The sequence below is a fragment of the Pelecanus crispus genome, chromosome 15, assembly GCF_030463565.1.
Source record: "Pelecanus crispus isolate bPelCri1 chromosome 15, bPelCri1.pri, whole genome shotgun sequence".
Lineage (NCBI taxonomy): Eukaryota > Metazoa > Chordata > Aves > Pelecaniformes > Pelecanidae > Pelecanus > Pelecanus crispus.
The window spans coordinates 614378-685944 of NC_134657.1; the positions used below are offsets into that span (position 1 = coordinate 614378).

The 71567-nt window shown below is 50.1% G+C and overlaps 2 protein-coding genes and 1 pseudogene across 2 annotated transcripts; 2 read left to right on the forward strand and 1 right to left on the reverse strand.

The window, feature by feature from the left end:
• Positions 1–24780: 24780 nt before the first annotated feature.
• LOC142594950 (ADP-ribosylhydrolase ARH1-like) lies at positions 24781–27584 on the forward strand. The gene is made up of 6 exons (XM_075721574.1): positions 24781–24791; positions 24865–25079; positions 26114–26216; positions 26284–26388; positions 27264–27343; positions 27415–27584. The coding sequence occupies exons 1-6, from the start codon at positions 24781–24783 to the stop codon at positions 27582–27584; spliced, it is 684 nt and encodes a 227-aa protein (XP_075577689.1).
• A 13972-nt stretch (positions 27585–41556) lies between these two features.
• On the reverse strand, positions 41557–52796 carry LOC142594975 (E3 ubiquitin-protein ligase RBBP6-like). The gene is given in 11 exon segments (XM_075721713.1): positions 41557–41669; positions 42435–42604; positions 43517–43656; positions 44502–44598; positions 44719–44807; positions 47207–47227; positions 47229–47252; positions 47637–47778; positions 48521–48601; positions 50212–50311; positions 52631–52796. Coding segments are annotated over 11 exon segments (1143 nt in total).
• Positions 52797–70819: 18023 nt separating this feature from the next.
• The window catches only part of LOC142594976 (uncharacterized), a 4394-nt pseudogene continuing 3646 nt past the window's right edge, over positions 70820–71567 (forward strand).

Sequence of the window (71567 nt, forward strand, 5' to 3'; positions counted from 1 at the left end):
TGCGCTGCCCTTGCCTCCCAGCTCTCCCAAAACACATTCTCAGGCTCACTCTCACTCTCACTCCCAGCACAGTCCAGCAACCAAAGTGCCAACACCCAAGCCATTTCTTCTATACAATAGGCCTAAGCGCTTAGAGCTGTTGCTGGTCCTCACCTTCCCTTGACACCGCTTTCACAGACAAACACACTCTGCCCATCTGCGCTGCCATTGCCTCCCAGCACGCCCAACACACATTCTCAGGCTCACTCACGCTCTCACTCTCACTCCCAGCACAGACCACCTCCCACAGTGCAAACAACCAACCCATTTCTCCCATACGATAGGCCTAAGGGCTTAGCGCTGTTGCTGGTCCTCACCTTCCCTTGACACCGCTTTCACAGACAAACACACTCTGGCCATCTGCCTTTACCCTGCCTCCCAGCACTCCCAACACACTATCACTCCTAGCACAGACTACCTCCCAAAGTGCCAACATCCAAGCAACTTCTGCCGCACGCTACCTCTAAGAGCTTAGAGCTGTTGCTGGTCCTCACCTTCCCTTGACAGCGCTTTCAAAACTAAACACACTATGGCCATCTGCCTTTGACTTGCCTCCCAGCACTCCCAACACACATTCGCAGGCTCACTCTCACTCTCACTCCCGGCACAGACCAGCAACCAAAGTGCAAATGTCCAAGCCATTTCTCCCATACGATAGGCCTAAGGGCTTAGAGCTGTTGCTGGTCCTCACCTTCCCTTGACACCGCTTTCACAGCCAAACACACTCTGCCCATATGCCTTTGCCTTGCCTCCCCGCACTCCCAACACACATTTTCAGGTTCAATCTCACTCTCACTCCCGACACAGACCACATCCTAAAGTGCCAACACCCAAGCGATTTCTGACACACGCTACCTCTAAGGGCTTAGAGCTATTGCTGGTCCTCACCTTCCCTTGACACCGCTTTCACAGCCAAACACACTCTGGCCATCTGCCTTTGCCTTGCCTCCCAGCACTCCCAACACACATTCGCAGGCTCAATCTCACTCTCCGCACAGACGAACTCCCAAAGTGCAAACACCCAAGCGATTTCTGACACACGCTACATTAAAGGGCTTAGAGCTGTTGCTGGTCCTCACCTTCCCTTCACACCGCTTTCACACACAAACACACTCTGGCCCTTTGCCTTTGCCTTGCCTCCCAGCACTCCCAACACACATTCGCAGGCTCAATCTCACTCTCACTCCCAGCACAGACCACCTCCTAAACTGCAAACGTCCAAGCCATTTCTCCCATACGATAGGCCTAAGCGCTTAGAGCTGTTGCTGGTCCTCTCCTTCCCTTGACACCGCTTTCACAGACAAACACACTCTGCCCATCTGCCTTTGACTTGCCTCCCAGCACTCCCAACACACATTCGCAGGCTCACTCTCACTCTCACTCCCAGCACAGATCAACTTCCAAAGTGCCAACACCCAAGCGATTTCTGACACACGCTACCTCTAAGGGCTTAGAGCTGTTGCTGGTCCTCACCTTCCCTTGACACCGCTTTCACAGCCAAACACACTCTGCCCATATGCCTTTGCCTTGCCTCCCCGCACTCACAACACACATTTTCAGGTTCAATCTCACTCTCACTCCCGGCACAGACCACATCCCAAAGTGCCAACACCCAAGCGATTTCTGCCGCATGCTACCTCTATGGGCTTAGAGCTGTTGCTGGTCCTCACCTTCCCTTCACACCGCTTTCACACACAAACACACTCTGCCCATCTGCCTTTGCCTTGCCTCCCAGCACTCCCAACACACTTTCGCAGGCTCAATCTCACTCTCACTCCCAGCACAGACCACCTCCTAAACTGCAAACGTCCAAGCCATTTCTCCCATACGATAGGCCTAAGGGTTAGAGCTGTTGCTGGTCCTCACCTTCCCTTCACACCGCTTTCACACACAAACACACTCTGCCCATCTGCCTTTGCCTTGCCTCCCAGCACTCCCTAAACAAATTCGTAGGCTCACTCACGCTCTCACTCCCAGCACAGATCAACTTCCAAAGTGCCAACACCCAAGCGATTTCTGACACACGTTACCTCTAAGGGATTAGAGCTGTTGCTGGTCCTCACCTTCCCTTGACACCGCTTTCACAGCCAAACACACTCTGGCCATTTGCCTTGCCTCCCAGCACTCCCAACACACTTTCGCAGCATCACTCACGCTCTCACTACGGGCACAGACCAGCAACCAAAGTTCAAACGTCCAAGCCATTTCTCCCAATCGATAGGCCTAAGGGCTTAGAGGTGTTGCTGGTCCTCACCTTCCCTTGACACCGCTTTCACACACAAACACACTCTGCCCATCTGCCTTTGACTTGCCTCCCAGCACTCCCAACACACATTCGCAGGCTCACTCTCACTCTCACTCTCACTCTCACTCCCAGCACAGACCAACTTCCAATGTGCCGACACACAAGCGATTTCTGACACACGCTACATATAAGGGCTTAGAGCTGTTTTTGGTCCTCACCTTCCCTTGACACCGCTTTCACACACAAACACACTCTGCCCATCTGCCTTTGCCTTGCCTCCCAGCACTCCCAACACACATTCGCGGGCTCACTCACGCTCTCAGTCCCGGCACAGACCAGCAACCAAAGTGCAAATGTCTAAGCCATTTCTCCCATACGATAGGCCTAAGGGCTTAGAGCTGTTGCTGGTCCTCACCTTCCCTTCACACCGCTTTCACTGCCAAACTCACTCTGTCCAAATGCGCTGCCCTTGCCTCCCAGCTCTCCCAAAACACATTCTCAGGCTCACTCTCACTCTCACTCCCAGCACAGTCCAGCAACCAAAGTGCCAACACCCAAGCCATTTCTTCTATACAATAGGCCTAAGCGCTTAGAGCTGTTGCTGGTCCTCACCTTCCCTTGACACCGCTTTCACAGACAAACACACTCTGCCCATCTGCGCTGCCATTGCCTCCCAGCACGCCCAACACACATTCTCAGGCTCACTCACGCTCTCACTCTCACTCCCAGCACAGACCACCTCCCACAGTGCAAACAACCAACCCATTTCTCCCATACGATAGGCCTAAGGGCTTAGCGCTGTTGCTGGTCCTCACCTTCCCTTGACACCGCTTTCACAGACAAACACACTCTGGCCATCTGCCTTTACCCTGCCTCCCAGCACTCCCAACACACTCTCACTCCTAGCACAGACTACCTCCCAAAGTGCCAACATCCAAGCAACTTCTGCCGCACGCTACCTCTAAGAGCTTAGAGCTGTTGCTGGTCCTCACCTTCCCTTGACAGCGCTTTCAAAACTAAACACACTATGGCCATCTGCCTTTGACTTGCCTCCCAGCACTCCCAACACACATTCGCAGGCTCACTCTCACTCTCACTCCCGGCACAGACCAGCAACCAAAGTGCAAATGTCCAAGCCATTTCTCCCATACGATAGGCCTAAGGGCTTAGAGCTGTTGCTGGTCCTCACCTTCCCTTGACACCGCTTTCACAGCCAAACACACTCTGCCCATCTGCCTTTGCCTTGCCTCCCCGCACTCCCAACACACATTTTCAGGTTCAATCTCACTCTCACTCCCGACACAGACCACATCCTAAAGTGCCAACACCCAAGCGATTTCTGACACACGCTACCTCTAAGGGCTTAGAGCTATTGCTGGTCCTCACCTTCCCTTGACACCGCTTTCACAGCCAAACACACTCTGGCCATCTGCCTTTGCCTTGCCTCCCAGCACTCCCAACACACATTCGCAGGCTCAATCTCACTCTCCGCACAGACGAACTCCCAAAGTGCAAACACCCAAGCGATTTCTGACACACGCTACATTAAAGGGCTTAGAGCTGTTGCTGGTCCTCACCTTCCCTTGACACCGCTTTCACACACAAACACACTCTGGCCCTTTGCCTTTGCCTTTGCCTTGCCTCCCAGCACTCCCAACACACATTCGCAGGCTCAATCTCACTCTCACTCCCAGCACAGACCACCTCCTAAACTGCAAACGTCCAAGCCATTTCTCCCATACGATAGGCCTAAGCGCTTAGAGCTGTTGCTGGTCCTCTCCTTCCCTTGACACCGCTTTCACAGACAAACACACTCTGCCCATCTGCCTTTGACTTGCCTCCCAGCACTCCCAACACACATTCGCAGGCTCACTCTCACTCTCACTCCCAGCACAGATCAACTTCCAAAGTGCCAACACCCAAGCGATTTCTGACACACGCTACCTCTAAGGGCTTAGAGCTGTTGCTGGTCCTCACCTTCCCTGACACCGCTTTCACAGCCAAACACACTCTGCCCATATGCCTTTGCCTTGCCTCCCCGCACTCACAACACACATTTTCAGGTTCAATCTCACTCTCACTCCCGGCACAGACCACATCCCAAAGTGCCAACACCCAAGCGATTTCTGCCGCATGCTACCTCTATGGGCTTAGAGCTGTTGCTGGTCCTCACCTTCCCTTCACACCGCTTTCACACACAAACACACTCTGCCCATCTGCCTTTGCCTTGCCTCCCAGCACTCCCAACACACTTTCGCAGGCTCAATCTCACTCTCACTCCCAGCACAGACCACCTCCTAAACTGCAAACGTCCAAGCCATTTCTCCCATACGATAGGCCTAAGGGTTAGAGCTGTTGCTGGTCCTCACCTTCCCTTCACACCGCTTTCACACACAAACACACTCTGCCCATCTGCCTTTGCCTTGCCTCCCAGCACTCCCTAAACAAATTCGTAGGCTCACTCACGCTCTCACTCCCAGCACAGATCAACTTCCAAAGTGCCAACACCCAAGCGATTTCTGACACACGTTACCTCTAAGGGATTAGAGCTGTTGCTGGTCCTCACCTTCCCTTGACACCGCTTTCACAGCCAAACACACTCTGGCCATTTGCCTTGCCTCCCAGCACTCCCAACACACTTTCGCAGCATCACTCACGCTCTCACTACGGGCACAGACCAGCAACCAAAGTTCAAACGTCCAAGCCATTTCTCCCAATCGATAGGCCTAAGGGCTTAGAGGTGTTGCTGGTCCTCTCCTTCCCTTGACACCGCTTTCACACACAAACACACTCTGCCCATCTGCCTTTGACTTGCCTCCCAGCACTCCCAACACACATTCGCAGGCTCACTCTCACTCTCACTCTCACTCTCACTCCCAGCACAGACCAACTTCCAATGTGCCGACACACAAGCGATTTCTGACACACGCTACATATAAGGGCTTAGAGCTGTTTTTGGTCCTCACCTTCCCTTGACACCGCTTTCACACACAAACACACTCTGCCCATCTGCCTTTGCCTTGCCTCCCAGCACTCCCAACACACATTCGCGGGCTCACTCACGCTCTCAGTCCCGGCACAGACCAGCAACCAAAGTGCAAACGTCTAAGCCATTTCTCCCATACGATAGGCCTAAGGGCTTAGAGCTGTTGCTGGTCCTCACCTTCCCTTCACACCGCTTTCACTGCCAAACTCACTCTGTCCAAATGCGCTGCCCTTGCCTCCCAGCTCGCCCAAAACACATTCTCAGGCTCACTCTCACTCTCACTCCCAGCACAGTCCAGCAACCAAAGTGCCAACACCCAAGCCATTTCTTCTATACAATAGGCCTAAGCGCTTAGAGCTGTTGCTGGTCCTCACCTTCCCTTGACACCGCTTTCACAGACAAACACACTCTGCCCATCTGCGCTGCCATTGCCTCCCAGCACGCCCAACACACATTCTCAGGCTCACTCACGCTCTCACTCTCACTCCCAGCACAGACCACCTCCCACAGTGCAAACAACCAACCCATTTCTCCCATACGATAGGCCTAAGGGCTTAGCGCTGTTGCTGGTCCTCACCTTCCCTTGACACCGCTTTCACAGACAAACACACTCTGGCCATCTGCCTTTACCCTGCCTCCCAGCACTCCCAACACACTCTCACTCCTAGCACAGACTACCTCCCAAAGTGCCAACATCCAAGCAACTTCTGCCGCACGCTACCTCTAAGAGCTTAGAGCTGTTGCTGGTCCTCACCTTCCCTTGACAGCGCTTTCAAAACTAAACACACTATGGCCATCTGCCTTTGACTTGCCTCCCAGCACTCCCAACACACATTCGCAGGCTCACTCTCACTCTCACTCCCGGCACAGACCAGCAACCAAAGTGCAAATGTCCAAGCCATTTCTCCCATACGATAGGCCTAAGGGCTTAGAGCTGTTGCTGGTCCTCACCTTCCCTTGACACCGCTTTCACAGCCAAACACACTCTGCCCATCTGCCTTTGCCTTGCCTCCCCGCACTCCCAACACACATTTTCAGGTTCAATCTCACTCTCACTCCCGACACAGACCACATCCTAAAGTGCCAACACCCAAGCGATTTCTGACACACGCTACCTCTAAGGGCTTAGAGCTATTGCTGGTCCTCACCTTCCCTTGACACCGCTTTCACAGCCAAACACACTCTGGCCATCTGCCTTTGCCTTGCCTCCCAGCACTCCCAACACACATTCGCAGGCTCAATCTCACTCTCCGCACAGACGAACTCCCAAAGTGCAAACACCCAAGCGATTTCTGACACACGCTACATTAAAGGGCTTAGAGCTGTTGCTGGTCCTCACCTTCCCTTGACACCGCTTTCACACACAAACACACTCTGGCCCTTTGCCTTTGCCTTGCCTCCCAGCACTCCCAACACACATTCGCAGGCTCAATCTCACTCTCACTCCCAGCACAGACCACCTCCTAAACGGCAAACGTCCAAGCCATTTCTCCCATACGATAGGCCTAAGCGCTTAGAGCTGTTGCTGGTCCTCTCCTTCCCTTGACACCGCTTTCACAGACAAACACACTCTGCCCATCTGCCTTTGACTTGCCTCCCAGCACTCCCAACACACATTCGCAGGCTCACTCTCACTCTCACTCCCAGCACAGATCAACTTCCAAAGTGCCAACACCCAAGCGATTTCTGACACACGCTACCTCTAAGGGCTTAGAGCTGTTGCTGGTCCTCACCTTCCCTTGACACCGCTTTCACAGCCAAACAAACTCTGCCCATATGCCTTTGCCTTGCCTCCCCGCACTCACAACACACATTTTCAGGTTCAATCTCACTCTCACTCCCGGCACAGACCACATCCCAAAGTGCCAACACCCAAGCGATTTCTGCCGCATGCTACCTCTATGGGCTTAGAGCTGTTGCTGGTCCTCACCTTCCCTTCACACCGCTTTCACACACAAACACACTCTGCCCATCTGCCTTTGCCTTGCCTCCCAGCACTCCCAACACACTTTCGCAGGCTCAATCTCACTCTCACTCCCAGCACAGACCACCTCCTAAACTGCAAACGTCCAAGCCATTTCTCCCATACGATAGGCCTAAGGGTTAGAGCTGTTGCTGGTCCTCACCTTCCCTTCACACCGCTTTCACACACAAACACACTCTGCCCATCTGCCTTTGCCTTGCCTCCCAGCACTCCCTAAACAAATTCGTAGGCTCACTCACGCTCTCACTCCCAGCACAGATCAACTTCCAAAGTGCCAACACCCAAGCGATTTCTGACACACGTTACCTCTAAGGGATTAGAGCTGTTGCTGGTCCTCACCTTCCCTTGACACCGCTTTCACAGCCAAACACACTCTGGCCATTTGCCTTGCCTCCCAGCACTCCCAACACACTTTCGCAGCATCACTCACGCTCTCACTACGGGCACAGACCAGCAACCAAAGTTCAAACGTCCAAGCCATTTCTCCCAATCGATAGGCCTAAGGGCTTAGAGGTGTTGCTGGTCCTCTCCTTCCCTTGACACCGCTTTCACACACAAACACACTCTGCCCATCTGCCTTTGACTTGCCTCCCAGCACTCCCAACACACATTCGCAGGCTCACTCTCACTCTCACTCTCACTCTCACTCCCAGCACAGACCAACTTCCAATGTGCCGACACACAAGCGATTTCTGACACACGCTACATATAAGGGCTTAGAGCTGTTTTTGGTCCTCACCTTCCCTTGACACCGCTTTCACACACAAACACACTCTGCCCATCTGCCTTTGCCTTGCCTCCCAGCACTCCCAACACACATTCGCGGGCTCACTCACGCTCTCAGTCCCGGCACAGACCAGCAACCAAAGTGCAAACGTCTAAGCCATTTCTCCCATACGATAGGCCTAAGGGCTTAGAGCTGTTGCTGGTCCTCACCTTCCCTTCACACCGCTTTCACTGCCAAACTCACTCTGTCCAAATGCGCTGCCCTTGCCTCCCAGCTCTCCCAAAACACATTCTCAGGCTCACTCTCACTCTCACTCCCAGCACAGTCCAGCAACCAAAGTGCCAACACCCAAGCCATTTCTTCTATACAATAGGCCTAAGCGCTTAGAGCTGTTGCTGGTCCTCACCTTCCCTTGACACCGCTTTCACAGACAAACACACTCTGCCCATCTGCGCTGCCATTGCCTCCCAGCACGCCCAACACACATTCTCAGGCTCACTCACGCTCTCACTCTCACTCCCAGCACAGACCACCTCCCACAGTGCAAACAACCAACCCATTTCTCCCATACGATAGGCCTAAGGGCTTAGCGCTGTTGCTGGTCCTCACCTTCCCTTGACACCGCTTTCACAGACAAACACACTCTGGCCATCTGCCTTTACCCTGCCTCCCAGCACTCCCAACACACTCTCACTCCTAGCACAGACTACCTCCCAAAGTGCCAACATCCAAGCAACTTCTGCCGCACGCTACCTCTAAGAGCTTAGAGCTGTTGCTGGTCCTCACCTTCCCTTGACAGCGCTTTCAAAACTAAACACACTATGGCCATCTGCCTTTGACTTGCCTCCCAGCACTCCCAACACACATTCGCAGGCTCACTCTCACTCTCACTCCCGGCACAGACCAGCAACCAAAGTGCAAATGTCCAAGCCATTTCTCCCATACGATAGGCCTAAGGGCTTAGAGCTGTTGCTGGTCCTCACCTTCCCTTGACACCGCTTTCACAGCCAAACACACTCTGCCCATCTGCCTTTGCCTTGCCTCCCCGCACTCCCAACACACATTTTCAGGTTCAATCTCACTCTCACTCCCGACACAGACCACATCCTAAAGTGCCAACACCCAAGCGATTTCTGACACACGCTACCTCTAAGGGCTTAGAGCTATTGCTGGTCCTCACCTTCCCTTGACACCGCTTTCACAGCCAAACACACTCTGGCCATCTGCCTTTGCCTTGCCTCCCAGCACTCCCAACACACATTCGCAGGCTCAATCTCACTCTCCGCACAGACGAACTCCCAAAGTGCAAACACCCAAGCGATTTCTGACACACGCTACATTAAAGGGCTTAGAGCTGTTGCTGGTCCTCACCTTCCCTTCACACCGCTTTCACACACAAACACACTCTGGCCCTTTGCCTTTGCCTTGCCTCCCAGCACTCCCAACACACATTCGCAGGCTCAATCTCACTCTCACTCCCAGCACAGACCACCTCCTAAACTGCAAACGTCCAAGCCATTTCTCCCATACGATAGGCCTAAGCGCTTAGAGCTGTTGCTGGTCCTCTCCTTCCCTTGACACCGCTTTCACAGACAAACACACTCTGCCCATCTGCCTTTGACTTGCCTCCCAGCACTCCCAACACACATTCGCAGGCTCACTCTCACTCTCACTCCCAGCACAGATCAACTTCCAAAGTGCCAACACCCAAGCGATTTCTGACACACGCTACCTCTAAGGGCTTAGAGCTGTTGCTGGTCCTCACCTTCCCTTGACACCGCTTTCACAGCCAAACACACTCTGCCCATATGCCTTTGCCTTGCCTCCCCGCACTCACAACACACATTTTCAGGTTCAATCTCACTCTCACTCCCGGCACAGACCACATCCCAAAGTGCCAACACCCAAGCGATTTCTGCCGCATGCTACCTCTATGGGCTTAGAGCTGTTGCTGGTCCTCACCTTCCCTTCACACCGCTTTCACACACAAACACACTCTGCCCATCTGCCTTTGCCTTGCCTCCCAGCACTCCCAACACACTTTCGCAGGCTCAATCTCACTCTCACTCCCAGCACAGACCACCTCCTAAACTGCAAACGTCCAAGCCATTTCTCCCATACGATAGGCCTAAGGGTTAGAGCTGTTGCTGGTCCTCACCTTCCCTTCACACCGCTTTCACACACAAACACACTCTGCCCATCTGCCTTTGCCTTGCCTCCCAGCACTCCCTAAACAAATTCGTAGGTTCACTCACGCTCTCACTCCCAGCACAGATCAACTTCCAAAGTGCCAACACCCAAGCGATTTCTGACACACGTTACCTCTAAGGGATTAGAGCTGTTGCTGGTCCTCACCTTCCCTTGACACCGCTTTCACAGCCAAACACACTCTGGCCATTTGCCTTGCCTCCCAGCACTCCCAACACACTTTCGCAGCATCACTCACGCTCTCACTACGGGCACAGACCAGCAACCAAAGTTCAAACGTCCAAGCCATTTCTCCCAATCGATAGGCCTAAGGGCTTAGAGGTGTTGCTGGTCCTCTCCTTCCCTTGACACCGCTTTCACACACAAACACACTCTGCCCATCTGCCTTTGACTTGCCTCCCAGCACTCCCAACACACATTCGCAGGCTCACTCTCACTCTCACTCTCACTCTCACTCCCAGCACAGACCAACTTCCAATGTGCCGACACACAAGCGATTTCTGACACACGCTACATATAAGGGCTTAGAGCTGTTTTTGGTCCTCACCTTCCCTTGACACCGCTTTCACACACAAACACACTCTGCCCATCTGCCTTTGCCTTGCCTCCCAGCACTCCCAACACACATTCGCGGGCTCACTCACGCTCTCAGTCCCGGCACAGACCAGCAACCAAAGTGCAAACGTCTAAGCCATTTCTCCCATACGATAGGCCTAAGGGCTTAGAGCTGTTGCTGGTCCTCACCTTCCCTTCACACCGCTTTCACTGCCAAACTCACTCTGTCCAAATGCGCTGCCCTTGCCTCCCAGCTCTCCCAAAACACATTCTCAGGCTCACTCTCACTCTCACTCCCAGCACAGTCCAGCAACCAAAGTGCCAACACCCAAGCCATTTCTTCTATACAATAGGCCTAAGCGCTTAGAGCTGTTGCTGGTCCTCACCTTCCCTTGACACCGCTTTCACAGACAAACACACTCTGCCCATCTGCGCTGCCATTGCCTCCCAGCACGCCCAACACACATTCTCAGGCTCACTCACGCTCTCACTCTCACTCCCAGCACAGACCACCTCCCACAGTGCAAACAACCAACCCATTTCTCCCATACGATAGGCCTAAGGGCTTAGCGCTGTTGCTGGTCCTCACCTTCCCTTGACACCGCTTTCACAGACAAACACACTCTGGCCATCTGCCTTTACCCTGCCTCCCAGCACTCCCAACACACTCTCACTCCTAGCACAGACTACCTCCCAAAGTGCCAACATCCAAGCAACTTCTGCCGCACGCTACCTCTAAGAGCTTAGAGCTGTTGCTGGTCCTCACCTTCCCTTGACAGCGCTTTCAAAACTAAACACACTATGGCCATCTGCCTTTGACTTGCCTCCCAGCACTCCCAACACACATTCGCAGGCTCACTCTCACTCTCACTCCCGGCACAGACCAGCAACCAAAGTGCAAATGTCCAAGCCATTTCTCCCATACGATAGGCCTAAGGGCTTAGAGCTGTTGCTGGTCCTCACCTTCCCTTGACACCGCTTTCACAGCCAAACACACTCTGCCCATCTGCCTTTGCCTTGCCTCCCCGCACTCCCAACACACATTTTCAGGTTCAATCTCACTCTCACTCCCGACACAGACCACATCCTAAAGTGCCAACACCCAAGCGATTTCTGACACACGCTACCTCTAAGGGCTTAGAGCTATTGCTGGTCCTCACCTTCCCTTGACACCGCTTTCACAGCCAAACACACTCTGGCCATCTGCCTTTGCCTTGCCTCCCAGCACTCCCAACACACATTCGCAGGCTCAATCTCACTCTCCGCACAGACGAACTCCCAAAGTGCAAACACCCAAGCGATTTCTGACACACGCTACATTAAAGGGCTTAGAGCTGTTGCTGGTCCTCACCTTCCCTTCACACCGCTTTCACACACAAACACACTCTGGCCCTTTGCCTTTGCCTTGCCTCCCAGCACTCCCAACACACATTCGCAGGCTCAATCTCACTCTCACTCCCAGCACAGACCACCTCCTAAACTGCAAACGTCCAAGCCATTTCTCCCATACGATAGGCCTAAGCGCTTAGAGCTGTTGCTGGTCCTCTCCTTCCCTTGACACCGCTTTCACAGACAAACACACTCTGCCCATCTGCCTTTGACTTGCCTCCCAGCACTCCCAACACACATTCGCAGGCTCACTCTCACTCTCACTCCCAGCACAGATCAACTTCCAAAGTGCCAACACCCAAGCGATTTCTGACACACGCTACCTCTAAGGGCTTAGAGCTGTTGCTGGTCCTCACCTTCCCTTGACACCCGCTTTCACAGCCAAACACACTCTGCCCATATGCCTTTGCCTTGCCTCCCCGCACTCACAACACACATTTTCAGGTTCAATCTCACTCTCACTCCCGGCACAGACCACATCCCAAAGGCCAACACCCAAGCGATTTCTGCCGCATGCTACCTCTATGGGCTTAGAGCTGTTGCTGGTCCTCACCTTCCCTTCACACCGCTTTCACACACAAACACACTCTGCCCATCTGCCTTTGCCTTGCCTCCCAGCACTCCCAACACACTTTCGCAGGCTCAATCTCACTCTCACTCCCAGCACAGACCACCTCCTAAACTGCAAACGTCCAAGCCATTTCTCCCATACGATAGGCCTAAGGGTTAGAGCTGTTGCTGGTCCTCACCTTCCCTTCACACCGCTTTCACACACAAACACACTCTGCCCATCTGCCTTTGCCTTGCCTCCCAGCACTCCCTAAACAAATTCGTAGGCTCACTCACGCTCTCACTCCCAGCACAGATCAACTTCCAAAGTGCCAACACCCAAGCGATTTCTGACACACGTTACCTCTAAGGGATTAGAGCTGTTGCTGGTCCTCACCTTCCCTTGACACCGCTTTCACAGCCAAACACACTCTGGCCATTTGCCTTGCCTCCCAGCACTCCCAACACACTTTCGCAGCATCACTCACGCTCTCACTACGGGCACAGACCAGCAACCAAAGTTCAAACTTCCAAGCCATTTCTCCCAATCGATAGGCCTAAGGGCTTAGAGGTGTTGCTGGTCCTCTCCTTCCCTTGACACCGCTTTCACAGACAAACACACTCTGGCCATCTGCCTTTGACTTGCCTCCCAGCACTCCCAACACACATTCGCAGGCTCACTCTCACTCTCACTCTCCTCCCAGCACAGACCAACTTCCAATGTGCCAACACAGAAGCGATTTCTGACACACGCTACATCTAAGGGCTTAGAGCTGTTGCTGGTCCTCACCTTCCCTTCACACCGCTTTCACAGACAAACACACTCTGCCCATCTGCCTTTGCCTTGCCTCCCAGCACTCCCAACACACATTCGCGGGCTCACTCACGCTCTCACTCCCGGCACAGACCAGCAACCAAAGTGCAAACGTCTAAGCCATTTCTCCCATACGATAGGCCTAAGGGCTTAGAGCTGTTGCTGGTCCTCACCTTCCCTTCACACCGCTTTCACTGCCAAACTCACTCTGTCCAAATGCACTGCCCTTGCCTCCCAGCTCTCCCAAAACACATTCTCAGGCTCACTCTCACTCTCACTCCCAGCACAGTCCAGCAACCAAAGTGCCAACACCCAAGCCATTTCTTCTATACAATAGGCCTAAGCGCTTAGAGCTGTTGCTGGTCCTCACCTTCCCTTGACACCGCTTTCACAGACAAACACACTCTGCCCATCTGCGCTGCCATTGCCTCCCAGCACGCCCAACACACATTCTCAGGCTCACTCACGCTCTCACTCTCACTCCCAGCACAGACCACCTCCCACAGTGCAAACAACAAACCATTTCTCCCATACGATAGGCCTAAGGGCTTAGCGCTGTTGATGGTCCTCACCTTCCTTTGACACCGCTTTCACAGACAAACACACTCTGGCCATCTGCCTTTACCCTGCCTCCCAGCACTCCCAACACACTCTCACTCCTAGCACAGACTACCTCCCAAAGTGCCAACATCCAAGCAACTTCTGCCGCACGCTACCTCTAAGAGCTTAGAGCTGTTGCTGGTCCTCACCTTCCCTTGACACCGCTTTCAAAACCAAACACACTATGGCCATCTGCCTTTGACTTGCCTCCCAGCACTCCCAACACACATTCTCAGGCTCACTCTCACTCCCGGCACAGACCAGCAACCAAAGTGCAAACGTCCAAGCCATTTCACCCATACGATAGGCCTAAGGGCTTAGAGCTGTTGCTGGTCCTCACCTTCCCTTGACAGCGCTTTCACAGCCAAACACACTCTGCCCATCTGCCTTTGCCTTGCCTCCCAGCACTCCCTAAACATATTCGTAGGCTCACTCACGCTCTCACTCCCAGCACAGATCAACTTCCAAAGTGCAAACACCCAAGCGATTTCTGCCGCATGCTACCTCTAAGGGCTTAGAGCTGTTGCTGGTCCTCACCTTCCCTTGACACCGCTTTTACAGACAAACACACTCTGGCCATCTGCCTTTGCCTTGCCTCCCAGCACTCCCAACACACTTTCGCAGCATCACTCACGCTCTCACTACGGGCACAGACCAGCAACCAAAGTTCAAACGTCCAAGCCATTTCTCCCAATCGATAGGCCTAAGGGCTTAGAGGTGTTGCTGGTCCTCTCCTTCCCTTGACACCGCTTTCACAGACAAACACACTCTGGCCATCTGCCTTTGACTTGCCTCCCAGCACTCCCAACACACATTCGCAGGCTCACTCTCACTCTCACTCTCCTCCCAGCACAGACCAACTTCCAATGTGCCAACACAGAAGCGATTTCTGACACACGCTACATCTAAGGGCTTAGAGCTGTTGCTGGTCCTCACCTTCCCTTCACACCGCTTTCACAGACAAACACACTCTGCCCATCTGCCTTTGCCTTGCCTCCCAGCACTCCCAACACACATTCGCGGGCTCACTCACGCTCTCACTCCCGGCACAGACCAGCAACCAAAGTGCAAACGTCTAAGCCATTTCTCCCATACGATAGGCCTAAGGGCTTAGAGCTGTTGCTGGTCCTCACCTTCCCTTCACACCGCTTTCACTGCCAAACTCACTCTGTCCAAATGCACTGCCCTTGCCTCCCAGCTCTCCCAAAACACATTCTCAGGCTCACTCTCACTCTCACTCCCAGCACAGTCCAGCAACCAAAGTGCCAACACCCAAGCCATTTCTTCTATACAATAGGCCTAAGCGCTTAGAGCTGTTGCTGGTCCTCACCTTCCCTTGACACCGCTTTCACAGACAAACACACTCTGCCCATCTGCGCTGCCATTGCCTCCCAGCACGCCCAACACACATTCTCAGGCTCACTCACGCTCTCACTCTCACTCCCAGCACAGACCACCTCCCACAGTGCAAACAACAAACCATTTCTCCCATACGATAGGCCTAAGGGCTTAGCGCTGTTGATGGTCCTCACCTTCCTTTGACACCGCTTTCACAGACAAACACACTCTGGCCATCTGCCTTTACCCTGCCTCCCAGCACTCCCAACACACTCTCACTCCTAGCACAGACTACCTCCCAAAGTGCCAACATCCAAGCAACTTCTGCCGCACGCTACCTCTAAGAGCTTAGAGCTGTTGCTGGTCCTCACCTTCCCTTGACAGCGCTTTCAAAACCAAACACACTATGGCCATCTGCCTTTGACTTGCCTCCCAGCACTCCCAACACACATTCTCAGGCTCACTCTCACTCCCGGCACAGACCAGCAACCAAAGTGCAAACGTCCAAGCCATTTCACCCATACGATAGGCCTAAGGGCTTAGAGCTGTTGCTGGTCCTCACCTTCCCTTGACAGCGCTTTCACAGCCAAACACACTCTGCCCATCTGCCTTTGCCTTGCCTCCCAGCACTCCCAACACACATTCTCAGGCTCAATCTCACTCTCACTCCCGGCACAGACCACCTCCCAAAGTGCAAATGTCTAAGCCATTTCTCCCATACGATAGGCCTAAGGGCTTAGAGCTGTTGCTGGTCCTCACCTTCCCTTGACACCGCTTCCACAGCCAAACACACTCTGGGCATCTGCCTTTGCCTCAACGCCCAGCACTCCCAACACACTCGCACTACTGCACAGACCACCTCCCAAAGTGCCAGCACCCAAGCGATATCAGACGCACGCTACATCTCAGGGCTTAGAGGTGTTGCTGGTCCTCACCTTCCCTTGACACCGCTTTCACAGACAAACACACTCTGGCCATCTGCCTTTGCTTTGCCTCCCAGCACTCCCAACACACATTCTCAGGCTAACTCACGCTCTCACTCTCACTCCTAGCACAGATGAACTTCCAATGTGCCAACACACATGCGATTTCTGACACATGCTACATCTAAGGGCTTAGAGCCGTTGCTGGTCCTCACCTTCCCTTGACACCGCTTTCAAAGCGAAACTCACTCTGGCCAAATGGCTTTGCCTGACCTCCCAGCACTCCCAACACACATTCTCAGGCTCACTCACGCTCTCACTCTCACTCCCAGCACAGACCACCTCCCACAGTGCAAACGTCCAAGCCATTTCTCCCATACGATAGGCCTAAGGGCTTAGAGCTGTTGCTGGTCCTCACCTTCCTTTGACACCGCTTTCACAGCCAAACACACTCTGCCCATCTGCCTTTGCCTTGCCTCCCAGCACTCCCAACACACTCTCACTCTCGGCACAGACCTCCTCCCAAAGTGCAAACACGCAAGCGATTTGTGACACACGCTACATCTAAGGGTTTAGAGCTGTTGCTGGTCCTCACTTTCCCTTCACACCGCTTTCACAGACAAACACACTCTGGCCATCTGCCTTTGCCTTGCCTCCCAGCACTCCCAACAAACATTCTCAGGCTCACTAATGCTCTCACTCTCACTCTAGGCACAGACCACCTCCCAAAGTTCAAACGTCCAAGCCATTTCTCCCATACGATAGGCCTAAGGGCTTAGAGCTGTTGCTGGTCCTCACCTTCCCTTGACACCGCTTTCACAGCCAAACACACTCTGCCCATCTGCCTTTGCCTTGCCTCCCAGCACTCCCAACACAGTGTCACACTCGCCACAGACCACCTCCCAAAGTCCCAACACCCAAGCAATTTCTCACACACGCTACATCTAAGGGCTTAGAGCTGTTGCTGGTCCTCACCTTCCCTTGACAGTGCTTTCACAGCCAAACACTCTCTCGCCATCTACCCTGGCTTTGCCTCCCAGCACTCCCAATACTAACACACATTCTCAAGCTCATTCTCTCTCTCAGTACCAACCAGCTCCCGAACTGTAAACGTCCAGCAATTTCCCCCACACCATAGGCATCTGGGCTGAGAGCTCTTGCTGGTCCTCGCTTGCCCTTGCCATCACTTTCACAGCCAAACACACTCTGGCCATCTGCCTTTGCCTTGCCTCCCAGCACTGCCAACATACTCTCACTCTTTCCTAGCCACCGCCATCGGATCGAAACACACAATGATGATCTGCACGCACTTCGAATACACGTTTTCCAGCTCATGCTCAGCACAGCCCAGCACCCAAAGTGCAAATGTCCAGTGATGTCTACCAGGAAATTTGACAGTGTGTATGTTAAGTGATGGTAGGCAAGGCAAGGGTGGATCCCCATAGTGTGTTTGGCTGTGAAAGCCCTGTCAATGGAAGGTGAGGACCAGCAACAGCTCTAAGGCTTAGAGCTACAGTGTGGGAGAAATTGGTGGATGACTGTACTTTGGGAGCTCGTCTGTGCCTGGAGTGAGAGTGGGCCTGAGAATTGGGAATGCTCTGAGGCGAGGCAAGGCAAGGGCAGATGGCCAGAGTGTGTTTGTTCATGAAAGCACTGTCAAGGGAAGGGGAGGACCATCAACAACTCTTAGCCCTTAAGGTTATGGTATGGGTGAAAGCGCTGGACATTTGCCTGTTGGGAGCTAGTGTGTGCCAAGATTGAGAGTGCTTTTGAGAATGTGTATTGGGACTGGTGGGAGGCAAGGCAAAGGCAGATGGCCAGAGTGTGTTTGGCTGTGAAAGCGATTGCAAGAGAAGGTGAGGACCAGCAACAGCTCTTAGCCCTTAAGCCTAAGGTGTGGGAGAAATCGCTGGACGTTTGCAGTTTGGGAGCTGGTCTGTGCAGAGAGTGAGAGTGCGCTTGAAAATCTGTATTCGAAGTGCCTGGAGGCAAGGCAAGTGCACATCACCGTTGTGTCTTTCCCTGGGAAGGTGTTGGCTAGGAAAGTCAAGGAGGCGTGAGAACTTCCCGTGCTGGCACCTTTGCTGTGACAGAATTTGCGGGACTTTTGCAGTGTCGGAGCAGTGCTCTGCTGATCGTGACAGTGACACGGAGGGGTGGCCGTGTAAGCGGCCAAGCAAGTACGGAGCGGCACTGTGTTCGGTCGGCAGAGCCCTGCTCCCACACTGCAAACGTCGAGCGATTTCTCCCACAGCGAAGCTGCCAGCACACAAAGCTCTTGCTGCTCTTCACCTTTCGTTGTGTGCTGTTTCACAGCCAAACATACAGTGGCGCTCCGTGCTTGCTTATTTCCTTACACTGCCAACACGGTCTCACTGTCACGATCAGCAGAGCCCTGCTCGACACTGCAAACATCCAGTTATTTCTCCCACCACAGAGATGGTAGCACTGAGAGCTCTTGTTGCTCCCCACCTTCCCTTGACAGCGCTTTCACAGCCAAACACACTCTGGGCATCTGCCTTTCCCTTGCCTCCCAGCACTCCCAGTACACATTCTCAAGCTCCCTCTCACTCTCGGCATAGACCAGCTCCCACAGTGCAAACGTCCAGCGATTTCTCCCACACCATAGGCCTAAGGGCTTATTGCTCTTTTTGGTCCTCACCTTCCCTTGGCTGAGCTTTCACACGTGCAAATGGGGGGGCTCTGCCATGGTCTAACGTCTAACTGTCCTGCAGCCTATTGCTCTTTTTTCCTTCTCCATCTCTCTGACTTGCTGCCCAATCCAGGCTTTTTTCCTTCCATCTGTGCCCTGCTCCCTGTCTTTTATCTTTGCCTGTCTTTCCCTTTGTCCTGCCTCCCTGTCCCTTTTTTTCTCTCTCTAATGCTCTGCCCTGCTCCCTGTCCTTGTCTTTGTGACAATCCATGTTGTGCTTCCTTTCCTCCTCTTTCTCTCTCTATCCCCTGTCCCTCTTCCCATCTTTCTCTCTCTTCTCTTCTCTCCATTGCTCTGTCCCTGCTGCTTGTTTCTCCCCTCGGTCCTGCTCCCCGTCCCTTTCTTCCTCTCGCTGTCCCTCTGTCCCGCTTCCTGTCCCCGTCTTTTCTGTCTTTATTTTTCTGCCCTGCTGCCTATCACGTTGTTTCTTGCTCTACAACCCTGTCCAACTGGCTCTACCTTTTATTGCTTCTCTCTCACTGTTTCATGCTTCTCAGCCCTCTTTTCCTCTTCCTCCATCTCATTGCTGCTTTTTTCCCCTTCTCGGTCTCTTTGCCCAGATCTGACCCTCTTTTTATTTCTTAGTTCTCTCTGTCCTGTTCACTTTCCAGTTTCTCTCTCCATCTGTACTGTTACGGATTTACACATGCCTGGCCACCATAACAAGGTCCAGGCCTAGGATGTCACTGAGAATACAAAGTCCGAGTGAAGGTTTCCAATTAGTCTTTTATTAGTTCTTAGGTTACAGCTCGAGCTGGGTGCCTCCAGAGAGGGACCCCTACCCCAGTTCACACCTCTCAGTTATACCCGTACCACCCATCATCCGATTCCCAAGTCCAACCGCAAGCCCAATCACTTAATTCTGGTCAGTGGTCTCTTGATTCACTGTTGCTGGGCTGGCCGCCTTCTGAAGTTACTATGTTCTCTTGGAATTGTCTCGTTGGTCCTTACCTTCTTCATTCCACTCATATCTGCTGAATTCAGCGACTTCTTTTGTGGTGGGTTGACCCTAGCTGGTTGCCGAGTGCCCACCAAAGCTGCTCTATCTCTCCCCTCCTCAGCGTGATGGGGGAGAGAAAATACTACAAAAAGCTCATGCGTTGAGGTAAGGACAGGGAGAGATCACTCTGCAATTACCGTCACGGGCTGGACAGACTCGACTCAGGGAAATTAATTTATTGCCAATCAAACCAGAGTAGGGTAATGAGAAATAAAACCAAATCTTAAAACACCTTCCCCCAACCTCTCTCTTCTTTCCGGGCTCAACTTCACTCCCAGTTTCTCTTCTCCTTCCCCCCAGTGGTGCAGGGGGATGGGGAATGGACAGTTCATCACGTGTTGTCTCTGCCGCTCCTTTCTCCACAGGGGAGGACTCCTCACAGTCTTCCCCTGCTCCAGCGTGGGGTCCCTCCCGCGGCAGACAGTTCTCCACAAACTTCTCCAACATGGGTCCTTCCCACGAGCTGCAGTTCTCCATGAACTGCTCCAGCGTGGGTCCCTTCCACGGGGTGCAGCCCTTCAGGAGCAGACTGCTCCAGTGTGGGTTCCCCATGGGGCAACAAGCCCTGCCAGCAAACCCGCTCCAGCCTGGGCTCCTCTCTCCATGGGGCCACAGCTCCTGCCAGGAGCCTGCTCCAGCGTGGACTTCTCATGGGTTCACAGCCTCCTTCAGGCACATCCCCCTGCTCCGGTGGGGGGTCCTCTGCGGGCTGCAGGTGGATATCTGCTGCACCGTGGGCCTCCATGGGTGCAGGGGGACAGCCTGCCTCACCATGGGCTGCACCAGGGGCTGCAGGGGAATCTCTGCTCTGGTGTCTGGAGCACCTCCTCCCCCTCCTTCACTGACCTTGGGGTTTGCAGAGTTGTTTCTTTCACATATTCTCACTCCTCCCTCTGGCTGCTCTTGCGGAGCAGTTTTTCCCCCCTTCTTAAATATCTTATCACAAAGGCATGACCGTTGTCGCTGGTTGGTTCAGCCTTGGCCAGTGGTGGGTCTGTCTTAGAGCTGGCTGGCATTGGCTCTGCTGGACCTGGGAGCAGCTTCTGGCATCTTCTCACAGAAGCCACCCCTGTAGCCCCCTCGCTACCACAGTCTTGCCATGCAAACCCAATGCACCCTTTTGGCTCTTTCTGGCAACCTGTCCTGCCTACGTGGTGCTCCTGCTTTGCCCTAATGGTGCTGCTGCCAGCACCCGTGAGGCCTTAGCATGAGCTGTGTTAGACAAAGTTGGAGCAGGAGCTGAATGAACAGTCACAGATGTCAAAAGCACCTGCACGTCAGGGGCCTGACCCTGCCATAGCAGTTGCTGTGACTCAAGTGACTACTCTAAAGTACTTCCAGATGCGAGGTGCTTGGTTCTGCCCTATCGGCCACTAAGCCACACATGACGTCACAAGCGTCTGCGCAATCCAGGGGCCTCATCCTGCCTTATGAGCTACCCAGCCTCGAGTGACATCACAAGCACATGCAAAAGCTGATCCTGTCAAAGCTGCTCCTCAGCCAGCACTGACGTCATAAGCAGCTGCATGAGCCAGAGGCCTGACCCTGCATCATTTGCTACTCAGCCACACGTGATGTAACAAGAACCTGTGGCTGTCAAGAGCTTGATTCTGCTGCATCAGACACTGAGCTACAAGTGAAAACAAAAGCACCTGCATAGGCGCCAAAAGGGTTGGTGGCACCCTTCCTCACTCTGGCTGGCACCCATGGGGTGTGGGGGTGCCTGTCCCTTCCCCTGTCCAGGGAATGACCTGCAGAGTTTGCGGGTGACCTGACCCTGATCCTGGCCCTGACATGTGGGGTTTGAGGGTGCCCTGCCCCTGTGCTGGCCAAGACCCTTGGGGTTTGGAGGTGCCCTGCCCCTGTCCTGGCCCTGACTCATGGGGTTTTGGGGTGCCCTGGCCTGGTACTGGCCCTTTCGTGTGGGGTTTGGGGGTGCCCTTTCCCTGCTGCTGCTGAGACTCACTGGAATTTAGGGTGCACTGCCCCTTTCTAGGCCATCACCTGCAGGATTTGTGGTGGCCCTTGCCCTGTCTTGGCATAGAACTGCAGTGTCTGGGGGTGTCTGCCCGCCCCTCTTCTGGTCCTGACATGCAGACTCTGGGGGTGCCCAGCCCCTGTATTGGCTGTGATCCACAGGGTTTGGGGTGCCCTGTCCCTGTCTGGTCTGTGACTCATGGGGTGCCCAGACTGTCTCCTGATGCTGACCCATGGGGTTTTGGGGTGTCCTGCCACTGACCTGGCCCAGACCTGTAGGGCAGGGAGTGCCTTGCCCCTTTCATTTCCCTGACTCATGACATTTGGGGGTACCCTTCCCCTGTTTTGGCCCTGACCTGCAAGTTTTCGGAGCGCTGTGCCCCTTTCCTGGCCCTGAGCCAGGGGGTTTGTGGTGCCATGCCTCTGTCCTGGCCCTGACACGTGGGGTTTTGGGAAGGCCGTGCCCCTGTGCTGACCATGACCTGGGGGAATTGGGGGTGCCCTGTCCCTGCCCTTACCTTGATCAGCAATGTTTGGGGGTGCCCATCCCATGGCCTGGCCAAACCGGTCAGGGCTTGGGGGTGACCTTTGCTTGTCCTGCCCTCATGCACTGGATTTTGGGCACCCTGCCCCTGTCCTGTACCATCCCCCTGACTCATGGTCTTTGGGGGTGCCCTGCCCTTTCACTGCCCTGACCCACAGAGTTTGGGGGTGCCCTGCCCCTGTCCTGGACCTGACCCATGAGGTTTTGGGGTTGACCCATGGATTTTTGGGTTTCCCTGTCTCTGTCCTGGCCCTGATCCACAGTCATTTGGGGGTGCCCCGTCTCTGTATTGGCTGTGATCCGGGGGTTTGGGGCTCCTGACCTGGCCATGACCCACAGGGATGTCAAGCTGCCTTGTCCCTGTCATGGCCCTGGCCTGCAGGGTTTGGGGTTCTCTACCCCTGTCTTGGCTGCTACAAGTGCGGTTTGGGGGTATTCTGCCCCTATACTGGCCCTGATCTGAGGTATTTTGGGGATCCCTGCCCCTGAACCTTGAGCTGTGGGGTTTTCTGGCCCCCTCTCTTTCCAGGACCAACTTGGCTTGGGGGTGCCCTGCTCCCGTTCTGGACCTGATCCGCTGGGTTTGGTGTGCCCTGTGCCTGTCTGGGCCACTACCTGTGGGGTTTTGCGGTTCTTGGCCCTTGTTCTGACCCTGGGTGCCTTCTCATGGCCATCACCCGTAGGTGCGTGGTGCCCTGTGTCTGTTGTAGCTGAGACTCATGGGGTTTGGAGGTGCCCTGCCCCTGTCCCGGCCCTGACCTGTGCAGTTTGGGGGTGTCCTGCCCCAGTCCTGTCCCTTACCTGCGGAGTTTGGATGTTTCTTGCCCCTGTCCTGGCACCGACTCATGGGTTTTGGTGTTCTCTACTCCTGTCGTGGCTGTGACCCACAGAGTTCTGGGCTTTCCCTGCACCAGTCCTGGTTCTGATCCATGGGGTTTGGGTGCCCTGTCCCTGCCTGGTCCATGACCTGCAGGGTTTGTGGATCTGCTGCCCCTGTCCTGGACCTGACCCGCAGGGTTTGGGGGTACCCTGCCCCTTTCCTGGGTCCATAGCTTCCTATTTAGGCCCTGAACACACTCTTTGGAGTGTGGCAGGATGAAACCACAATTTCTGTATGTCCAAACAAAAATATGTCAAAAAAAAAAAAATTTTGTACACCATTTTTTTAAAAAAATTTTTTCCAAATTGACAATGAATTTTAAACCTCATTATTCACCTATTTTAGTACCAACCACCTGTTGTGCACCCCCCGCCCCACCCAACAGGATTTTTACCAACAGATCAAAGATTTTTGTCTCATTTGGCATAATTTGGGCCAAAAAAAAAAGATGAAAAGCTGATGCTGGGGAGCCAGGAGTTGCACTTTTCTGGGACTGGCATGGGGCCTGCACCGAGGCTTTGCTGCTTGACTCTGAAATTTAAGTATGATCTTTTAAGCGCTCACTGCCCACCACTAAACATTAATTTTACTATTTTTGAATAGCAAAACACAGCGATTTTAGGTTGGAGCCGACCCCAGTTGTCAGAGCAGGACTGCATATTGCTGCCCCATCCTGGCGGGACCCAGGCAATAGCAGTTTTGGGGGATCTCACCCCAAAACATGGCTTGGGGCCATGTTTTTGCCCCGTCCCAGTGAAATAAATATGGGAAAATATTTGGCAGAAACATTCTTCCTTGGAGATGCTCCTTTTCTCCTTGTCTCTGCCTTCCCCTAGGGCTTGCTAAAACCCATCCCTCTGTGCCCCACATTCTTTTGAGGCCTCTTGTCCACTCTGGGTGTCCCCTTTGGGAACCCCCCAGCCCTTTTGGGTGCCGCCCGTGTGCCCCTTTGGATGCCCCTCCCATGTGCCTCCATGCCCCTTTGGGTAGCTCTCAGGCCCCTTTTGGTGTCCCCTGTCTCCCTCTTTGGGTATGCCCCCATCCATCTCCCTCCATGCCCCTCTGGGTGCTCCCTGGAGACCCCCAGTCCCCTCCCAGTGCCTTTTGGGCCCCCCTGGAGCCTTTTCCCTCCCTGCCACCCCCCAGGGACAGAGGCCCTGGGGTTCCTCACCACTCATCCCCATCGCCATGGGGACAGTGCCCCCATCCCCACCCCCAGCCCCTGGGGTGTCCTCATCCTCCTTAAGGGCCCCTGGCCAGTGCTGGCCCCATGCCCCGGACCTGATGGGCTTCCGCAGCTGCTACCGCAATGGAGGAGACGTGAGTGCCTCTGGGGGCTCCCGGCATACCCCCCACCGCTGGCTCCCCCCTGAAGCCCTGCTGTTTCCCCCAGGGTGCCCTCGGTGGAAGCTTATGAAGCGGCCATGGTGCTGAGCAGGGTAGGGGATGCACTTGGGTACCAGGGGGGCCGCTGTGAGTATTGCACCTCGGGACCCCAGATCCACACCGAGCTGGCGGGGCTGGAGGCCATCACCCTCGAGCCCCCCGAGCGGCCTGTCAGTGATGACACCGTCCTCCACCTTGCAACTGCTGAGGGCCTGGCCACAGGTCGGGGCGGGGGGGGGCCGCAGGGGTCTCCATTGCACCCCACAGACGCAGGGGAGGGTCCCCAGGGGATGGTGTCCCCATTGTACCCCAGGGCCCACAGCGGAGTGTTCCAGGGGGGTGGGGTGTCCCTATTATACCCCTGGGCTGCATGCAGGTTCCCTGGGGTGGGGGTTGGAGGTCCCTGTTGTATGCCTTGGGCTGCATGGTGGGGGTCTGGGGTGGTGTTGGGGGTCCCCTTTGTGCCCCTGGGCTGTATGGGGGGGAGTCTCTGGGGAGGTTTTGGGGGTCCCTGTTATACCTGTGAGCTGCCTGGGGGGCTTTCTGAGAGGGTTCAGGGGTCCCTGTTATACACCTGACCCAGACTGGAGGGTCCCTGGGAGGGGCTTTTGGGGGTCCCCAGCCAGCCCTGTAGGGGGTTTGGGGGCATCCTAATTCCACCTGCCTTTTAGGACGTCCAGTGAGGCTCCCTATTTCCCCTCCAAAAAAAAATTGGGGGGTGTCCCCATTTCCCCTCGGAGGGGTGTGTGTGTCCTATTTTTCCCCACAGTTTGTGGGAATTTGTGTTCCCTTTCCTCCTATGCTGGGTGTTGGGGGAGAGCTCATTTCCCCCTCCCAATTTTGGGGGCCCGGAGGGGGTGGTTATCGCTTTCCCACCCGATTTGGGGTGCTCAGGAGGATTGCCCATTTCTCTTGACTTTTGGGGTGTTTGTGGATGCTGTCCCACTTCCCCTCCTGTTGGGGGTGTGCATGGGGGATGTCACCCTTCCCCTCCAGTGTTGGCACCCATGGGTGGTGTCCCCTTTTCCCTTCAGTACTGGGGCATCTATAGGGGGCTGTCATCCTTTCGCTTTAGTTTTGGGGGGTCCATGGGAGGTGTCCCCTTTTCCCTCCACTTTTGGGAGTCCATGGGGGGTGTCATCTTCCCTTTGAGTTTTGAGGGATGCATGGGGCCTTTCCCTCCCCTCCAGTTTGGGTGATCCAGGGGCGTCTTCAGTACCACCCCCCTCCCACTGCCCCCCCCCCCCCCCCCCCAGGCCTGGAGGGGGAACCCCTCCTGCAGGAGCTGGCTTGCCGCTACGTGGCCACCATGGGTGACATGGAGGGCCGCAAGCCAGGGCCCACCAGCATGCTGGGTGAGTGGGGTGTGAGGGTCTGGGGGGAGTCAGAGGGTGTCAAGGGGTCTCACGCCCCCGACCCCCCCAAGCACCTCACAGCTGTGGCCTGGGGAGCCCGAGGGCTATCGCATCCCCTTCAACCCCACCGGCGCTGGCTGTGGGGCTGCCATGCGTAGCCTGGCCATCGGCCTCAGGTAGGGCCAGGGACACAGGAAAGGACAGTGGTGGGGGGGGATGGGGACATGGGGGGTCACATGGGGACGGGAGGGATGGAGGTATCAGAGCTGGGGGCACAGGGACAGGATGGGGATGGGGATATGGGAGTGTCAGAGCTGGAGGGATGGGGACAGGAGGGTGTCAGGACTGGGGACACAGGGGTGTCAGAGCTGGAAAGGAAAGGGACACAGAGGGGACAGGGATGGGGACACAAGGCTGTCAGACCGGCGGGGGGGGTGGGGACATGGGGAGACAGGGACAAGGGGGGATGGGGAGGACATAGGGATGGGGACATGGGGGTGTCAGAGCTTGGGGGATAGGGACATGGGGGTGTCAGAGCTGGAGGGAAGGGGACATGGGGTGGTGGGGAATGGGGTAACAGGGACATGGGGGTGTCAGAGCTGGAGGGAAGGGGACATGGGGTGGTGGGGAATGGGGTAACAGGGACATGGTGGGTGTAAAAGGTGGGGGAATGGGGACACAGAGGAGAATGGGGACAAGGAGGGTGTTGGAGCTGGAGAGGACAAGGACTGCGGATTTGGGGATATGCTGGTGCTGGTGCTGGTGCTGGGAGGCTGGGAACAGTGGGGATGGGGGGTGGCGGGGATGTCTGAGCTGGGGGAGTGGGGACAGGGAGCCCTAGGGACGGAGGACAGCAATAGGGAGGAGGGGACATAGGGATCACAGGACAAATCAGAGGGGGACATGGAGGTGGCAGGGCCAGGGGCGATGGGGACAACAGGGATAAGGATGGTGGGGACAAGGGTGGCATGATGGGGATAGGGACGAGGCTGGGGATAGGGGGACAGGGAGGGGACAGGGGACGACAGGGACAGGGCTGATGCCAATGCAGGTACCCGCATGCCTGGGAGCTGCCGATGCTGATCCAGGTGAGCATTGAGAGTGGACGCATGACCCACCACCACCCCACTGGTGGGTGTCAGGCCTTGCGGGACAGGGGAGGAGGGGACACTGGGGCACCCCTGAAACCCCTGTCCCCGCAGGGTACCTCGGCACTCTGGCGGTGGCCCGCTTTGGGGGCTCGGGGGGGTGGCCCAGAGCGCTGAGGGAGCTGAGCTGCTTGCGGGTCCTGCCCCTTGCATGGGACTACGTGGAGGGTGCCGGGGTGGCTGCGGCTGCCTGGCCCTTCTTCAGGGACACCTGGCACCGGTGAGGGGGTACTGGGGAGGGTTCTGTGGGGGCATTTTTCCTACTTTCCAACCTAAACCTCCCCTGGCGCAGCTTGAGCTCATTCCTCTCATCCTATTGCTAACTACATGGGAGAAGAGACCAACACCCACCTCACTACAACCTCCTTTCAGGTAGTTGTAGACAGCGATAAGGTCTCCCCTCAGCCTCCTCTTCTCCAGGCTGAACAACCGCAGCTCCCTCAGCTGCTCCCCATCAGCCCTGTGCTCCAGACCCTTCACCAGCTTCGTTGCCCTTCCCTGGACATGCTCCAGCACCTCAATGTCTTTCTTGTATTGAGGGGTCCAAAACTGGACACAGCATTCCAGGTGCAGCCTCACCAGTGCTGAGTACCGGGGGGACAATCACCTCCCTGCTCCTGCTGGCCACAGCATTCCTGATACAAGCCAGGATGCTGTTGGCCTTCTTGGCCACCTGGGCACGCTGCTGGCTCACGTTCAGCTGGCTGTCGACCAGCGCCCCCAGCTCCTTTTCAGCCAGGCAGCTTTCCAGCCACTCTTCCCCAAGCCTGTAGCATTGCATGGGGTTGTTGTGACCCAAGTGCAGGACCCGGCACTTGGCCTTGTTAAACCTCATACAGTTCGCCTTGGCCCATCAGTCCAGCCTGTCCAGGTCCCTCTGTAGGGCCATCCTACCCTCCAGCAGATCGACACTCCCACCCAACTTGGTGTCATCTGCAAGCTTACTGAGGGTGCACTCAATCCCCTCATCCAGATCATTGATAAAGATATTAAGCAAGGCTGGCCCCAAAACGGAGCCCTGGGGAACACCGCTTGTGACCTGCTGCCAACTGCACTTAACTCCATTCACCACTACTCTCTGGGCTCGGCCACCCAAACAGTTTTTTACCTGGCGAAGACTACGCCCGTCCAAGCCATGAGCTGCCAGCTTCCCAAGGAGAATATTGTGGGAGATGGTGTCAAAAGCTTTGCTAAAGTCCAGGTAAATGACATCCACAGCCTTTCCATCATCTACCAGGCGGGTCACCAGGTCATAGAAGGAGATCAGCTTGGTCAAGCAGGACCTGCCTTTCATGAACCCATGCTGGCTGGGCCTGATCCCCTGGTTGACCTGCACTTGCCTGCTGAGTTCACTCAATACGAACCGCTCCGTAATCTTCCCCGGCACCGAGGTCAGGCTGACAGGCCTGTAGTTCCCTGGTCCTCCTTCCGGCTCTTCTTGTAGATGGGCGTCACATTGGCAAGCCTCCAGTCATCAGAGACCTCCCCTGTTAACCAGGATTGCTGACAGATGATGGAAAGTGGCTTGGCAAGCTCCTCCGCCAGCTCCCTCAGTACTCTCGGGTGGATCCCATCTGGCCCCATAGACTTGTGAGCATCCAGGTGGCGTAGCAGGTCATTAACTGCTTCCTCCTGGACTATGAGGGCTCCATTCTGGTCCCCATCCCTATCTTCTAGCTCAGGGGCCTGAGTACCCTGGGGATGACTGGTCTGGCTATTAAACACAGAGGCAAAGAAGGCGTTAAGTACCTCAGCCTTTTCCTTGTCCTCGGTGACAATGTTCCCCCCCACATCCAGCAAAGGATGGAGATCCTCCTTGGCTCTCCTTTTATTGCTGATGTACTTATAAAAGCATTTTTTATTATCTTTTACAGCATTGGCCAGATTGAGTTCTTGCTGGGCTTTTACTTTTCTAATTTCCTCCCTGCATGACCTAACAAGGTCCCTGTACTCCTCCTGAGTTGCCCGCCCCTTCTTCCAAAGGCAGTAGACTCTCCCTTTTTCCCTGAGTCCCCGCAAAAGCTCCCTATTCAGCCAGGCCGGTCATTTTCCCCGCCGGTTCGTCTTACGGCACACGGGGACAGCCCACTCCTGCACCCTTAAGACTTCCTTCTTGAAGAAGGCCCAGCCTTCCTGGACCCCTTTGCCCTTCAGGACGGCCTCCCAAGGGACTTCCCCAACCAGTGTCCTCAACAGGCCAAAGTCTGCCCTCTGGAAGTCCATGGTAACACTTTTCCTGCCCCTCCTTTTTATTTACATTGCCCAGAATCGAGAACTCTATCATATCGTGGTCGCTAAGCCCAAGATGGCCTCCCACCACGACATCTCCCACAAGCCCTTCTCTGTTAGTAAACAGCAGGTCAAGCGAGGCACCTCCCCTGGTAGGCTCGCTTACCAGTTGCATAAGAAAGTTATCCTCCACACACTCTAGGAACTTCCCAGACTGTTGCCTCTCTGCTATGTTGTATTCCCAGCAGATGTCGGGCAAGTTGAAGTCCCCCACGAGAACAAGGGCTAACGATTGCGAGACTTCTGCCAGCCGCCTGTAGAATGCTTCATCTAGCTCTACATCCTGGCTGGGTGGTCTATAGCAGACTACCAACAGGACATCCGCCTTGCTGGCCTTCCCCCTCATCCTTACCCATAAGCACTCGACCTTATCATCACCACTGTCGAACTCTACACAGTCAAAACACTCCCTAACATACGGAGACACTCCACCGCCTCTCCTTCCCTGCCTATCCCTTCTGAAGAGCTTATAGCCCTCCAGTGCAGCACTCCAGTCATGAGAGTCGTCCCACCACGTTTCTGTGGTGGTGACTAGGTCATAGCCATCCTGCTGCACAAGGGCTTCCAGCTCGTCCTGTTTGTTGCCCATGTTACGTGCATTGGTGTAGATGCACTTGAGACGGGCTATCAATTTTGCCCCCGATGTTGCCATGTCGCCCCTGGGCTCCTCACCATCGAGCCCGTTTATATCCCCTTCCCCTCTTCAAACCTAGTTTAAAGCCCTCTCAATGAGTCCCGCCAACTCATGGGCGAGGATCCTTTTCCCCTTTGGAGACAGCGGATCTCCATCAGCTGCCAGCAGGCCCGGTGCCGTGTAAACCTCCCCATGATCGAAAAACCCCAAATTCCACCGATGGCACCAGCCTCTGAGCCACCTGTTAATCAGGTGAGTTTTCCCAGTCCTTTCAGCACTCTTAACTGCCACTGACGGGATTGAGGAAAACACTACCTGCGCTCCCGAGCCTGCGACTAATCGCCCCAGTGACCTGAAGTCCCTTTTCATTGCTTTAGGACTTCTCTCTCTAATCTCATCACTGCCAACCCGTACAACCAGCAACGGGTAATAATCGGAGGGCCTCATGAGGTCAGGGAGTTTCCTAGTAACGTCCCTAACCCGGGCCCCAGGGAGGCAGCCGACTTCCCTGTGGGATGGGTCCGGATGGCAGATCGGGCCCTCAGTTCCCCGCAGGAGGGAATCACCCACCTCAATTACCCTCCTTTTTTTCTTAACAGGGGCAGTTGTAATCCGTGGGGTTGACTGGCTGGCCCTTGGCAATCCCCTGGCTGGACCTTCACCTTCACCTCCCTCCCCGCTTGCTTGGCCCTCAACTTCCAGGGCCCCACACCTGTTAGGTAAGGGCAGCTGGGAAGGTGAGGGAGGCCGGGAGGGGATTCACCTGCCTCCCCGGGGCAGGGACCTGTTTCCATTCCCCCACGTGTCTTGGATCCCCTCCTTCTGCTTGCCGGCAAGACGGTAGGGGATCCTCCGCTCCTTGTGGGGCCTCCGCCTGCTGCCCTGGCCCCAGGGACGGTAGGGTGCGGCTCCACCGGTCTATTTCCCTCTCACACTCCCTGATACTCCTCAGCCTTTCCACCTCCTCCTTCAGCTCTGCCACCAGAGTTATTGCTGAGCAGTGCTTACACAGCATTAAGGCCTTTTCTGCTCTGTTGTGGTTTAGCCCCAGCCTGCAACTAAGCACCGTGCAGCTGCTCACTCACTCCCCCTACCCCAATGGGATGGGGGAGAGAATCGGAGGAGTAAGAGTGAGAAACACTCCTGGGTTGAGATAAGAACAGTTTAAGAATTGAAATAAAGTAAAATAATAATGATAATAATAACAATATAATAATGACAATAATAATAACAATATACAAAGCAAGTGATGCACAATGCAATTGGTCACCACCCGCCGACTGATACACAGACAGTTCCTGAGCAGAGATCGCTGCTCCCCGTCCAACCCCCCCCAGTTTCTATACTGAGCATGACATCATATGGTATGGAATAGCCCTTTGGTCAGTTTGGATCAACTATTCTGGCTGTGCCCCCTCCCAGTTTCTTGTGCACCTGGCAGAGCATGGGAAGCTGAAAAGCATAAGCTGACTAGCATAAGCAGTACTTAGCAACAACTAAAAAACATCAGCGTGTTATCAACATTCTTCTCCTACTACATCCAAAACACAGCACTATGCCTGCTACTAGGAAGAAAATTAACTCTATCCCAGCCAAAACCAGGACAGTTAATCACCCCAAGGATGATGGGAGCAAGGGCTAATGAGCCCCAAGGGTAAAAAACAGCAAGGCTGATGAGCCTTGGGGGTTAACCACCCCAAAGGTGATGCACCCAAAGGGTGTTGGGCCCTGGCTTCAACCTCCCCAGGGGTGATGGGCCCCCACAGTTAACCACCATAAGGGTGATGGGTCTCAAGGTTAACCAAGCCAAGGGTTTGGGCCCCCTCACTGATGGGCCCCCAGGGTTAACCACTCCAAGGGTAATGTGCCAAAGATGATGGGCCCCCAGAGTTAAACACCTCAAGGGTGATGAGTTCCAGTGTTAACCACTTCAAAGGGCGGTTGTTCTCTGGGATGTTGGCCCTGGGGTGATGTGCTCATTTTGAGCATCCAAAGGCTGAGGTTTAGTTTAACTGCAAAGTCTAAATTTCAGGGTCCAAAGGGCAAATTCTAGGATCCAGCCAGGCATTTTTAAGGTTCCAAACCCTCCCTGGGAGGGTCCAAAGCCCTCTTTTAGGGCTCAAAGCCTCAGTTTTAGGTCCCAAAGCCTCATTTTAGGGTAACAAAGCCTCATTTTAGGGTACAAGCTCCTCACTTAGGGCTCGAAGCCTCATTTTCTTCATGTCCAAAGCCTCATTTTGAGAGTCCAAAGACCCATTCTTAGGGTGTAAAGCCCCAGTTTTAGGGCCCAAATCCCTATTTGTAGGGTCCAAATGGTGTCTTTTGGTATCCATGGCGTTTTTTGAGGAGCCACAGTTTCAATCCCTCATTCGTTAGGGTCCAAAGCCTCATTTCTAATTTCCACGATTTATGCTTTTCAGGTTTAAAGATTCATTTTAAGGGCCTAGAGCGTCATTTTCAAGGCCTGAAGCCGGATTTTGAAGGTCCAAAGCCTCATTTGTAGAGTCCAAAGCATGATTTATAGTGTCCAAAGCCTCATTTTTACTTTCCAAAGTCTTACTTTTCACCTCTAAAGCCTCATTTCAGGCTCCAAAGCCTCATTTTGAGCATCCACAGGCTGAGGTTTAGTTTGTAAAGTCTAAATTTCAGGGTCCAAAGTGCAAATTCTAGTATCCAGCCAGGCATTTTGAAGGTTCCAAACCCTCCTTGGGAGGGTCCAAAGTCTTCTTTTAGGGCACCACCTCAAAGTGGTCAGATGAGCCTGTGTTCAGATGAGCCTGAGAACCACAGAATAAAGGTGGAGGTGGTACAAGAGAATCAATGTCATACCGTGCTGCTACAAACTAGGTAAATGCTGTTTCCCCACTGGAAAACCCAAACCTCTGGGATCAGGTTCACTTCTCAAGTTGTGAAGTGTTTTTCTAGCAGAAGCAGAAGACACCAGGCTGATGCCTCTGCTGCCCCCTGCTCCCTGAGGGCCCCTTTCCCTTATGACCCAACTGAGAGAGGTTTGTATTTTTTTTCTTTTTCTTTTTCTTATGTGAACGTAGCAATGTAAGAAGCAGACTCGCCACAAAACACACTTGACAGTCCTGTTCTGTAGTATTATGTGCTAAAAGGAAATTTACTTTTTCCTTTCCCGTTGTAGCTAGGCAGGTGGTTTGCTTTTTGGACCAATGCCAGTTAGAAAACTAATGTTTCTGGTTTGGTTTTGTTTTTCTTTTCCTGGGAAGAGCTGCTTCTACATTTCTGTGAATTAAGCAGGTGGCTAGCATGAACAGACCATGGAACAGGAGATCTCTATCGCAACACCTGTATTTTGGCAGAACAGACAAAGAGAGAGCAGGGTTTTGTGAGTCTTTCTGCATCTTTATTAAGCATTACCAGAGCAACGAAATGAGTTGACATTAGAAACTCAGTTACTGGTGTTTAACTGAAGAACAATTTTTGAGGTTGAGGGGGCTCTGGCCCAGCTCCATAAAGGTGGGGAACCTCTGAAAATAGGCAGGAGTTAAGACAGCTAACGTCTCCTGAGAGATTGCATCTCGGTCTTCCAAAGAGAGTGTCTGTTAAGGAGGGTGGTGGTGTGGTGGTGCAGCTCCCCAGGCCACCCTGCGATCTCAGAATAAGCCCTCTTGTGCTTGGTCACAAGTGCAGTGACTTGGGTGTCAGACACTCCCTGGCCACACCTGGGCCATCTGCTGCCTGAGTTGTATACCAGAATGACTCGGCATGAATTGTGGCCAGAATTTAAAATACTGACCAAAGCCAATCATCTTGAGATCCTATAAATAGCAATCCAAAAGTGAGACCTTTTGAGCTCTCTGGGACTGCAGCGGGCTGTGTGACCCAGTATCTCCCGCTGAGCTGGGATGTCCCTCAGTGTAGATTTTGCGAGGATTGAAGGATCGTCTGTCAACAATTTCATGAGGACTCAAATGCCTGATTTTAGGAGGTTCACCAACCATCCATTGATGAATGCTGGCACATAAAAGTGAGTAATTCATGAAACTCACAAAAAGGGAAATTTTAATCACAGGTTAACCTCTGTGTGTGTGTGTGCAATTTGATTTAGAGCTGTTTGTCAGTCTGTGTGTATGCGTGTGATTTGATTTAAACCCCATCTGTGTGTGCAACCCTGCTGTAAGGTTTAGGTGACCTGTGCCATTCTCGAATCTTTAACTAAGTCACTATTTTGATTGTAAGAACTTCCACTGAATCACTCTGTTAAACGGGCTGATGCTTAAATGCTGTTAAGAATTATATAACCTAATTTTGTGATCTATCTCCAAAATATTAATAAATCCTATATTGCTGCTAAACCAAAGCTGTGCAAAAAAATCATTTTGCCCTGTCAGGCACTGGTGGGACCGTCCCCTCTGCCATGCCCAAATGGCCTCTGGGGCCTGGAAAGGCCTGAGGGAAGGGCCAGACCCAGCTTAGTTTAGTAAAACTAAACTAGTAAACTAAAACTGGCTTTGTGTCACGAATGCAGGCTTGTAAAGCCTGCTGATTATATTAATTTCTCGTAAATGAGTGACTTTACACAGTTTGATTTAGTAGCTGTTTAAAATTTACTTGTGGCAAATCGTAAGGTTTTGGTTGCGGTATTTTAACAGCAGTCAAACAGTGATTAACAAAGTCATTAGACAAAACTGATCAAAACAGTGACTTAGTTACAGGTTTGAAGATGGCAAGGTTCACTCTATTACTGCATGGAAGAAGTGCATACAGGGAAATTAAGTTACACTGAGTTGGAATGATTCACAGAGAGATCGTGTATACAGAGGAGGACCCTTCCGTTGAGTCACGAGGTTCAGAACAGACCCCCTTGCTTTCTAAACTCCTTCTCAGAGAGGAGTCGAGGTGCAGCTGGGCCCAATCTTAGTCTCAGACTTGGTCAACGGTTTATAGGAATAAGGATAATGCAGCAGTATAAGACTCACTTTATAATTAAATCATACATCTACAGACTACTTAAATTAATTTACACATGCATACACACATACATGAATATATATATACTTCTATACATATATATGGTATACCTGTTAAAAATTCCCCTTGAGTTCAGTGAAATATCCACATCGAATGTCTTGGCATTTCTCAACAGGCAAGGGTTGAGCCTCGAGGAGTGAAGCGTTTCAGCCCGGGCTCCACCGTCGCTCTTCAGCAATGGACCTCTGATCTTCACAAACTTTAAGAGTTTGCTAGCTCCGAGAGGCGTCCCACTCAGAGGGAGGTGCTGGTGCAGCCCGCCGCAGTCCAGGAGAGATCAAAGGGCCTCACTTAGGACTGCTGTTTATAGGATCGTGAAATGATTGGCTTTAGTCACCAGTGAATTTCCATCTGAGCCACAATCCAGGTTGGTAATTACTGGAATTCCAGTAACGATGATACTGCTCTGTTTCAAGGCTGTCAGGGGTAGCTGATTGTTTCTGCTCCCCTCGTTAACCATAATCTGGAGTTTCTGATAAGGACAGGGCCTCTCTCCACGTGGACCATGTAGGAGTTTCTGGTACAATTAAGGGGCGCCTAACTGACCAACTTACTACACAAAGTTGCGGTCTGGCAGGAATTCCTGAGGTTGTAAAGCAGTTGAAGAGAGAAAAGTGGGAGGGGGACATGCACCACCACACTTTGGACCCTAAAAATGAGGCTTGGTGCCCTAAAATGAGGGTTAAGACCCTGAAGATTTGGACCCAACAAATGAGAGTTAAAACATTACAAATGAGGCTTTGGATTATAAAAATGAAGATTTGGATCTGAAACTGATTCTTTGAGCCTTGAAAATGAGGCTTTCAGACCCGGAAAACATATTTGGATGCTACAAATGAGGCTTTGAACAATAAAAATGTGGCTTTGAGACCCCAAATGAGGTTTTGTTCCCTAAAGTGAGTGTTTGGATGATAAAAATGGGGCTTTGTACTCTAGAATTGATGCTTTGGACTCTAAAAATGAAACTTTGGAAACTAAAAATTACACCTTAGACCCTAAAATGATAATTCAGATTCTATAAATGTAGCTTTGGACCTTAAAAAAAGCGGGTTTTGGCCCTAAAAATGAGGGTTTAGACCCTTAAATGAAGCTTTGGGCCTTAAAAATAAGATTATGATCCCTACCATTAAGACTTTGAGCTGTAAAAGAGGGGTTTGGACCCTGTGAATGAGAATATGGACCCTAAAAATGAAGCTTCGAGCCCTATAGCAGAGGGTTTGGAATCTAAAATGAGGCTTCGGCCTCTGAAATGAGCTTTGTGTCTTAAAATGAAGTTTGGACCCAAAAACTGAGGCTTTGACACTGAAGAATAAGCGTCACACCCAATTTAAGGCTTTTTGGTTAAAATTCAGGTTTGGAAAATAAAAATGAGGCTTTGGGCACTAAAAAGTCAATGCCCCATGCCTGCCAGTGTTTAAGAAGCATTTGGACAATGCCCTTATGTGCTTTAACTTGGTCAGCCCTGAACTGTGGTCAGGCAGTTGGACTAGATGATCATTGTAGGTCCCTTCCAATGTAAATATTCTATTCTATTCTATTCTATTCTATTCTATTCTATTCTATTCTATTCTATTCTATTCTATTCTACTCTATTCTATTCTAAAAAAAATGAGGCTTTGGGCTCTAAAACTTACAGACTGGATCCTGAAAATTAGGCTATGGGAAAATGAGGCTTTGGTAACTAAAATGAAGCTTTGGACCATAAAAACGAGGCTTTGGAACCTCAAAATCAGATTTGGGGCATTAAAAATGATGCTTTGGGCCCTTAAAGTATCCTTGAACCTCTCAAGTGGGGTTTGGAACTTATAAATGAGGGTTTGTATCCTAAAAATGAGGATTTGGACCTTAAACATGACTATTTAGACCCTAGAAGGAGGATTTGGGCCCTAAAAATGAGGCTTGCATCTTGAAAATGAGTGTTTGGGCTTTAAAAACATGGGGCTGGATCTTAAAAATGGGTCTTTGGACACTAAAATGAGGCTTTGGACCCTGAAAATGATGATTTAGGCTCTAACTTGAGGCTTTTGGGCCTTTAAGATGCAGCTTTGGACTCTAAGAAATGAGGCTTTGTGCCCTAAACATGAGGGTTGAGACTCAGAAAAGGTGATTTGGGCCTTAAAAAGGAGGGTTTTTCTTACCCAAAGAGTCAGCAGATCTTGTAGCCAGAGGGGCAAAACTTTGGTGGTGTTCATACCTCAACTGGGCATGTCCTTGAGCAGCCTGATGGGAACTGCTCTGAGCACAGGTTTGAGCTGGAAACCTCTTGATGTCCCCTCTGACCAGGATTATTCCAGGATTTTTTGATTTCCCTCAGCAGAAAGTCCCCATTTGACAAGCTCAGCTGGACAGGGTAACACTGCAGACTTCCCAGTGAGGCACATCGTACCCCAGCAGTGAGCTCCTGGTTCTGGGTAGATCTCTCAATTTTGGCACTTCAACAAGATATTCAAATTCCCAGCCTGGCACCCTCAGATCTCTTGCAAACCCATGCAGAAAGTGAAATTCAGCTTTGCAGAGCCTCATCATTCACTCGCGCCAGTGTCCTCAGGAACAACCTTTGCTCAAGGTCAGGGACTGAATTTTTAGGGCGGCATCAGTGTGGCTTCTTCCCCCAGGTGCCAGAGGGGGTACTAATCTGAAGCTTCCCATAAGGACAGGTTGAATAGGATAGATTTAGGCAAGGAGGAAAATGCCAGGTAACAGGAGACTACGAGTGCCATAGTACTGGGACTGGAGATGGACTGTCACTGCGGGTGGCCCATGGGATGGCCAAACGGCAGACCTACTTGGAGGATTTCACAGGTAGAGAAATAAATTGGATATAAATTGGATAATCTGGGAGATAAATAGGAGAGTAAAGAGCCGTGGCTCTACCCCAAGTGGAAGTAGAAAGTCCAGCCCAGCAGAGCTGGCCTCAGCCTTGCTCTCTTTCCTTTCCTGGTCCCTTATGGTCCTGGGTGAAAGTTCAGGTGGCCTGGCAAGGGGCTGTGCTCAGTGCTGCAGAGGATACAAAGCAGCCCCCAGGGGCCACCCTGGGGGCCCATCCTGGCAGTCTCAAAAGCTTCCTCCCCCGGCATGCGGGGCACGAGGGCCACCTTCGTGGAGCAGGAGCAGCGGGCACCTAGCCAACATGGACCAAAGGAGCCCTGGCAAGAGGCCCTGCTCAGTGCTGCAGAGGAAGGCAAAAAAACCCCAGGCACACTTGCTAGCCCACCCTGGGGGAAAAAAGCCTTCCTCGCCCCAGCTGCAGGGCAGGCCAGGCCACCTGTGTGGTGCGTGAACAGGAGGCAGGAACCTGGCCCAACGGGCCCGGAGGCACCCTGGCAAGTGGTCACGCTCAGTGCTGCAGAGGAAGGCCAAACCCCGCGGGGAGCAGTGCCAATGGGCCCCGGGGCAAAGTCCCTTCCTGAGCCCAGGGCTGCCCAGCGGCGCTTCCCTCAGCACGCCAGCAAGACCTGCCTCCTCCTCCCGCAGCCTGCTCATGCCTCCCACAAGAGTCCCAACCCCTCGCCCAGTCTGCTTTTTTTGTTATCTTTCAGGATTTCATTTCATTTCATTTCCATTAATTTTGCTTCATCTAATTTCATTATTTCATTCTTTCTTCCTTTTCATCACTCTCCGCTTTTTTCATTTCATTATTTCATTCTTTCGTTTCATTAATCCACTCATATTTCATTGCTTTCTTTCATTGCATTATACATTTCAATTCATTATGAATTTTCTTTTCATTATTTCATTTCAAATAATTTCATTTCATTATTTCATTTCATTCCATTCCATTTCATTTCATGCAGTTTCATGTAGTTGCATGTAGTTGCATTTCATTCCACATAACTCTTACATTAATTATTTCATTTCATTTCATTTCATTTCACTTCATTTCATTTCAGTTGGACTCCATTGTTGCTGTAGGTCCCTTCCAACTCAACTCTTCTATTCAATTTGATTTGATTTGATTTGCTTCATTGGGATACACATTTAGCAAAAGCCACCTGGTTAGTCAACACAAGGGGATCATAGAATCAAGCTGGCCCTGCCCAATCAGAACTCTTACGAACTGTAGAGGGGGATAAGGTCCCCGTAGTGCACATAAAACATATGCTGGGGAAGACAGTCTGGGTTATCCCTGCCTTCGTCAAAGAAAAACCCATTAATGGGATTGGTGTTGCTCAAGGAGCTGGGTGCACTTGGTGGGTGATGCGAAAGGATGGGGAAGTCCGATGCGTACCTCAAGGGGATTTGATATTGGGTAAAACCAGCCAATGAACTGAGTTGTATGATGTTAACTGCTATATAATACTGTATGTCATCACTTCTATGGTTGCTATGTGACATATCAACGGTATTACAGTAAGAATTGCCAGCATTAATCAAGAATGAACTGCAGTGAAACCGAACAAAGTGCAGGGTTGATGGAACCGGAACTGCCTTTAGCATGCAACAAGCCAACACCGCACACCATCTCTCCTACCCTGAAAGACTGTGATGGCAGACGGAGCCCAAAGTCATGGACTAAATGAACTCAATGGACATTTTAGAGGGATGGTCCATAGACAAAGGGAATGGTATCTGTGTGTATATATCAAAAGACAGGAAAAGTGGTGGTGATTAATTGGAATGTATTGGGAAGTGTAGGACCTGTGCATGATGTAGATGGTATAGAATAAGGGGTGGATACTGTCCTGGTTTTGGCTGGGATAGAGTTAATTTTCTTCCTAGTAGCAGGCATAGTGCTGTGTTATGGATTTAGTATGAGAACAATGCTGATAACACACTGATGTTTTAGTTGTTGCTCAGTACTGCTTATACAAGTCAAGGACTTTTCAGCTTCCCATGCTCTGCCAGGTGCACAAAAATCTGGGAGGGGGCAGAGCCAGGATAGTTGACCAAGACTGGCCAAAGGGCTATCCCATACCATCTGACATCATGTTTAGTAAATAAGATGGGGGAGTTGGCCGGGGGGCAGCAATCGCTGCTCAGGGACTGGCTGGGCATCAGTAGGAGCATGGTGAGCAATTGCATTGTGCATCACTTAATATGTCGTCGTTGTTGTTGTTATCATTATTATTACTACTACAACTATTTTACTTAATTTATTTCAATTATTAAACTGTTCTTATTTCAACCCACAAGTTTTCTCACTTTTAATCTTCCGAATCTCTCCCCATCCCACCGGGACAGGGGAAGTGAGCGAGCGGCTGTGTGGTGCTTAGTTGCTGCCCAGGGTTAAACCACCACACTCTATGAGCTCAGCTGCCCAGGGCTGTCCTTGTGAGCAGGGTCCCGGCACCCCAGGGTGCTGTGTGCCGGGGCAGGGACTCTGCCGCCTGCCAGGGTCAGCTCTCAGCCTGCCCAGGCAGCTCCCCACAGTTCTGTGGTGAGAAGCCATGGGCGAAAGGAGGGACCCCCAGCAAGGCAGGGCCCTTCTGCTGGCGAGACAATGCTACGTGGGCCAGGGCTGCTCAGAGCTTCTGCCTCACCTCCAGAATATTTCCAACAGGAGGTTTCAAGGGGAAGGTCAAGTCCAGGATTACTATAAAGAGAAGGAACTTCCCTGTGTTTTCAAGTTCCTCCTCTTGCAGAACAGCAGGCGAGAAATGATAAAGGAGTTCTTAATTTTGACAAGACACTGACAATGCTGAACTGGAATTTCGAGTGATCAATAGGTCTTCCAGGAGTCTCCTAATGTATTTTCAGCCACTCCTCTGCATATGGACACAAGCAGCATCACCTTTGCTGGACACATCAGGATCAGTCTGACCTGTCCTTCTTTCTACCTGCAAACAGGACCATGCGCCCAGCCCGTGCCCTGCACACAGGCAGGTTTCTGGAGGGCTGAGGTGAGTGCACAGAGGTTGGGATGGGGTCTGTGAGTGCTGGCAGGGAAAGACATGGCACAGGGAAACACCTCTCAGGACAAAAATCTCCAGGCAGCAGGGATCATCATCAGGGAATGAGAGGAAATGAAAACCAGAAATGTTGACAGAGGGAGAATCCAGAAACCTCCGTCTCATCCTCTCCCATGCAGAGCCCTTCCCCTGAGCAAGTCCCCTTGCCTTCTCTCCCAGCCAGCAAAGCCTCTGCCCCACTTTTAAACAAAAGTGTCACCTGAATGTGCCAGGTTGTAAGCTTCTGTAACAACAGATCATGTATTTCAAAAGTAAATTTGGCCTTGTTCAATTTAGCCTTGCTTAAAGGAGATGTAAATTAGTATTTGCTTCCCTTTCACCTTTTCACAAATAGACTTGTCTTACAAACAGTTTACGTAAAAGGCATCATGGCACCTGGCGTAGGAACTTGTTGGCAATTAAAGAATCAGGCGAAATGTCTGTCTGGTGGCATGTTGGGCAGGTATGCTCCTCAGATTCCAGCAACGCTGTTCTAATGCCTGTGAATAATTAGAATCATCAAAACAGGTTTTAGCCAAAGTGAGGACATTTGTTGGCTTCTAATCAATTCTCAAAACACGTCTATGATTAATGGGTGAATGTGGTCTTGAATTGAGAGCATGAAGCTATAAAAGTTCAATAGTTTCAAAAATGTCTCGTATGCAGCACACAACTGTACAGTTTTGCTATTTCACTACTGTCACACCTGAAGATGTAGAGTAGGCTGTGTCCTGATGTTGCCACTAGTCTTTTTTCCACTGTCTAGTACAGCGAGAAGTCACCAACCTCAAGTTAATGAACAAAACACGTCTCAAAAACCCATTAGTAGGTTTGAGTTGTGAAGGTTTCTTAACCTTAACCAGCTCTCCTGTGGAGAAGAATGTGGATTAAATGCCTAACTCTCCCTTTGTTGCAGACCACAGTAAGGCACCAGAGCTGGCTGTATAATTTTGTATGAGGGAAAGGGCTGTGGACAAACTAAATGCATTCCATATCTAATACTGTAATCACCTGCAGAGTTACGCACTCTTCTCTTACTCGTCCTTTCCCATGTAAAGCGGACTTAACTAGATACATAAAATGGGACAAAAGCTTTCTTCCTTTTTCTTTTTTTTTCCCTTTATACGAGAAGAGTCCTTTCCTGTTCAGGGTATACTGAAGTATTAAGTAGAAGTGGTAACAAAGCAATTTCACTATTTCGTATTTCTGCTTTCAGAAGATCAGATGTGGTGTTTTGAATGAACAGACAGGGGAGTAACACTTACATTCGTCACAGTAACTGTTCCCACAGCAGGGAATAACAGCTGCATCCGTCATGAGATCTTTACAGATGAGACACAACAACTCCTCTGGAATAGGATCATCTGAAGAGGAGAAGGACAGCTCCGCTGGTAGGAAGGGAGGCTTTTCCTTCTTGCCTCTAGCATAAGCTTCCCTGGAGGCAGGGTGGGGAAGGAAAAAGGAAAGAGTTAAAGATGAGTAAAGGAAAATTTTTCCAAACTTTGGATTTTATCAAAGGAAGAGAATAGATGGAATCCTTCGCGTACCCCATTAGCCTTCTAACATTTAGGCATTTCGTTTGAACTACTTTTCTGTAGCCACAGCACTAAAAGAGGGAGCGGGGAAGAATTTTCCTTCCGCAGAACTCTCCCCTTCATTGGATCAACTCAGAAACCAGCTCAGACTAGAAAAAGAATTCCTTGACAGCTAGAAATCAGGTGAAATGAATCCCACCTCTCCTTTGCCAGAGGGTAAGTGTAAATCGCAGGCTCAGGGTACAGTTAGTCTCTGAGTAATTACGTTTGATTAATGGAGGAGGTCTGTGTTACAGCTTCTACAAAAGGAGATCCACGACAGAAAAACACAAGTGCTACCAAGTGCATTTGAAAGCAGCCACTCTTGTCAGCACACAGTAGTGTTTTCTTAGTTTATAGCCACAGGAAAACTTCAGTCTGTTTCACACATGGCATTGGATAAAAGTCAGGGGGGCAGGAAAGCTCAGTCCAACAGCTATTTGTTACATTTTGCAGGAAGCCTTTGAAGCATAACCCAGAAGCAAAATGAGCATTCAAAGAGAATGAGTCCGCTGTAAACTCTACTGAAATGTTTTGCAGAAATACACATTCTTAGCATACCACAAGTTTCACCAACTTGCAGGGGCAGGAACAGAAGGACCGCCCTATTTTAATGGTAGAAAGTATCACAGATTTTAAGGGTAAGCTACAATGACAATGCTTCCTCTCCCGTTATTCCAGATGCTGGCCAAATTGGTTGCATTGCCACTCGGATGATTACACATGGTTTCTCTCGTTCCCTTTGTGGTCAGTCCAGTTAATTCCTTACTTACGCATTAATAGTCAGTATTGTGTATTTTCCACTCTTTGTCAGCATAGCACCCTTGGTGTTGGGATCTTTCACCTCCACCATGAAACTCCTGGGAATTCCTGTGCTCTTTTTAACTCTGGGAACAGACTCAAATTGTTTGTCCTGTTAAGGAAAGAAACGCAGACATATCTCATCTCAAGACCCACACTTCAAATGACATTTCAAGGACTACTGGAAGCAGCAAAAGCCTTTAGTGCTCTCCTTGTACCCAGCGTAAGGGTTGCTCGACTAAAGCATGTATTTTCCTAAAGGAACAGAACCAGGACATTCCAAAGGCTTGAGCAGCGTTTTGAACTCATTTGACATTCCTTGGCTTAACTTCAGGTTCCTGAAGGGGGAAATATCCCTGCGCTCGCCATCCACTCAGAGAAGAGACGCAAACCTGCTCCTCCTCCCCAGTGCAATTCAGTGCGAGAGCTCAGTTCGCTGCTCTGAATCACTCGCTGGGAAAACTTGTGTTCACCATCTCTAGATGAAGGCTGAATTCAGACCTCATGCATATACATTCAGTGACGAACGTTCAATGGCATGAATACTCAACCAGAGGCTTGTGTACCTAAAACACGCACATAGTCACAAGATGGGGTCAAGAGAAACGTCTCGGGTTTAGACGGAATCCTAAAACCTGTCTACAACCAGTCATTAAAAAGAGCTAAAACCAGAAACATTTCCAGTGATATTGAAATATACAAAAATGTGCATGAAAGTCCACAGAGAAAGGCCTATGGACATATTTAATGTCTATGACCTGGAAAAAAGACAATTTTACATTTGTAATTGCAGGTTTCCCTGGAAGTTTGAAGGGCTTTGCAACATTGCCAGGTAACCTCTGTGTTTCACCTCTAGAGAAACAATTCTTAATAGGAGTGTTTCTGTATTTGTTACGTGACTGCCAAGGTAAAAACAATGACAAACTACCGAACACCAGCAGTCCCCCACGATCTTACCCCATGTGTTGGGCAGTTCTTCCTATAGTGGCCACGTTTTCCACAACGGAAGCAAGTGTAAGATGGTGGAGGTGGACCCAAGGCTTTCTTCATGTAACTGAAAGATTTGGGGGAAAAAAAGAAAAAGGTATGCAAAGGTGTCTCTCTTGTTCCAACAAGCATCTCTGCAGCTTCTCCATCATCTTCAAAGAACAGATCTGACATTAGCAACACTTACTTGGATGGATCATATTCCTGGCAGGACTGTATCATCATTGCTGTTATTTTATCTTCTTCGGAAGCATCAGCTTCAGCCAGATTGGCAGTCTGTTTAACAGGTCAGGATTTGACACACGCATGAGAAACACACTGAAGCCCACACAGCCAAAGACCACAGCACTCACCCAGTCCCATAAAGAGCAGCACAACGCCAGCTGAGGCTGCACCAAAACAGCTACTCATATAAAACAGAATTGTGCTGAAGATGTTCTGGGGAGTCCTTACGCCCTTACGTGGGGTTTGGGTGCCTGTTAACCTGCTTGACAAGAGCATTCCTGGGCACCCAAAACCTTAGGCTCTGTCTGCACCTTACATAAAGGTTTGTGGAACCAGTCCCATTTTCTTCCACATGGACTCAAGCTCTGCGTAGAAACAATTACACTGTCCAGTATTTTTGAACTGATAGTAAGCTCCAGACTATTTGAAGGAGAAGATCTCCGCTGTACATTTAATTGAGAAAGATGTATGCCACTATCATGATTTACCTTTTGCAGCATTAAAAGGACACTCAACTTAGCAGTCGGGGAAGTTGTTTCTGCTTGCTGAAATTGAGCCTCGGACACAGAAGCATGAAAAGGAATCAAGCTTTTTAGAATCCCTCAGCAAGACAAAGGATTCTTTTCAGTAGAAATGTCACCATCATGTGCTGTAGGCAGTCCAAACTGCATGTTTCCCCCCTACTAACTTCTTCACATGGAGTGATGTAACTACAGGAAGCAAAACCTGCCCTTTTTTCCATCTGACTGTGTCCTTTTAACAGACAAATTGTAATATAAACCTTACGCACAACTACGTCTTCAAATTCTTGAAGCCAGCTGCTTTTGTTTAACCAGTATTTGGTCGGGTTTTTTATTACACACTAGTGCAGACACAAGCAGGGACGAAGGGAGTGACGGTAAATGACCTGGACCTTCAAGCACCTATCTTTCAGATCAACAGCGCATGTTTTTGCTTTTAGATGCATTCATTCACAAAAGCAACCATCTAGTTTCAGTATTTTATTAAATGGTTGTTTCATATAGACAGTTTTTTCTCAACTGTAACATCATCCACATCAACATCTGTCAAGTCATTGCCATTAACATTTACAGACAACTTTACAGATACTTGACTAGTTTGTTTGAACCCAAACGGTTTATAGAACACTTCCAAAACACAAAAAACACATCCTAGGAACAGACCAAAACTCAAATATGGCATTTAATACTTAGGAATAACAAACCAGAAAACTTTTTACAACACATTGCCTCCATGCTAAGCCAGTCTGCACTCAAGAGGTCAGAGCAAGTAACAGTTTTGAGCTGCTTTATGTTATTTTCCTGCATTTTTCTTTAAATGTTCTCAAAAGCTTAAATGTCTACACCACTTGGACAGTTTTTCACATTTCAGAGGAAAACTTCACATGAGTTTACAGAACCAAGGACACATTTAGGCACAGCACTAACGGAGTCCAATTTCTTCTGGTGGCTACCTTCCAAACTAATTTTTGTCTTTTTTTCCCCCAAATGTTCACAATGTAATTTCTGCAGTGATTGAGGGAAGAAGTTACAAGTGGGAAGAGATTTCTCTTTCTTGCAAATGAACTCCAGCCTTTATTTTCAGAAGAAAGAAGCAGCTCCTCTGCACTAGGCCCTGCCTTCTCTAAGCTTTGTCACTTGAAAGACCACTCATTCCATTGGCTAGCACTACGCCTTTGCACAAAGTGCAATCACTGGTGCAATCACCAGGCAAAGCTACACATTGTTGAGCACAGAACGCAAGCAGTTCCACAGCAAAACACGGCATTGCAACAGTTTCAGAAGGTCACATCTGCTAATATGCCACACATACACATTGGCATATTCCTATAAACAGTCAGGTACATTTACACAATTGACACAGCCTGCGCTCAAACAAATTAGATTGTGCTGTCCACTGTAGATGCACTATGATGTATGAAACTCTGCAGCATTCACAGAACGGAACTATAACTGTCGTGACTAGAAATTCAGAAATAGCCACGCAATCATCCATGTTCCAGAAACACTTCTTGTTTGGCTGCTGCAACCCCCCCTGAAATGTCCATAACTTACAGACCATATAATTCTTCTCTGAAAGTTGTGTTAGTTTCCAACACAAAATGAATGAAACGTATGAAAAACGGTAAACAGCTTCTGCAGTGCTGCTTCTTTGTGTCCTGAAGATGAGTAGCATGGCAACATTACGTTGAGGCTGATAAGGTACTCCCCTTCTATCTTCCCAAACTGGCAACCACTCTTTACAGGACAGTATCAAGATAGACACACATTTTACAGTTAAAATAAATACTTTACATTATTAAAAATTAAATTAAAGTTTTGTTCACATTACAAGAGTTATCCAGCTATAGATCACAGTATAAGGTTTTAAAATACAAAGCAAACACTTTGGGTTTTAAGCATTTGACAAGAATATATATAGACATATACCTTAATAAGCTGGGCCAGAGAAAACAGATCCAGAAGAGTCATCGATCTGTGCACAAAACATTAAACACATATTCAAGTTCTACAATCAAAACACAGCAATAGTTCACCTCTACTGCAGTCCGAAAGGCTGCACCATGTCCTCTGAGTGTCACTGAAAGAGGCATTTCCAACCCAGTGTAATCGGTATTTGTTCAAAAAAGTGTCCAAACCTGTGACAGCTCCAGAGTGCCTCTGTGGTGAATGAGAAGAAACCAAACTCACCAAACCCGCCTGAGATCAGCTTACTGCTCCAGACTATCTCAGAGAGGGACCCTTGTCAAATGCTCACAACTGCTTAAGAGTCACAGGGGTAAGGAAGCTGCCAATTTTCAGCTAAAAAGGAATTTAGGAGAATAAATTGCAACCACACTCCTCCCTCCCAGCTACCTACAGAAGGGCTTGCAGGAATGAAGTTCTCAGGCCACTGGTTCGTAATGGACTGCTGTGTTTGTTGAGAACTAAGACTGGCAGGCACTTTTTCCACAAGGAAAAAGGGGAACTCTTCGCTTGTTCCTTTTCCAGTACACTCAATTCTATTATGCCACAAGCAGCAGTTAAGCTTACCCCAGTAAAACCTTAGCAGAAAGACACTCGAGTCACTGCTTATTATGCCTGAAGTTGTTCAAAAGCGTAGAATAACATTTCACAATGTAAACTGAATGGCTCTCCTCAAGGGGTCACTAACTGGATCAGAAGAGAGGTTAAAACCCTTCTGTGGAAAACGCTCTTGTCCTTTAGTACCTAATGCAGTAGAAGAATTCAAGGGAGCAGTTTTAGCAGACTCTGGGGAAAAAGATCTCTACATGCAGAAGATGATTCCTCACTCCAGTTCATCATTCCTTCTCTATATGTTTAGGACCATATGGTGGTACACTAAAGACAGGCTTAACCTCTGGGAAATTAAAGCACCATCCAACCCTGAAGTCACTGAGCTCCAAAAGCATACTGCAGGCAGAAGTTAAGACAAATGACAGGGATTTCACCCACAAATGCACCAGGCTCTAAACTTGTGCCCAAATTTAAAGAAAATACTTATTTAGTTTGAGAAGGAACCATCACTACAGGAAACTTATTTTCAGTGTATTTTGTAAAGTATTCAGTGACTTACTGTTTGGAAAATTAATACAAAGCTACATTGTTTAGAATTAAGTGCTGTGTGTAGAATAAAGTGTCAGATTGTGGTTTTACATACTGGTTTTGATGGTCCGCTCACTGGCTCCGTTCGACTTCTGGAAGAGAAATGAAGGTGATCAGAACTTAAAATAGAGCCCGTACCTCCTGAAGATGAGGAAGTTCAAGGAAATGCTTGAGATCACCACACAGGGGTTTCTTCGTACATTCTCCTTCAAGAACATACTGCAAGGCGAGTAACGCATTTTCAAGGCCTCTCCACCATTACAGCATGCATTCATCATTCCCAAACATTAACCACTCTACCAGCAGTTTCTGCAATGTTTCCAGCTGGAGGAATCAAAAGCTAATCTGCACGGCTAATTTTCAACGTTACAACAGCAGTGCCATTCTTTCCTTGTCCCCACACACAGGGATTTAGTTGAGCTTTGATGCCAGCAGCATCTGTCCTCTCACTTTAGGGCAGCATTACAATACCAGGAGAGGGTGCCACCCAACCATGCATTCACAAGACAGCACTAGCATACATCCTTAAATTAACCCCCAAAACAAGGCCATGCTTATAAGCACAACGCTGTGGCATCCAGAATTACTCAGTAGTGCCTGAAAGCACTGCAACAACTTCTGCAGTAATGTGCCCAAAGTTTACATGCAGAGCCACACAAATTCAGGGTTTTTTTGCTTGCAAGTGCTTCACGGGCGCCAGGATGCTGCTGTACTGTTTGTTTGAGACACACTGTAACTCATCAGAATACTTTATTTATGGGGAACCCACATCAGAAGGACATGGCAAAACCACAAGCTAATAACACCTACTAACTGTGGTGGAGAGGCCTATCTTTAAGAAGGCTGGAAAATACGACCATTCAAACAGTGCTAATGTAGCTGATACACAACTGGACTGTGTGAATACAGAAATGACAGCAAGAATGCTGTAGGCAGGATTGCATTTGAGTGTCTGTCATTTTAATCAATACACCCAGTTGTCTGTCCTCCGTAAATCTTAGGAATACAGAACTAAAACCTGGAGCACAGATATCAGCTTAGGGTAAAAACAGATGTAGAAAGAGAACTAGCAACAGTTGGCAACGTGCTAAACTGCTTCCTGCGTTTCAGGTTTGGAAAGGATTAACTATTCCTTCATCGTACTCGCACAAAAGGCAATACACTTTGGGATAGTGTTCTTTTTCTCTTGCCTGAAACGGATGCTGTCTTTAGGAAACCGATACGAATCACTTACTAATGGAACTTCTTGTTTGCATGGTTCGCCAGCTGGCAACCCTTGGTCTTTCCTCTACAGCTAGGATGCCAAAAACCTAGGCATAAGAATGGGGATAAATGGGCATAAATGGGCATAAAACATGGGGCATAAGAATACCTGCCATATCCCACCCTCCCTCCCCCAAAGGCAAGAAAGAGTCAAACCCTAACAATCAGACTCTTCTGAGATGGGAACAAATTCTGAGTTCACACTGCAATGCCTCTCTCTCTTCACCATAAAAGCAATAAAAGCAAGAAGATATGATAAAGACCACTCCAGGTAGAGAAAACAGGATCTACAACTTGGGTCTCAGAAAAATCAAGCCCAAGAACAAGCCCAAGAGAATCATCTTAAAAGTTACCACTCTTGGAGTTTGAACCCTATGTCCCAGCAGGCCTAAACAGTGAAGTCGACTTTGGGACAGATACATTACAATCTACCCCATGACAACCAAAATTAACAGCACCTTTAACAACAAAGATGCAATCGGAATGCCTCTGTAAACTAATATCCACAAAACCAGCTAACACACTGAAAGCCCTAACAAAGGGTACAATGCTGTATGGATACTTACACAACATAGGTTTTGCTGGTACCTTTGACTCCTCCAGCAGGGATTCTTCGAACGATCACCAATGAGTTCTTAGGAATCAGGGCATTAGCATCTGTGTATTCTGAAAACAACACAAATATGGAAAAAGACATTAGTCAATTTGTAAGAATGCCTATTACTATGTAATGACATAGCACTTCAGGCAATCCCTTCACAGGTATGAAAGCAAAGCTTTCTATGTAACATTGCGCTTTTATCATCTCAACACACTAACGGGACATTCCTAGAAGTCTTCAGGTTTGATAATCACACACAAGCAGCAAAATCTTTTCCATTCATTTAAAACAGTTTGAATGCCAACAACGCAATGCTCTCCAAGGTCTCTCAGGACTGACAGAACACAGAAGACAGCCTTCCATCTGCATTAAGACCAGGTCAGAGGCCCAGTTGGGGTTTGTTGTTTGGTTGTTGGTTTGTTGTCTCTTGCCTGAGAAGCACAATAGCACATGCTCCAAGGGGTTTGAGTCAGAATGTTACAGGGCAGGAAAGAGCACTCAGGAATCCTGAGCTCTGCAGTTTACAGTTCTTCCACAATATTGTGAGAACATCTATTCTAAAAGACAGGTCAAGAAGTTCAGATCAAATTAAGAGGAGGCGGCAAGTTGAAATGCATCATTCCTGAGTGCAGGCTTTTTGAAGGGAATTCTGCCTTTATAGAACATGCCTCTAGAGTAAGCACGGAAGAGGACACCCCTGCCCCCCCCCGACATTTAAAATAGGTCTCAACCATCCAGTTTGCCTTCCCAGATCTTCAAAAGAGTCCATCATATCATTTTTTACCACTGACATTTAAAATCCTGTTTAGTTCTAGTGAGTTTACGCATCTACTTCTGATGAATAAAAAATGAAATTCATGGTTATGCATTTCAAGCAAAAATTTGGCATACGTATACATTACACTGAAATGTATTCTCTAGTTTTGCTCTGAAAACCACGGAGGGATTTTTGCATTTTCACATGGAAAACACCCTTAGGAAAGCTTCAGGAAGCACCTGTGTCACTAATAGACCAAGTTTAAAATTTTAGACTCCTTTTACAAAGGTCAAAGGGCAACACAGCCTACCTAGAGGAGGATCTGGTCAGTGGTAAACAAGAGGGATGCTCTTTAAAGCATGACAGATACTCCTTGTTTAACCTCACCTTTAGGGAACACCACGCTTAACAGAACCTAGTGAAGCAGACACTTTTTCTTCACCGGATTCTGAGTATGGATGAAAACAAAGCAACACACTTGGTAAAACTGGTACGATGTACATTAGAGTAACACTTTATGGGGTAACGTCTTTATGAGCATCACTTTTTCTCCTAAAACTTTGCTTTCCGTTCCTCACCTGCTATAACAGAATACACGTTTCGCCTATCTCAAAACATTTTTTCTCCTTGGGGATAATAATTGGGCTCCATCACATTTAGTACCATCCATCAGTCTGGTTTTAAGGCTCTGTTTGACACAGACCCAACCGTTCCAGTAGTGTTGTCAGCCAGTTGGCCACTCAGCCTGCTGGCATGTATGAAGCTGACAGTACCTTAGCAACCGAAGACAACATTCAGAGACCCTTCTGCAGCAAAGCCCTTCAAGCAAAGCAACCATTTTTCAAAAGCTCTTGACAATTTCATTCAACAGTAGTAGAAAAATACAAGACTTCTGAAACATATCTCTACCTACGCGTGTCATGCAATCCAATGGCATCCCGATGACCCCTAACAGTGTGCTCTTAAGTCTCTTCAGAGACATTCTCCTGAACATAGTTTAAATATCTTGTTGTGGTTTAACCTCAGTCGGCAACTAAGCACCACACAGCCGCTCGCTCAGCCTCCCCCCACACCCCGGGGGGATGGGGGAGAGAATCGGGGGGGAAAAAGTTAAAACCCATGGGTTGAGATAACGGCAGTTTAATAGGACAGCAGAGGAAGAGAAATAGTAATACTGCTTCTACTAATGATAAAAGAACATACAAAGCACAAAGTGATGCACAAAGCAGTTGCTCACCACCCGACGACCGATGCCCAGCCCGTCCCCGAGCAGCGATCGCTGCCCCCCAGCCAACTCCCCCCACTTTCTACACTGAGCATGACACCCTATGGTATGGAATAGCCCTCTGGCCAGTTCGGGTCAGCTCTCCCGGCTCTGCCCCCTCACAGCTTCTTCTGCACCTGCCAGAGCATGGGAAGCGGAAAAGTCCTTGACTGCCACAAACACTCCTGAGCAACAACAACATCAGTGTGCTATCAGCATTATTCTCATGCTAAATCCAAACCACAGCACCACACCAGCTACTAGGGAGAAAACCAACTCTGTCCCAGACAAAACAAGGACATATCTGCAGATAAACAGGCAGCTTTAGGTGCCCAAGGCCCCGCGCCCGCCGCCCCCATGCACCTTCGTTGGTCTGGGAGTTGCTGATCTGCAGGTTGCTGTTGGCCACCTTCAGCTTCTCGCAGCCCATGATCTGGCGCTTGAGGTCGCACAGGGGGATGTGGAGGCTGCTGAAGGTGACCGTATCATAGCTCAGCTTGGAGGAGAACTTGTAGCGGACGCACGACATGCTCCTCCTCGCAGCCCGGCCGGGCAGCCACACGATGGGGAGAGGCCCCCGCGGCCCCGGCTCCTCCTCCGCTCCCTCTCTCGCACGCAGCGCTCCCAGGCCCGACCGCTCGCTACGGCCACTCGGGCGCCCGGCCTCAGCGTTCCGCCCAGGGCTTTCCTGGACGACAAGTGCACGGGCTGCCGCCAGCGCCTCACCTCACCCAGCACATTATGACAAAAGGCCCGTGTCATGGGGGCACGGTGGCCCCACCCTCTTCCTCCTAACCCTGAGCTCTCCCTAAAGGCAATCGCCATTCCTCCACACATTCCTCCAAACCCTCCCATCTACCACATCCACTGAGTGTGCAAGGCAGATTCTCCAGAAGCCCTTACGTGAAACCCATTCGAATAAGCCAGCACGCTGGCCATGTCTTCCTGGAGGGAGTTCATCCGGCCCTGCACACTGCCAGACAACATGGATGTTCGCAGAGAGATTCACTTGCTGTTCTGCAGGAAGCCACAATCAAACTAAAGGTAATGGTAAGAGTTTGGCTGCCACTACGGGCCTAGAGGATCCTGATGCTCTGAGTCATCTCCTCTGGGTCCCAGCCTTACTGGTTTACCTGAACAACCCAATCTGGCACATGCTAACCCTTGCACAGGAAATCATTTGCATCATTCAGACTCATTTGAAGATCAGACTGCCCTATTTGCACAACTACCAGGGCAATATTGGATAGGTGAAGAAAGGGCATTTCAGGATTTACTCTCCACCTGAGCTGAAAAGTGGATTCTAAGTGCAATAATACCTTCCGCACAGGTTAGAACCACTATCTCTTCTGCCTCTGGAGCTCCCAGCTACTGATAGCTACGGGAAAAAGTGTTACAGCCCTCTGATGGCATGTGGCACTAAGTTCCCCCTGTCTGTAACAGCTTTTATCCCACGCTTAGTGGTTGCAAAACTAGAGCGAGCTACTGCAAATGTGTCAAGAGAACTAGAAAAAGCCATTAATGAAACCGCAGAGATTATTACAGCCCTACAGGAAGAATTCAACTTACCACCACAAATGGTAACACAGAATCGATTAGCCCGAGACCACCTTTTAGCAGCACAGGACAGAGTGCCCAGTGGCATGAGCTCATTTCCCTGCTCTCTCCAAACCACAAACCCTTTAAAACCCCCACTGTCAGCCTGTCGTTTTTCTCATGTTGACACAAGAAAAGGGCATATAGAAAGCTGCTTCTAAATGGGGAATCCCTTCATCTATCACCGTCTCCCAGGCACCCAACCAACTGGGTTGTGATGACCCCATCACAGAGAATTAACAGCAGGACAAACAGGAGGAGGAGAACAAGAAGGAAGACAAACAGGATGAACTGATGGACGGCAGGAGGAGGAAGGGGATGAAGGGGACGAGGAACACAGAAAGAGAATGAGAACAAGGAGGAACAAGACACAGAACAGGAGGAGGAGGACAAACATGAGGAGGAGTGAGAGGAGGAGAAAGAAGAGGTGGAGGAGGAACACGAGGAACAGTCAGAAGAGGAACAGGTGGCACCAGGATCAGGAGGAAGAACAGGAAGAGAAGAAGGAGGAGCAAGAGGAGGAGCAGAAGATAGGGGAACAAGACACAGAACAGGAGGAGGAGGACAAACATGAGAAAGAAGAAGAAAAAAGAGGAGGAAGAGGAGTAGGGTAAGGAGGTAGAGGGGCATAAGGAGGAGGAGAATGAAGAGGAATGGGACGATGAGGAGGAGGAAGAAGAAGAGAAGGAAGAGGAGGATGACATACAGGATGAACAGACTAACAGAACAAAGAAGAGGCAGTGGAGGAGGTGGGGGAGAAAGAGAAGACAGAGGAGGAGAAACAAGAAGAAGGTGAGCAAGGGGATGAACAGGAGAATAAGGACAACTAACAGGAGAAGGAGGATTAGGATGAAGTTGAGGAGGAGTGGGAGGAAGGGGGAGGAAAAGCAGGAGGATGAGGACAACTACAGCAATGACAAACAGGAGGACAGAGAGGAGGAGGAGAAGAAGCGTAAAAGGATGACAATGAAGAGGAGTAGGAACAGCAGGTGGAGGAAGACGATCGGGAGGAGGAAGAGCGGGAGGACAGGAGGAAGTACTGCGAGCTAAATGTTGCAAGGCACACATTCAGCTCTGAATGTGAAATTGAGAAATTCTCTAAATGAGAAATTACAAATAAACCTACTTGGTAACAAGTCCCCATGGTCACCTTTGCTCCCTTTTTCCCTTCCAGGTGACACCAGCCATGCCCCAGGCACCTGCAGCCATTCGCTGTACACAACTCCCCTGATGCTGGATATCTGATACACATTTCATAAAACAACGCACCTCCAGAGATTTTGTCTGTTCACCTGGAGCTGGGGGGAAGGTGTGTGCGTGGGCGAGGATGATCTGCTTTATCCCTTTAATTTTTACACCTCAGCAAAAACACTGCAAGATTCGGACTAGAGGACAGCACTGAAATCAAAGGGTAAGCAACCAAGAAGGCTCCAACTGCACATTGCCACCTGATTGCCTTACACAGAGTAGACTTTGGATCCTGACTGCTCATTTCACCCTGGAATAGTCCCATTCCTCATATGAAAGCTCCTGCGTGCCTGGCCGAGCACAGACACAATCCACACTGACAGCAAGCAGAGTTCAACTGTGCACTCGCCTTGGCCACGTTTCCTTGGAAAACTTCTTTGCTGGGTTCTTTGAAAACCTGTAACCGCAAGAACCAGGAAGAAACCCTCCCTGACAGCTTGATTGGAACTTCCCGGCTGTAGTAAAACCATCCGCCCTCGGCACCCCCATTTCACAAGAGCCGGCAGCACAGCCTGGGTTTGGGGAAAGGCACAAATCAGACCTCGGGGACGAGAGACGAGCACAAGCATCTGCCAAGGGAGCTGCATCCAACCAGGAACGCTCCCCACTCCCCGGAGGGAGAAACAACTTCCACTTCTCCAAATCCCCATTTATCAAAGGCTGTCAACAGAGATGGGGTTGTCCAAGAGCACGAGACCCACAGGAAGGACAGAAGACAGCAAAAGCACCTGGTCTGACCCCACCAGAGCATGCCTGCTCCAAAGCTGGCAGCCTCCTGTCGCAGAGGAGGCAACTCTGCCTTCCACTGCCCTGATGCCATCAAACATCGGTCTCCAGACATCAGGGCTCGGGCTGGCGACACTTGGGGTAGAAGCAGGAACGCCTTGGCCTGTGTGCAAAGTGTTCCAGAGCTTTCTGCTGGCATCTGCACAGCTCACGGCCCAGGACAGAAGTGTCTGTGACCGCCACGTGCTTTTCAGTTTGCCTTCCCAGACCAAGCCAAGCTGTGATACAGGAGCTCTGCTCCTCCCTGTCTCCCAGGGAAAGCTAGAAATGGCATTATTGCCATCGAGCTCCTATGGGATATAAAGAAAGCTCGTCAGGCAGTGGTTACGTCATGCTGCGCAGGCTATGAACTAGCCCGGGTGAAAAAGCTGACCAGCACATTTGCGATACATAAGAAAAGCTCCTATGTAAAGATGGCTTCGAAGACATGCGCAAGAGAACTTGACCGACTGTGACCTCGCCTATACAAGTGGCTCTACTGTTAGAAGAAACCAGACGGAAACCAGCTGAAAGCAGCAAAGTTGCACCAAAAGAGTGCCAACTCAGCTAAGAAATATGCACTAAGTGTTCTTGCACAGGGGTTCACGTGAACAAATACTCAAAAGTGAATGCTAACAGGCCACCTCATGGCCAAAGCCAAGAGCTTTTTTAGACTGTAAAAACAAATACATGAATAGCCTTAAGATTGCATATAAGGAATCAAGAATTGTAACATGGCGTCCTTCCTGGGCTCCCAGTGAGGGGCACCTTTATGGCCAGCAATAAAAAGGGATTTGAGGTAGTGCATACGTCTGCTGCCTTCTTTCCTGTACCCACACATGAACCAGAGGAGAAGAAAACTGCAAGCAAATCCACTGCGGTAAAAGTTCAGGTCCACATGTAAACAGCCAGAACTCTGAAGAGTTACACTGACTCAGATATTTCTTTTATCTTCCGTTGATATGTAACTAAGCACATTTCCTCCTACCCACAGTCTGTCCTCCCAGCCTCACAGCTCTCCTACATGAGAAACATAAGCTACAGAAGCTACAAAAGAAAAAATAACCTGCTTTGGTGAACACCAAAACACCCACGACTTTCTCAAACTCTTCATTGCTCCATCTGAGGGTCAAGGGACAGCATCTCCTAAAGGCTCTTTCACAGGCACTGCCCTGAAAACCCCCCACCACTTCTCTACTAGTGCACAAAGAGATGAGGAAGACTTTCATCTTTAAGTCTATGTAGACAATTTCTGAATTTAGACAAGTCATTTTTAACAAGGATAAGCCCTTTGCCTTGCACCTGGCAACCAACAGGGACGTGGACCCAGCAGCACAGAGCAGTGCCATGCGCAAACCACCACCCTACGTGCAGGGAAAGACAGACAAGTCAGATGGGGCGCCCAATTTCGCCAAAAAATGGCTCTTCACATCAGTTCTCTCTATGATCAGCATAGTCCTTTTAGGCAGACACAGAAATCCAAAGTGATTTCTTCTTCTTTTCCTGAAGTAGACTTTTAAGTAGATATTGCCAAAGAATGCAAGAACAACCAAAAAAAGTTAAAGCAGGTCTCCTGTTAAGTCCACCACCCCTCACAAAACAGACAAGTGGCTTCAAGAGATGCCTGCAAAGAAACCGCCGATGGAAGAGAACCCTGACAACTCCTGTACAAGCGGTCAATGTGGAAACAGCAGCACTGACCCTTCTCCCGCTCCTCCTACGAGCTCTTCGCCAGCCACGTGAAGACACAAAACCAAGGATGATGGAATCAGATGTGACAAGAAATTCACCCCCCCTCTATCCAAAATGATCAAGAAATCTATCTGAAATACAGATTCACATCCACTAGCATGGATGATGAACCTCACCCTAAGCACACGTTGTGCCTTGAGACAGGAGCTAAGGACTGCATGCAGTCACCACCACGAGCAGACGTTCAAACCTGAAGCATCCACAACACCCAGACAAACCTCCACCATTTTGTCAGCAATGCTTCAAGTCACACGAAACTCAGTCCAGGACTTTACAAAATGTCACCAAAATTAATGACAGCAGCCTCTTTGCAGGTTGCTTACTCAAAAGCAAAAACCAGAAAGCCACGTACCCTTGGGGAAACCCTTGTCCTTCTGTGCAGCTGGTTTCTTCCCAGGGCTCCTCTTCAAGGCAGGAGAAATGACCATGCATTTGGAAGTCCACACAAGCTCAGAAGCACACTTAGTCCTCTGGCCGTCATTACCCATGGGCCAGAAGCCCTCTCACCCCTCCCCAGAACTGCCCGTTAGTCGCTGGCAGTCATTCTCCATGGACCACATGGACCTCCCTACCCACCTACCTACCAACCCAGCTACCGACTCACCAGAAATGAGGCAGACCGCACCAGAAGGGACACTGCCTGACATGAAGGAGACATATTAGACCAGAAATGATGCTTTCAAGACAGAAAACACAGCACAATCCACCACAACAGCAAAAAACAACCAGAAGAAACATTGCACAAAAAACAAAGGCCCCTTTCCAAACCCTAAAAAGGCAAACAAGCTGAAAAAAAGGATTCTCCACAAAAAAAGACCACGCAGAACACAGGACACGGCAAAAACAACCTAACACCAGGAGCCCAGGCCCAACAAACACAGATTCTCTCCATAACAGTAACATGCTTTATCTGTAACTTGCTTAAACTCTTGGCATACCATAACCCTGTCACTCCATAACCCTAGCACATTGTAGCCTTAAAGTAGCAGAAAATGGAACGCAAACTCCCTGGAGATCTCCACCAGAGCCTTCAGGTGGCCCCAGATCTTGGACATCACAACTTTGAAGTGGGAGTGAGACGGAGCCACCAGGACGTCACCGCCATCCATCTTCACACCCTGGAAAAGTGCCCAGCTGAAACGCCCCTGGGGAGAAAGGCTGAGGCACTTGGAGACTTTGACCCGGCCAGCCATGACCACAGGGCTTCAGCTCATCGTTTCTGAGCCACAGCCACCAGGCAGATGACCCCGTCCTCCCCGCAAGACCCCTCGGGGCAGCCGTGGCTGCTCTGGGGGCCTCCAAGAGAACCAGCTCACCTGGGCTGCTCTGCGGCCACCGCGCGCCTTGGCTGTCAGGCGGGTCTCAGCGCTGCTCTGCAATCTGCTGTCACCTCCCTGCAGGACGCTCTCCAGCACATGGGACGTCTCTGCTTGCTCACCCTGGGGACAAAGAGCAAAAGAGAGTGATGGCCTTTGCTTTGTCCCCATTCCCAGGGTGCCACAAGAGAGACCTGCCACCCCCAAATCACACACTGGGTGCTCTGGACACAACGTACAAGCTGCAGGCGTGGGTCAGGACGGCTGTGGGGAGCAGGCAAGACATTCTGCGGTGCCCCGGCGCTGGCAGAAAGCAGGGCTGCAGAGAACAGCGGGGGAAGCCCAGGGCAGACGGCGCTGGGGCCTGGCAGGGTGCAGCGCCCACAGAAATGCCCGGCTCCTTCAGCCTTGGCCCCGGGGCTGCAGCACGGGAACAGCACCGGCTGCAACTTTGCTGGGAAAAGCCAGGCAGGGGGGACCCTCACACCCCACACGGGTACCCAGACCTGGGATTGGACAACCGGTCCCTCTGCCCATCGCCACCATGGCATCCAGAAAGCAGCGCTGCTGGCCCTGCCGTGGTCCTGAGCCATCTCTCCATGGACGAGTCTTTAACCAGCAGGCCTGAAGAGAGGAGAAATTGTCCCCCATTAACCCGTGCTCAAGGTTTTGCAGGCAGGAGGGTTTTTTGAGCTGCCTGGTGGTGCTGCTCCTGGGGAGCACTCAAGAAACAGGGCGGCTGCCTGCACCTGCAGGCAGGTGGTGGAGTGAGCACAGCGGGAGTGAGTGGTGGTTTGTGCAGCTGTTGAATGGATTCAGGCTTGTAATGTGTCCAGCCTGGTACGCCTGCTACCTTTTTCCTTGCAGGTTGTATTTAGAGCCTAAATAGTATTATTCTGAAAGCAAAACCAACAAGCAAACCAAGAAAAAAACAGCTGGGAAGTTGTTTTCCTTCCAGCTGGGCTTTTCTCCCCGCTCCTGGCCACTCTGCAAGGTGATGCCAATATTAGGGTGCAAGATTAGGCCCAAGGGCAGGGCTTTTGCAGGCAGCACATTCCTTGAGGCCCCCAGGAATGCAGTTCTTGGGGACTGCTCAAGAAATGGGGGCAGTTGCCCATCATTGCTATTTTGGGTCTCTCCCCATCGCTGTCTGTCTGACTCCCTGCCCCCATTTTTTAATTCCTCCCTCTCTGTCTGTAGCCCATCTCTCTTTCTTTTTCTTTCTCTCTCTGGCTCCCTGTCTGTATTTTCTAATTCCTCCTCTGCTGTCCTATAGCCTGTTGCTATTTTCTTCTCTCTCTACATCCCTCTCATCTTTTCTATATGCCGTCTCCTGCTTCCTGGCCTTATTTTTCCTCTCTGTCCTGCAGCCTGTCCCCTCTTTCCTGCCTCTGTCCCCTGCTCAGCTGCCTCTGCTTCTCCCTTCTCTCCGGGCCTCCACCCTGCTCACCAGCCCCTTTTGCTGCTCCTCCGTCTCCATCCTGGAGGCCATCGCTCTTCTGTCCTCCTCCACCTCCTTGGCCTGATCCGCATCCCTCTGGGTCTCAGTCTCTCTGGATTGTTTCCCATCCTTTCCCCTGCTCTGTGTCCCGCTCTCTCCCCCTGCCTCTCCCTTTCTCTCCCCCCTTCCTTTCCCCTTGCACCCTTTCCCCTCTCTGCCCCTGTCCTGATCCCTCTCCTCTTTCTCTCTCACCCCGCTCTCCTGCTGCCTGGTGCGGGGCGCTTGGCCATCCCCCAGTCCCGCCGCCACTGCTCGCTCCTTGGGGCAGCCGCCCTCTGCCACGTACTGGGAGAGCTCGGGGAACTCATGGAGGAAGTCAGACAAGTTGGGGTCTTCGGGGACGGTGTCCTCGCTGTCCCCCAGCCCTGCCACCACCGCCTGCTCCTTGGGGCAGCCGCCCTCTGCCACACATTTGGAGAGCTTGGGGAGCTGGTGGGGGAAGGCAGTCAAGCTGGGGCTGTCAGGGACATCGGGGACAGTGTCCTCGCTGTCTGTGGTGTTGAGCCAGGTGAGCATACAGTGGTGGTGGTGGTGGTGTCCTCTACCTGCTCAGGAAGGGCCTCGCCAAAGGCGTCTGGCCCCTGCTCGGACAGATACATGGGCTTCCCTGGGGCTGCCGGGGTGGTCACCGCTGCTGAAAAAGCAAACAAAGGCAATCCAACCCCGGGGCGATGCAGGCTTTCCTCAGCTTGGCCGCCCACCTGCAGGCTCTGCCACCCCCCAAACCTCACCTTCAGGTTTTATTGCGGTTCCGCACGTCGGCGGACCCAGGGCACGCTCGTGGGGGCTGGCAGCAGGGACACTGTCCTCAATGGCCGCCCCGTCCTTGTTGGAGGCCTCCGACGGCTGCTGGCTGCTGCCAGGCACCTGGAGGGAGAAACAACTTCCATGTCTGCAAATCCCCATTTATCAAAGGCTGTCAACAGAGGTGGGGCCAACCATGACCACGAGACCCACGTGAAGGCCTGGGGACAGCAAAGGCACCTGCTCTGTCCCCACCACAGCACGCCCGCTCCACAGCCTGCAGCCGTCTCTTGGAGAGGAGGCCACTCCGCCTTCCCCTGCCCTGCGCACATCAGACACCCACCTCCAGCTCTCAGGGCTCGGGCTGGCGACCCTCGGGGCAGCAGCAGGAACTGCTCGGACCCTGCCTGTGGCCGTGGCCCTGGGGCTGAGCACTCGGAGCTGGGCTGGGGAGCTGGGCCATGCTGAGGCCCAGGGCACTGAGGTCTCCAGGTCCCTGTCCCCAGGCCCACCCACACGGGGCGATTCCTCCTTCTGCTTCTGCTTCTGCTTCTGCTTCTGCTTCTCCTCCTCCTTCTCCTCCTCCTCCTCCTTCTCCTTCTCCTTCTCCTTCTCCTTCTCCTTCTCCTTCTCCTTCTCCTTCTCCTTCTCCTCCTCCTTCTCCCACTCCCAGCCCCGCCCCCGCAGCTCCCCGACCCCCTCACCCCGCTCCCCCCACCTCCCCCATTTCTCCTCAGGCTGCTCGGCCTCTGCCCCCTCCGGCCTCGCCCCAGGCTGCCTGGGACTGACAGGCCGCCTCCGGCTCCGCTCATTGGCTCAGCTGTGGCCAATGGCGTGGCTGTTGCCAGGCGGGCACAGGCAGCCCGCGCCTCTCCTCCCAGGGCTGCCCTGCGCCCGCTGCCCCCCAGCCCGCAGCGGCTCCTCAGCCCGCCGGGACACTGGGCCTGCGGAGAGACGGCCTGCGAGAAGGGCCATGGCCCTGGGGCTGTTCTCTCAGCAGCGCAAGGGCTGTGCACAGCCCTGCCCTCCCTCAGGGCTCTGCTGGGGGCTGGGCCTGCCCGGGGAGGGAGCTGCCGGGAGGGAGCTGCCCGGGAATTGCTCTGGGCCCCAAGGCTTTCCCAAAATGCAGGCCTGTCTGTGCTGCCAGCCACAGCCCTGGGCAGGGGGAGCTGCGTGACGGGAGCCGCTGATTTGACTTTCTGGGCAGATGATGGAGTAGGCAGACAGTGTTTCCTCCTCCTCCTCCTCTTCCTCTTCCCTGTTCTTCCTCCTTCTTTTCCTTCTCCTCCTGCTCCTCCTCCTCTGGTTCTTTGTTGTAGTCATCGTCCTCCTCCTCCTGTTTTTCTTCCTCCTCCTGTTGTTTTTCTTCTTCGTCTTGTTCATCCTCCTCCTGTTGTTCCTCGTACTGGTGTTCCTCCTCCTGTTCTTCCTCCTCCTCCCTCCTCCTCCTTCTCTTCCTTCTCCTCCTCCTCTTCTTGCTGTTCTTCCTTCTCCTCTTGTTCTTCCTCTGAATCCTGTTCTTCAGCCTCCTTGTCATCCTCTACCTCTTCTTTGTCTTCCTCGTTCTCCTTCTCTTTCTCCTCTGTCTCCTCATATGCCTCTGCATGTTTATCCTCTGCATGTTCATTGTCTTCCTCGTCTTGTTGTTCTTCATAGTCCTTCTCCTTATACCCCTCCTTCTCCTCCTCCTCCTCCTCCAACTCCTCCTCCTATTCCCTTCTGTTTTTCTTCCTCCGCTTCCTCTTACTCTGTTGTTCTGTTTACTCTCCTGGTCTTACCCTCCTCCTGCTGTTCCTTCTGTTCTTTTTCCACCTTCTCCTCTTCTTCTACTTCCTCCTCTTCCTTCTCCTTCCTCCTTCCTCCTCCTCTTCTTCTCCTACCTCATATTCCTCTTTTTCTTTCTCCTCTTCATCATCCTGTTCTTCCTCTTCTTCCTTCTCCTCCTACTCTTAATTTTATTCCTCCTCTTCCTTTCCTTCTTCCTCTTCCACCTCATCCTCCTGTTGCCATCCTCCTTTTTTCTTCTCCTTTTTCTCATCCTCCTCTTCCTCTTCTTATGCCTGTTCCTTTTCCTATTTCTTCTCCTCCTGTTCCTCCTCCACCTCCTCTTCTTCCTCCTCTTGCTCATTTCTCATCTTTCTCCTCCTCATTGTTCCTTTTCATCCTTGTCCTATGTTTTCATCCTCCTTATCCTCATCTTCCTTCTTGTGTTCCTCCTCCTCCTCCTTCATGTTTTCCTCCAATTTCTCCTCATCCATCCCCTCCCATCGCTGGAGGTATCTAAAAGCCATGTAGAGGTGGCACTTAGGGACCTGCTTTAGTGGTGCCTTGGCAGTGCTAGGTTAACAGTTGCACTCAATGATCCTAAGGGTCTTTGCCAACCTAAATGATTCTGATTCCATGCTTGTATGCAAAACGAAGCTTACAGAGGGTGGAAACAAGGCCGGGTGAATCTGGGCAGGGATGTCAAAGATAGCCAGGAGAGCTTCTTAAGTACGCAGGAGACAAAAAGCAGCCGAGGGAAATTGTGGGCCCCTTGCTCAATGAGACAGGGGACCTGGTTACACAGCCGTGCAAAAAGCGGAGGTACTGAATGCCTTCTCTGGCTCAGCCTTTACTAGCAAGAGCAGCCTTCAGGAGTGCCAGGTCCCAGAGAGTGGGTGGAAAGGCTGGAGCAAGGAAGAGGGACCCTTGGTGGAAGAGGATCAGGTCAGGGAATACTTGTGAAACAAGGGATATGCAGTTCTGAATGTCTCTCTCAAGACTATTTGTATACTCTTCCATATGTTTTTATTACATTGTCTTAACATACCGTCATTTGTCTTAAGTCTGGGTTGTCTGTTTTGCCTCTCTAAAGTGTCTAGTTACAGACAAGTTCATGCTGTGATTTCAATTTTTATTATTAGATGCTATCAAACGGTGATGGACTTCTTCACTGGTCCTGCATCAGGAGGTGAGTGGGGAACCTGTATTAAATACAGTTCATCTGAATAATCTGCCTGGTTGATACAAGCTGTGTTGTTCAGAGATGTCTAAAGTTTTGGGTTTTTTTTTTAAGGATAAAAAGCACTTGCCCCACTGTAAATATATAGCATGTAAAATTTATATAGTATAGAGTGGGTTTGATACTCCTGAAATCAGCTCTTCCGTTCAGTGGTGGGTGAGAAGATGCTGTTGGTGTGACCCAGGGAAGATAAGTAACTGGGGACTTCAGCTGCCTAGGCAAGAGCGCAGAAGGCTTTCTCCTTTGAAGTTAAAAGCTTCCAAAACCAGCAGCAGGTTGGAAGCTCAGCAGTAGCTTTTTTCTGTGTGTGAGACCATGAAAAAAAGGAGCAAGGTTAATGTTTTACTAAACAGTGCAAGGACTATTTTGGTACCTGGAGAACACCCTAAAGCCAAAGGGTAAGTGTCCCCTGCCTAATGTTCCTATGGCAACAGTTATGTGAAGTGACATAAAGTAACATGACCAAGAAACCACATAGCTTTCCTGTATCTGGCTTTTTTCCTTCTTTTGTCCTTTGGCTCCAAGATTTGGTGTCTTGTCTTTTGTCTGATGAATAACCCTGGCCTAAAAGTATCAAAGGAGTTTAAATGTTGACTGCTGCACCCCGATGAAGAGCTGCAGAAGCAACAACTGCCCCAAGTAGCTACTAAGCAGTAAATGGAGGGAGGGCAGTTCGTGACAGCTTCAGATTAGAGCTGTGGAGAAGCAGACTGGGCAGCTGCAGCCGCGTCAGCTGTTTCTAACTGGGGGAGGTCTAATTAATCTACCTGAGGAGCAGAGATCTGATTTCACCCACAACCCCCCCCCCCCTTTCCATTTCACTGAAACTCATGGAAGGGGACTTCCATGGAACAGGAACAAAATAACTCCTTAATTTAGGGTGACTCTCGAGGGAAACCAGCTCTTAATGGAATAAAACTCACAGTTGTAGCATACTTCACTGAAAGAATCTATTTTGCAGTTGAAGGTTTTTTCTGTCTGAAAATTTAACCCTGATAATATAAATTAGTGTGCGTAAAGGTAGGGAACAGGGGCCTTTTACTTACAGGAGCAGTTATAACACATGTTGTAAAATTTAATCACTAAAAAAAAAAAAAAAAAGAGCAATTGCCTCCCATGTGTTCTTAGTAAATGAGGAGCTATACAATAGTACAGTTTCACACTGTTTTTGAGAAAATCACCAGATTTAAGCCACAGGTCTTCATGACAAATGAAAATATGAATACTGCAGTGGATTTACATAGAACATCCCATTTTTAACAATGATTGATCCAGAGTATTTGTCATGCAGATCACTTGTGTGCACCGAGTAATACTTCTATCAGTCCATATCTGTACAGTATTTACATTTTATCTTTAAAATCTTGCTAAAACCATTTTCCAAGAAAATGTAGAAATGAAATGGGTAAGCCACAAATCTTTAATTTGTAGCATTTGGTCTACAACAGACCCAGCTTTTCCAGCAAGCCTGTCTACATAGATATGTAACGAATCTTAAAAATAGGCATTGTTTTATATATGAAGCACTACAAATGCTGCTCCGTTTACAAAGGTTCATTTTTGTACCAGTTTAAAATGGTTCAAAATGCGAAGTGACGTAGACCTTATTTTCTTTTGTTTTATTTTGTATTTTCTTTTGTTTTTTTTCAGAGTTAGCCTTCAACAGTTCCGGTGGGGGTAGGCGATAGATCTTTGCTCACAGGCTAAGAGGAGCAGCGTTGCTAGGGTTTGGAATAGTAACATGAACACAGCGTTTCCGTTCGCCATCCTGCGGGGTGCTGCAAAAGAGAGAGAAGAGAAAAAAACCCTGTTTCAGCGGGGAGAGTCCAAGCGGGTTACCTCTTTAATGATACAGGATAAATCCACCTAGTAGTAATTGTGTGTTTTTATACCACTGTTATCAATAGCTTCAGCAGAAATTGGGTATTGTGGTACGTTAGTAACTTCTGAATTAGGGAGTGCAGGGGCTGCACGGAGTAAACGCACTGTAGCCTCCTGATCTTTATCAGGTTAGGATTAATATTTGAACCAAAGCACCACATCCCACTGTCTGGGAGGCGCCAGGTTCGGCCATTCAAAACATCAAAGCCCAAAATTCTTTCATTAAGATTTTTCACTGCAAATGGGTAGACAGCATGTGTTTGTTGCCCGGGAGCCATAAATTAACCTTTGCAGTCTGACAAACAGCACTTGCTCCGTTCACTCCAGTAATTTTAACTCTTTGCCATCTGGGTCATATACTCAGCTTCTCAGCATCTTGTTGTGTCAATATTGAATTTTGTGCACTGGTGTCTATTAGGAATTTGATTAATTGTTTTTGAGGGCGAACTGGGATTGAAATATATAGGCCATTATTATCTATCCATTGATAGGAGTCCGCTTGCCAGATGGACAGACCCAATTGTCGTCCAGGCACTACTTGTTTTTTGATCTTGGATTTTGGGGAAGGAAAGGGTTATCACCCCCTCTCGGAGCTGGTGATGGTATCTGAGTGTTGGAAATGTTTTCTCTCCGATTGTGTCTTTGAACTGCATGAATTAGATGCTGGATAATGCTGGCAGGTTGTTTCTGAATTACAGCTCTCGGAATGCCTAATGTCAATGCTTGATTCTATAGTTCTCTCCACCTCTGACCCCTAGGTTGAGGATTAATGGGTTTTGGTTCCTGGGAACTGTTTTGGGGTGTTTGTTTAATTTGTCTGATGTTATCACTAGGATTTTTGGTTTCAACAGATGGATCACCCCATCCCATTTCTCGTCCCTGATTGATGATGTTGTGCATCAGTGTTGCCCACGTGGGGAGATCTCTGCGCACTAGGGCCCCTTCCTGTTTGTTGGCAACCTCCCTCATGTCTAACAGGGCACTGAACTCTGGGTCCCTCCTAATTTCATCTCGTTTTGCAACGAGGTAGGGTTTGAGCATAGCAGGGGCTCCCTTAGTTAAGGGCTTTAGCCTCTCATGATCCACGATTGCTGATACGGGAATGTCAAGAGGGCTGCGATCATGCATGGCCTGGGTACCGGCAGCTTTTGTAACAGCTGTGGAAAGTTCATTTAGGGATTTAATAGGCATTACTAGAGGTTTTCCTCTCTCCCCTATATCAATTCCATTGGCCCAGTATGCCACTCTACTGGTTATGGAGTGGGGATCATCTGGAGGCCTGGAGGCAGCATTTGAAAAGACACCAGGGCCCCAGAATCCATTGGTTTCCTCGCCGTTTAGTAAAATTCTATCTCCGCCAGTTAAACGTTCTCTCCAGAAATACTCAGTTTCAGTTTCACCTGGCTTAGGGCCGTAGCGTTCTTGTAGGTCAGCCATTTGGATTGGATCACATGGGGTTATTTCCTGCTCCACCCCTAGGCCCAGTAGTTTCTTCTGTTTTTATAATGGGCCTCGCTACATATGTAGGGGCATTTGGAGGAGATAAAGAATCATCTTACACCGTTTCGTTATCATCGGGGTCAGCCCAGATGTTTCCATCCCATTCTTCAGGGGATACAGTTAATTTCCTAATTTGTACAATGTCAAGGGGATTGGGAGCTTGCACAAGCATCATCTCAACCTTCTCCGCCAATTTTTGGTTTTCCTCCTTTTCTTTCTGTATCTGTTTCTGTAGTTGTTCAATTTGTAGGGACAGTATTAATTCAGCTGCTTTCCTGCCTTCTATTTTGTCCTTTAGATCCTGCTCCCTTTTATGAAACCTTTCTCAGTCTTTGCAGGCAGCTTCTAAGCAGGTGCCTAGCATTTTGCAAATGACTCCCTTTCCTTTCCCATTTTTAATATTTCCCCTGGTAACTTCTATCTGTTCTTCCACAGCTTCCCTATCATGCCAGTTATCACAAGCCCATTCTTCTGAGAATTTGGGACTCGGACTTATTCCATTTGTTTTTAAGTAATCAGAGATACTGCTTCCCATCCTGCCAACTATGGCAAACTGTCGCAAACGCAGGTTTGTGAATCCTGCTGGTTATGTTAATTTGTTATGAATGAGTGACTTTACACAGTTTGATTTAGTAGCAGTTGAGAATTTACTTGTGGCAAATGGCAGGATTTGACTGTGATATTTTAATAACACTCAGTCCTCAGTGATTAATAAAGTGATCAGACAAAACTGATCAAAAGAGTGACTTCAGTTACAGATTCGAAGATGGCAAGGTTCACTCTATTACTAGATGGAAGAAGTGCATAAAGGGAAATTGAGTTACACTGAGCTGGAATGATTCACAGAGAGATTGTGTGTGCAGGGGATAAGGGGGACCCTCCCGTTGAGTCCCGAGGTTCAGAACAGACCCCCTTGCTTTCTAAACTCCTTTTCAGAGAGGAGTCGAGGTGCGGCTGGGCCCAATCTTAGTCTCAGACTTGGTCAGTGGTTTATGTGAATAAGGATAATATGTATGTATATATCTAGTGGCAGGGTAAGGCTCACTTTGTAATTAAATCATAAAGCTGCTGCTTTCTAGGATGGTAAGATGATTGCCCAGAAAGCCCATTCAGTGCTCTTGGCAGCCCCTGGGTCCAGATCCCAACCCTGGAACACCCCTCTTCCACACATCCAGGGTCCCTGTGCAGGGATGAGGGAGAGCCTGACTGTACAGGCTCATGACCCCTTCCTAGAAAAGCTTCTGTAGGCTCCAGCACCTGAGCAGAGTGCACTCAAGGCTGCTTTGGTTTTTGAAAATGGACCTGAAGGTGATGCCCAATATGTGCTTAGAGCAGACCTTAGAGAAGACAACTTGTCTGCTGTGGATACTCTGCTATTCCAGCACCAGATTTTGCAGGTGGGTTTGCCCCTGCGCTGCCAGTTGCTCTGCTTCCATTGCTGCAACCACCCCACAGGGCATTTGCCACCATCCATGGTCAGTACAGAGATAAAGCACTGGCCACATTTCTCCTTCAGCAATATCTGAAGCCAGCTGGATGGCTTTCACCTCTGCAAACTGACTCGACTCCATGTCTTCAGCAGTTTCTGTGACTTGTCGAATAGGATTCTGTGCAGCAGGTTTCCACCTCCGATGCTTGCCCACAAAGACGACAGGACCCATCAGTGAACAGGGCATAGTGCTTCTCATTTTCTGGCACTTTATTCTACAGGAATACCTGCTTTTTGTTGCTGGAAAACTAGAAGTTAATTAGTACATTTGGATGCAGATGCTGCATAAAGAGCATCCAATAGGCTATTACAACAGTTTAATCCCGGGTTCATTTCAGCCTGTGTGCCCTAGCAAGCAACGTGTAATGAATGAAGGATTCTCATAGTTCACAGATTCTGGCAGAGGAAGAGTAAGATAACTCTGATAAGCACCTCACAGCTGGATTGCATGTTCCTTCATTAATGTGAGGTGTGATCAGTTGAGTCACACATAAACCCAGAAGTTTCAGTCTTTTTGTGAGTTTAAAGAGAAAGGTTTAGCCTATGTACAGTATCTTTTCCATTGCTCGTATGGAAGCTGGTATTACTTTTAAAAATTTCCTAATTGACGTTTTCCTTTTCTTTTCCACCATGAATTTTTCTAATAAAGATTAATGCCTTAAAACTTTGTATGTAATTACAAGTTTCATGGAATTTTATAAAGCACTTTTTTTTTTTTTCTTCTTATTCTGGGTGGGTCTCCTTTTTTTGTTCGTAGGCATTCCCCATCAGTTTAGAATTATCTGCCTTGCATTTTGACATCAGAATTTGAAAGAGACTATTTAATTCTTTCTATTTGTTAACTCTCAACAATGTTTTTCTTGATGATGTGAACTGACATGTTCCAGTCTTTCTCTGTGCTAGCGGTTGTATTTCACAGCCTACTCCGCAGGCCCTCCCTTCGAGTGCGCAGTGCAACAATTTTGTTACGAAGGGGTGCAGATGGTTTCGGTGTCTTTCCGGGCAACTCAGTACATGAAGACTTACTACTGTCCAATGTGTCCCTCCTGCAGAATGCCTGTTTCCTTCCACTATATTTTTTAAATTGATCTATGATCCATTTTGGAAATAGTTTACAGTTTCTAGTCCTGAGAACCTAGACTCTCTTGTTCCACTTTTCAGATTTGCATTCTAGCAGAAAGCTGAAGGAGTGTATCCAGGCCATGTGTTCAAAATAGCTGCCGCTTTGGTATAACAAGAAATAGAATCATAGAATCATAGAATGCTTTGGGTTGGAAGGGACCTTGAGAGATCTTTGAGCCCAACCCCCCCTGCAGTAAGCAGGGATTGAACCTGTGAACTTGGCGTTATTAGCACCATGTTCTAAATGGTGCCCTTGCCTGACGTTCTGGTGATGTGCTCTAGTGAGAGATTCCTGGTCCTGCTTCGTGCCGAGTTGTTGGGAAGCCTGACCTTTTTGGCATAACAAAGATGCACGTCCAGACATTTGTTTGGCTATCAAAAGATAATGTTCTAAATCCTTTCTTCTTTGTTCTGTAGAGCTGTCCTCTTTATCCTGCTACCTTCTCTGGATTCGCAAACCTGAAATTCGCAAACCTGTATGGATTTCTGAAAAGAAGAAACCTATTATGCAAGTAACTGTCACTCAAATAGCATAAGCATGTGTGAAGAGATGAAAACTTGTTTGACTTTGGGGTGGTGGTGGGGAAATATGCTTTTAAACATTTGTCTGTGCTTGTTTTTAAAGTGTAAAAAGATGGTTGCTTCATCGAAGAGATATACGATACATCGTTCTCCCAAGATTCTCACAGTAGCACTGAGGAGATTTGTAAACTTTACAGGTGGAAAGATCAACAAGGTATGATAAAGTCCCTGTGTGGCCATAAGGACATACCTTACTCTTAAAGAGCTAATTGTGCAGAAAACATTTCTCTGCAACTTAAGTTATTAAATGTTGTTTATGAGAACAGGTATTTTTAAATGAATCAAAAAATATATTCATATAATCCTAGTCTGTGTTTTTAGAAGTGTTTTTCTCAGGCCATTCCATGGAGTATTTCAGGATAATTTTTGAATCTTCTTGGTCTCTCTTTAGAATGTAAAATGTCCTGGATCTTCAAGCATGTATGTATGTCCCAATCAGCTGGAGAACCACTCATCTATGCTTGATATGCAGTTCTTGTACAGAGGGGTTTCAGCTGTACCACAGGACACTCTCTCTGCTTCATAAAGGCAGCTATCAGCTTGATTTCTGACAGGGTAAAGTCTGTGCTGACAAAGAAATTCAAACCTTACTGGTAACCACTGTTTTTAGGGGAAAAAGTTGCATTCTATGTTTTGTCTGATTTGTTTTGCTATGTTTTGTTCTGTAGTGCTCTAACTGTGATGCCATTTGGAAGCCATGCAGTTCATCTAAAGGAATCATTGTCTTTATTTGCAGGCCAGTAATGGACTTTGGTATGGAATGAATGATGCCTCGATAGACCTTTCTGATATCAAACCAT

Bases quoted from the DNA above. Each gene is read 5' to 3' on its own strand.
- LOC142594950 (XM_075721574.1), top strand. The intron at 25,080-26,113 runs GTCGGGGCGGGG...CCCCCCCCCCAG, and splicing joins TGCTGAGGGCCTGGCCACAG to GCCTGGAGGGGGAACCCCTC. The intron at 26,389-27,263 runs GTAGGGCCAGGG...ATGCCAATGCAG, and splicing joins AGCCTGGCCATCGGCCTCAG to GTACCCGCATGCCTGGGAGC.